Source organism: Phasianus colchicus, chromosome 1, assembly GCF_987193195.1.
Source record: "Phasianus colchicus chromosome 1, bPhaCol1.hap1.1, whole genome shotgun sequence".
Lineage (NCBI taxonomy): Eukaryota > Metazoa > Chordata > Aves > Galliformes > Phasianidae > Phasianus > Phasianus colchicus.
Window position 1 is genome coordinate 91,890,997 of NC_143436.1, and position 72,089 is coordinate 91,963,085.

The 72,089-nt window shown below is 38.6% G+C and overlaps 1 long non-coding RNA gene across 2 annotated transcripts; it reads left to right on the plus strand.

Moving 5' to 3' along the window:
- Positions 1-3,051: 3,051 nt before the first annotated feature.
- Positions 3,052-52,406, plus strand: LOC149919850 (uncharacterized). Of its 2 annotated transcripts, none has more exons than XR_016463719.1 (3): positions 3,052-3,098; positions 21,613-21,721; positions 52,137-52,406. It is a non-coding gene; the product is annotated as an uncharacterized LOC149919850 (long non-coding RNA). The 2 variants fall into 2 exon arrangements; XR_016463720.1 differs by lacking the exon at positions 3,052-3,098 and adding an exon at positions 3,995-4,081.
- The last annotated feature ends 19,683 nt before the right edge of the window (positions 52,407-72,089 follow it).

Genomic DNA, 72,089 nt, shown 5'->3' on the forward strand with positions numbered 1-72,089 from the left:
TAAATCTATCTTCAGAAGTGAGTTGTTTTGGGGTTTTTTTTTAAGCCCTTGAAAGTAGTCTCCTTTATAGTTGATATCCTATCTTTGCTTATTCCAGAGCAGAATTTATCTCAAAATGTTCTAAGAAAAATGTTTTAGTTGTTGACTAGACTTACTCATATTTTCTGCTCTTCAGACTAACAAAAAAATGGCCCAAATTACATCCCAGGAAAAATGCTGAGGAGGAAACATAGAATATGAACAGCATTTATGGAATATCCATGTTTATGTGATTTTTTATGAGTATCCTTTTTTTCTTTTCTCACTGTTTTTGAGTGAATGATCCTGACTGTTTTTGTTTCTGCCATGTTAGGACTGATCAAAAACTTCTTCCTTCTGTAATCAATGCCACTACTTTAAGAAATCTTTAGGAAATGCTATATAATTATCTTCTAGCATATTTGATGCTTCAAATGAAATAGTTCTAATAAAACAAGAAAGATGGGGAAATTAATTCCTAAACATTTTCCTAAAACTATTTTCAGGGAAGGAAGAGGAAACATGATTGGTGAGGCTATGAAAAAAGGCTGCTTTTCTCCAGAGGCCTCTTGGATGACAAAGGTGTTATAGGATTCTGGGAATGCAATTAGGACAGTTAGAAAAATCAAAATAAAGAATGGACTTTTAATTCTGAGTGTAATTAACTACTAGAGCTATCTGTCTAGGGATATGGCAGAGCTGTCACCATTCTTTGCCTTTGATTTCAGCCATCTTGTGAAGAAAGTAAGACTAGAGATTGTAAGGAACTCTTCTGATCTAGTAAACTGTAAAAATCCTAGCTCAATACCATTAAAACATGCTGTGAAGGTGATAGGAGACACTTGACAGACCAAGGTCAAAATAGAATTTTAAACAGTGAAATTTTAGTACAGATAAGCCTGTAAATAGAATGTACACTAGAATGCATGTGGTGAAAAGTAAGGCTGTGAAGTCTTTTAATTTAATTTATAGGCTACTGTTTCCATGTATTTGAATTTATCCAGTGGACATTTTAGCATAGAGATTGCATTGTTATTAGTTTCATTACTATAGGATACAACTGAGTGTACTGCATGTTTCCCTAAGCATTATTTAGGATGCACTGCTAGGGGATGATGTATGGGGCTTTTCTGCCAAAACTCAGAGGCTATAGGGATAACAGTGACACTGTCTGGTTCAGGGAAATGCTCTTCCAGCTCCTAGCCTGCAAGATGTAGGTATTTTGTTGTTGCTGCTTTCCAGCTGGAAATGAAGCAGCTTGAAAGATTAATTAGAACTGAAGAAGATAGGGGGTTCTCTGCAGGAAGCAAATGGCAGGCTTCCTTTTGGATATCAGGTGCTTTTGCAGTTCTTGATTGGAAGTAGATTTAACTTGTAATTGCTCAGCTTTTGAGGAGTTTGTTGGCTCAAGATTTCCTGCATTTGGAGTGTTGCAGTATGAAGATATTTCACCTCCATTATTAGCACAGTTAGACTGTATTTAGCAGTGATTGCCAGAGGTCCTCCTCTTTCAGAATATGCTCTGCAAGCATTGAATAGTTAGGTAGCCTATGGTTGTCACATAATTGCGCTGTTGTAGCACTGATGACAATTAGGACTCTGGAAATGAAGTATAATTAAAAGTATGATATGCTTTGTCATTGTAGTTTCACTCCTGTGAAACTTCTTTCATCCCAGGAAAAAATGTTTCTTGCTATGTTTGAGAAAACAGAAATTTGGATGTGTTTATTTGGGTATTTGTGTAAAAGGTGCACCATAACTGAAGAAATTGAATCTTTCGATAGCATTATTTTCTTTTTCATCACAGTACATGTGTGACTGAGTGCAGTGTGGAGAAAGAAGGAGCAATTGTGGCTCTAGACCTGAGTGCTGTAATTTCCCAACTTCCCATATGCCATTGTTCCTGTGGCACTGATTTTATGTGGTTGTAGAATCACAGAATGGTTTGTGTTGGTAGGGACCTGTAAGATCACCTAGTTCCAACTCTCCTGCTATAAGCAGGGACATCTCCCACTAGACCAGGCTGTTCAAAGCCACATCCAGCCTGGCCTTGAATGCTTCCAGGGAGTGGGCATTCACAACCTCACTGAGCTACCTGTTCCAGTGTTTCACCACCCTCACAGTAAACAATTTCTTCCTAGCATTTAGTCTAAATCTACCTCTTCCAGTTTATAGCCATTTTCCCTCATCCTGTTGCTACCTGCCCTTATAAAATATCCCTTCCCAGCTTTTCTGTAGGCCCCTTCAGGTACTGGAAGGTGGCTGTAAGGTGTCCTTGGAGTCTTCTCTTCTCCAGGCTGAAGAGACCCAGTTTACTGGGGTTTACAAATGGTTTCTTTACACTGAGCCAGGAGCAATGCAAAAGTCTCATTGGGGTTTCTTTACTCCAGGTATTTCTGTCTATTACCAACCATCTCATTTGCAGAATCTGGCCTTAAGACTGAAGCTGCACAGTGGCAATGCTCTGAGGAGCAGCAGTCTCAGGCATTGTGCAAGTTCACACAGCGTCTTGCACTGCCTGTCTTCCATATGGGAATAGCATCATTGCTGCTGTCCCATCCAGTGAGGCCGGGAAGGTGTGAGAGGCCTGGTGTGTGCAGGTGGCTTCATGGGAAGGTTTCACATCATGCTTCACCCTGCTCTGCTCAGACGCCATTGGTAACTGAGTAGCCCCACCAGGCAGCAGTGAATATTGATACCAGAATGTTCAGAGACCTGCGACATATGCCTTGGTAATTGCCTTCTGATTGATGAGATAGTGATTGTAACTGCTTTGAGATCATCTTGGTCAGAATATTGGGTGGGACCTCTTCTCCCTAGATAAAGGACAGCTGACTGGCTGGAAAGTGATGGGTAGTAGTGGAGCTGGGGGTGCTGGTGGTTAGTAGAGGCATCTGAAAGCCCTTCTACTGCCATCCCCTGTGATGGGGGATGCCATGCTGATATGCTGGGGTTCTGACAGGCCAATGCATCTGTACTAAATCATTGAGTGCTGTAACCTCATAATGAACCATTGTTTTGCCACTCTGCTTGGTTGCGATGTGCCTAGTGCTGACTGAGGCATGGTGATGAGTGGACAGGTATTATAGCAGCTAAGTTCTTGTGTGTGTGTCACTGGCAAATTGTGATTATTTAGAAGACTGTGTGGTTGGCTTGCGTGTAGTGACTCCCTGACTGGCTGGTTGACTGGAGCACATGAAGCTGATATACTTCCGAGGGCGGTTTCCCAATATTTCTTGAAGTCCATAAACTTGGGGTTGTGCCTACAGCCTTGGGGAGCCTCTTCCAGGGCCCTGCCATCCTCTGGTGAAGAACTGTTACCTAATCCCCAGCTGCCCCTCCCCTGGCACAGCTCCATGCAGTTCCCTCTGGCCCTGTCGCTGTCACACAGAGCAGAGCTCAGCGCTGCCTCTCTGCTTCCCTCGTGAGGGGCTGCAGCTGCCATGAGGCCTCCCCTCAGCTCCTCTGCTCTGTGCTGAACCAACCTCAGCCACTCGTCAAACTCCTTGTTCTCCAGACCCTGCCCCATCTTTGTAGCCCTCCTTTGAAAGCTCTCTAGTTGTAGGAAGGACATAAAACTATGTGGTGCCAAAAAATGCACGCAGTTCTGGAGGTGAGGTTGCATAGAGCAGAACAGGATAATCCCTAACCTGTCTGGTGGTGGTGGGTCAGAGATACCCCAGGATATGTTTGGCCATAATTTTGCCAGCTACAAAAGTGAGACTGAGAGGCCTATAATTACCAGAGTCTTCTTTCTTGTCTGGGGGGGCTGAGCAGTACAGAGCTTGCAGTTGGCAATGATAAAGTTGAAAGCCTCTGGGTTAGGAGCAAGTGACAAGCAAATAAAGTATCTGTCCTTGTGGAATTCTACAATAGGCTGCCCAGCCAGGACAGTGACACCAATGAATTGTTCGTTAAGGAATTAAGAGATACCTCTAGATCAGCTTTCCTTGTCCTAAGGGTGATTTTTACTTTCCAGATATTAACTAGGAATACCAGACAGATGATGCATAAAGATCCAGGAGATTCCTTCAAACATTTTGGAGATAACTTCCTGGTACAGGTACTTAGGGAGCTGATGAGGCAAGGTGCTGTCCTAGATTTGTAACTTATAAACAGTGAGGTTCTCATGGGAGAAAGAGCTGTTGGGGGCCATCTTGACTGTTGTCATGGCAAGATCTCTCAATTATTTTTCAATGGTCTTGGGTATCTGGAAAGGTCCCAGTCAACTGAAAGCTGATATAAGTCCCAGGTTTCGAGAAAGGCAGGCAGGAAGATCATTCTAGGCCTATCATTCTCACTTCCCAACAAAATTATGGAGAAGATTATGCTAGGAGTTATTGAAAAACATCTAAAAGAAAATGCAGTTATTATTCACAGCCAATGTGTGTACATGAGGAAAACATTCTGTTTAACAGACTTCTCTCCTTTTAAGACAAGGCCACCCATCTAGTCAAGGGAAGGCAGCTGATGTGACCATTTGGATTCCAGCAAGGCTTTCAGTATTGTTTCTTACAGTATCCTTCTATGCAAAATGTCCAGCACACAACTAGACAAGGACAGAATTTGATGAGTGAACAGTTTATGATAACCCGTTGACCCATCAGCAAATAAAGTTTCAGCAGACTGGTGGCCAGTCAGTAGTGAGGTTTCACAGGGCTTAATTTTAAGACCAGTTCTCTTTAATATTTCCATCAATTATTTGAATAGAGGAGTTGAAGGTATATTAAGTAAGTTTGTCAGCAACACTGACCTAGAATAAACATTTGGCTGTTTAACTTCCTTTGAGGATAGAGTGGTCGCACAGGGAGATCTTAACAAATTGGAAGGCTGGGCAATCACCAAGCATATTAAGTTTAACAAGAACAAGTGCTGGATTCTGCAAGTGGGACAGGACAACTCTGGTTGTATGTAAGGACTGGGGGACAGAGGCTAGAGAGCAGCCCTGTGGAAAGGGATCTTGTGGTTCTGACTGACAGCAAGTTGAATCTGAGTCAGCAGATTGCCCTAGTCAATCCTGTTCTAGTTTTTTTTGCAAATGCATATGCCATAAACTTGGGTCTCACCTTTTGCATGAATGACAGTGTCCAGTGCTTGGGGCCATGGCTCTTCTCTGGAAAAGAGTGGCATGAATGTACAAAATCACCTCAGCTCTCAGCTATATTCATGAAAAGGGACAGGGCATAGGGGAGCTCTGTTCATCGGTGCTAAATTCCTGAAGGTGAAAGTACAAGCATTTAAATAAAATGAAGGGGCCTTCATGACTAAAGGAACCGAAGAAAACACGCTAGTTGCCTGACTGTCCTAAATGTGATAAAAATCGTCCACTGCAGTGGATATTACTGTAAATCTTTGTCTATCTGACAGATTTACATCTACTAGCTTCCATAAAATTCACTGTTAATGGCACAACACCTATTAAGCTGAGATATTTCTAGGTATACTGTATCATTGTATTTTACTGTAGAGTTTACATTATTCCTAGCATTTCAGTGCTTATATTACGAGGTGATTCAGACTGCAAATATAGTAACTTTTTCTGGCTTCTCAAGGACAAGCTTTTATTTTTGAGAAGCCATTCAGAAATGACAGGCAAAATATTGGAAATAATAAGGCTGAAAAATATCATCCTCCAGAATGGCTGAGATTTATTGATACATGTGTTTGGCTACTTTGAGGAGGAATTAATAAGGTGCCAGCCAGATTCCTGTGTCCTGTTAGCTGTTTTTTTTCTGCTTTTTTTTTTGTGTGTGTGTGTGTGTGTGGTGGTGGTGGTGGTGGTGATGGTGTTTGTTTCTTTTCCCTCCCCCTTTTTGCCTGTCTAAATAACAACTGGAAGACTGAAGGTTGCAAGGGGACTACGTGATAGATACTGATATCAAACTATAATAACTGATAATGTTATCAGTTTGGAGAGATTTTTGTATCTCAAGAATACTTCTCTGCTTTATTGCAGAAACTTGAGGTGATGTAACTGAAAGCATGTGCTGCCCACTAGTATCCTGTGTTGCAAATTGCTGAGACTGGATGCTGTAAGACCCTGGGAGAATGCAAATTTTCTCCCCTTAACTTCAAAGTCATAGAATCAGAGAATCATTTGAGTTGATAGGGATCCTTAAAGGTCATCTAGTCCAACTCCCCTGCAATGAACAGGGACACCTACAGCTAGATCAGATTGCTCAGACCTCTGTCCAGCCTGATCTTAAATGTCTCCAGGGATGGGGAATCTACCACCTCTCTGGGTTCCAGTGCTTCAACTACCCTTATCATAAAAAACCCTCTTTCCTTATATCCAACTTAAATCTCCTCTCTTTTCCGCTTGTCCTGTCACAACAGATCCTTGCTAGAGAGTCTATCTCCTTTCTTATAGCCCCCTTTAGATACTGAAAAACCACAGGTCTCCCTGAAGCCTTCTCGTATCAGGACTGAACAGCCCCAACTCTCTCAGCCTGTCCTTGTAGGGGAGCTATGTGATCCCTTTGACCATTTTTATGCCCCTTTTCTGGACACACTCCAGCAGGTTCATGTCTGTCCTATACTGACATGAGTCCACATGTCACTATAGTACTGACTCAGCCCTGCAGGTAAGGTCTCACCAGTGCAGAATAGAGGGGTAGTATCACCTCTCTCAACCCGCTGACCACACTTGTTTTGATGCAGCCCAGGATACGGTTGGCTTTCTAGACTGTGAGGACATATTGCTGGCTTATGTCCTGTTTGCCATCCACCAGTACCCTCAAGTTTTCTTTGGCAGGGCTTTGTGACATTACCTTTTTTCCAGTCACCAGGGACATCAACTGACTGCCATGACGATTCAAATATCATTGAATGTGGCTTGGCATCTACAGTAACCAGTTCCTTTGGGAATCTGGGGTTTATCTCATTGGGATCCATAGACTTATGGTTGTTCAGGTTTCTCAGGTTGTAGATGACCAGCAGCATTCAAGGTACATGTGAAGAGCAGGCCTGGAAGTAGTTACATATGGAATTAGTGGTTAGATTGAACCAGCTTTCATCTAAATATAGCAGAACAACTACCAGAAATTAAGGGATAACCTCAAAAGAAGTGAGCTTGTTGTACTGGGGACTGCTTTCCTGTCACTCAAGTATCATCATTGCTACTGAAAATGAGAATTTTCAAAGTCCATATGTTATTGAGGGTTTTTGGGAAAAGCTTTTCTAGTTCTTTTTTAGACTCTTCTAATGCAGTGTTGCTTTCTAAGACTGCCAGTGTGACTAATCCTGCATTCTGTGCGCTGTATAGTCCTGTTTACTTTGCTAAAAAACTGAATTACGCAAGAATGGATCAAAGACCTAAGCTGAAATGATGAAATGAGACAACTCTCTCTAAGTAAGACACATCTGGTGTGAAAGGTAGTGCTGGCAAGACTTTTACTCTCCTTTGCAAAAATATGTGATGTCAAAATGAAGTAAGAATGGGGAATATTTTTACTTCAGCAAAATTTCCAGCTAGAAGGCTTTAGTGACCACGTCTTGACAAAGCTATGTTAAGTGGCCTTCAGATCTTGAGCAGTAGTTAACAGTGACTAACCCATGGACCAGCAGTGGTGTTTTCCGCATAGTCACTCCTATTGTGGCCTGTCACCTATTCTGTTGACCTATTCCTAAGCTAGTTGTTCCTTGATTGGCCCATATGGTAATTATGCCTGGCTATTGTTTTCTGTTAAATACAGTGTTATTCTAAGAATTAGCTTAAAGTTAAATGTAATCAATCTTTTTTCTTATTTATTTATTTATTTATTTATTTTTCTGGATTATCAGTTTGAAAAAGAAAGCTACTAATCGTGACTTTGATTCACAAAAACAAGATCACAGAACATTTATTATCGTCTTTCAATTTTTTTGTATTCTTTTCTGGCTCAAAAGCAGCTTTTTAAACAAACAGAATTTCATATTGTGTGATGGCCGTTTCCCAAGTGCATTGCTCCAAAACAAAAAGTAAACGTTACATTTTCTTTTCACAAAAGCTGACATAGATGGTCAACCTCTAACATAAAATTTCACCTCTTAATTCAAAAGGAAGGCTCACTGAGCAGAAATAGTGTGTGTACTGCAACAAGATAAGCTTAAAGGTCATCACAAGGATGAATGCAGTAATAACTGTAGTATCCTTACCTAGGCACAAACAGGCTTTTGCATGACTTAAGAAAAAAATCACATGCCAGAGTATGCAATAACAGTGGGGGTATCTTTTTTGGCCCCAGAGGAAACTCTGCTGGCAAAAGCAATGGAGATGAATTATTACCAAGATGCCACGTCAGAACAAAGATGTACCAAATTTGGGTCTGAATCACTCACCTGCCGAAGTTGCATAAATCTGCAGGCAGTTTGGAAATTTGAGCATATGGAAACAGGGAACATGTTCCATGGTGCCAGCTAATGAAAATATGCAGTGTGAAATGAGCTAACATGGATGTCCCATATACTACAGAGATTCATATTCTCTTTTTGGGAAACTGAACCATCCTAACAAATTGCAAGTCTAATTTGCTTGTAGTGATGATCTTGGGAAAGATTATTAGCTCCACTGTTTTGATAAGTCTAATCTAGGCATTGTGGAGGTGTATTTTAGGATTTCTTAATTTTCAGGATTGTTATTTGTTATTGAATTCCTCAATCTGTGAACTATTTCTAAGCCAATCATAAAAGGAGTCTAAGAAATCAGGCCTGTTAAAAGAAAGTTTTAATCTACTATTCTGGTTCCATACCTCCACTGGAAAACTTTTGGAAGTCTGAAAATCAAACAACCTTGCTTACTACTGGCCAGGCTCATAAGGTGGAATACGTTCTGATTCTGATTGGAGTATGCTTCTGATTCAGCTGGTTTATTGATGGCCTATAGTGAAAATAATGTCAAAAAAAGTCACTAACTCTAGTCCGTATGGAACACCTGTGGGCTCTGTCTGTGTGAGGGATGCTACTTAGGTCAGAAGAGCTGGTTGGGGAGGACTGTACAATTGTCTTGGAAGAGATTGGGCATTGAAAAATGAATAAGGAGAACTGGCTGGAGCTGTTTCTGATGGGCTGTCACTGTGTAACAAACTCCTAAATATAGAATGAATCTGATGGTCCATAATATAGTATAGAATATCATCAGCTGTCAAAAAAACCCCACAAAAACAGGTAAATGGTCAGATCTTTTACCTAATCTTGCTCATCTGAACGTCGGCTATTTTGAATCAATCAGATCAGTAAATGATCTTTGAAGCAGTTACAGAAAAAAAAGTGCTACCCAGTAAAATACAAAGGAAAACTGTACCCTGAGTATCACTGGGAAGATTGGAGATAGGCTGTATCTCTTTGACCCTATGGCCAGTTCTTTGACTGGTTGCCTGCTTTATTAGAGCAGCTTCAAAATGCTAAGCAGTAGCAGCTGCCAGTAGTCCTGAAGAGGCCATTTGTCAAAAGCCAGTGGGTTGAGTTAACTTGTGTAGTAACTGCAGCCTTGCCAGCTGGTTCCTAACCTGGACTGAAGCAGGGATCACAAGCAGGTCTTGCAGCTGCACCTGCTCCACCATAGGCAGAGCTCAGAGCTCAGAGCTTCCTTCTTAGGGAGGGTCACAGAAAAGCTGACATTGAGGACTGTAGTGCCGGTGTGAACTGACATTATGCATGAAACTTAGCCAGAAGAAACACTAATTAGTGTTTTTGTTTGGTTGTTTTTAAATAAATGGTTTTTTTTGTTTGTTTGTTTTTGTTTTGTTTTGTTTTGTTTTTTTTTGTTTTTTGTTTGTTTGGTTTTTTTTTTGCTATTGAAGTAAAATTTAAGATGCCTAGAAATATTCCTTCGTAAGTAATACTTTGCTTTTTTGATGGCAGAAATCCAAGTGCTCCACAGCATGGAGCTCCACTGCCATAGCATCTTTTTTACTTTGCAATTATTTTGATAATAATTGTGCTGTATTTAACAAGTATGGGTGCTGAAGAGTGGAGGGGGGACACTTGCAAATAGCTTAGCAATCACTGGCAAATGTGAATATAATCTGTATCTCTGGAATTCACTTACTTCATTCACTTACCTCTTCACTTTTGCCTTCCTTACTCCCTCTGCACTGTGTTTTGTACAAGTTACCAGTTCTTTACAGCAGTTATAGTGGGCATTATTTAGTTGGCTTGTGCATTTCTCCCTGTATCTGCTTTCCTTATGCTTGTGTTGGGAGAACAAGAGTCTTACTCTGTTCTGACCTTTCAATAAATTAACTTACCTCTCTCTGTGCTTGTCTTCCATGAGACACGTGTCTGGTTACCTTTTCAATTACCTTATTTGCTATTCACATTACTTTTCCTAAAAAGCACAACTCAAGTGCGTCTCAGCATCCTCCCTTGAATCCGTACTACTCTGTTAACAGAAATCCTTGTGAAGACAGGCTAGCTCTGAGCAAGGTGCAGCTCAGTAACAGTAGAGCCAAACTTACCTATTCGAATATAAAGTATTTTTATTCTGAGCTGCATCATCCTTAGGGAAATAGTAAAAGTGCCTTTTCTAGCAATTAACTGGAAAACAGGTGTCTGTAACTTCACTTATCTTCCTTAGTGGAAAGGAAGAGGAGAATCAAGAAGAGGAAAGATGAAATATGTATAAAGAAAAAGAAGAAGGAAAAGAATTTTCTACAGAATGTAAGGCATGCTGTTTCATGCTGTGTTGCTCTCATCAGAAAGAATATATTTTGAAAGAAGAAAATACTGCCTCTGTAAAGTAGAAAAGTGTTTTTTTTTTCCTTAAAAAAAAAAAGTAATAATAATACAACTTACTTAGAGTCTTATGTAGAGTATCACTGAGGTCAAGTTCTGTTTTCTAGTTTATTTTTTATTTGTCCCGCATGCCTAACTTCTTTTGAAACTTCAAGAAATTGCCTAAACAATTACAAGGGAAATACTTAGTACCAGTGAGGGGAGAATGGCATAGGCAGACTGTCTTGCTGGGTTGTACTGTCAAAACACTCAGCAAATCTAGGATTTAATGCTTGTGTTGAAACAGCCTTCCCTGTGACCTTGAGTAGGTCACTTCATTTCTCTGTGCCTCAGACCTCCACTTATCAAACCAGTAATAGTGTTTTCCCATTTGCAAGGCTGAAGTGAATATAAATGCAATTAAATAATGCAGGACGCTTGGATGCTATTGAAATGGTGCCACTGAAGAAAGTAAACTGAATTAAACTCAGGATTAATTCTTCTCACAGTTTATATATATTTAAATTGAGAGTTGCCTTGCTGATTAAGATTAATGCTGCTTGGCAGAAAATCAACATTCCCCAAACCTGTTTGCCCCCACATCTGGGTAGAAGTAAACTGCCTTGTTTACCCCTCCTCTGTTATCTACAGATACAGTGCTGTCTTGTCCCTTCTGGATCACGGCTATATTTGCAGTGTGCAGCGGAGGAAAACCAGCCTAAGAAGAACCAGCAGCAGGGCTCTGAAGCCAGAATGCGCAGTGTGGGCTATTTCCTGCACATGTCCCAGCAGAGTACTGTTGGGAATGCACACACAGCTAACCAGTCCCACTGCTCATTGAATTTATTTATGTATGTATTTATTTATTTATTTATTTTTCCTGGTCTTTCCCACTGAAGTGAGCTGTGGAAGCTACAACTTGGCACAGTTTGGTGGGACTTGACCACTGCTGTCTGATAGGACATTGTGTTATCAAAACCAGCAATCTGCTTTTGGAGAAAATAATTCTGTAGTTGGAGAAATGATTTATTTCTATTGTAGGAAGTTTATTTGCATAGTGTAGAAAACAACAAGATTTATTTGTTGAGTTAGAATCCCTTAGGTACAGTATAAATATAATTACAAGAACATATAAATACATCTATACTATGCTATTGGGCCTTTGGCACACAAATCTTATTTCCCTGACTGTGAAAGAGAATGTTTTGAAAGAGAAATAAATCATTAATTTCTACTGTTGACTTAAGAGTAGGAAAGGAAATACACAGGCTGTTGACCCAGAAGACAATAGATCCACTGTCCTTGGACATCCCAGGGCAATCCATTCCAAGTGCGATTTGCTAACTGTGCTAGTTTTCACACAATGATAGATATGACTTTTGACAGTGTAAGATCATAGGGTAAAATATACTTCTCAATCAATACTTTGCTAATTAATTCAACTTTTTAAACTATTGGCCCTTGGGTTTTCCAAGGTGAGGTTTAAAAATTGTAAAGCTCTGTTAAAAGGAGTATGTGTGTGTTTTGTTTTGTATTTTTGTCTGGCCAGTGAAGTGGGTGCATGAAGCTTGCTTAGACATTGTCACATAAATTCTGGGACAGCTCCTGGAAGGTGATATCTGGAAATGGTAACTATTGCATACGGAACATAATGGAGATGTTCCATCTGTTAACACAGAAATCAGGAATCTGAGTTGAAGGAATTATTTCCATGTATACACTGTAATCAAGCATGTATTGGTTTCTTTTTTCTTTGCTATATAGGTAAGGCTGTAATACAAAAGGGCTTTAGAATGTTTTGTTGCCCTTGGACAGCATTGATTAAGCTGACCACAGTCTATGGTTTTCTGTTAATTAGTTCTGATAAATCAAGAGTTATTGTGACATCAGTGGTGAGTGACAATTTATATTTTGGGATAATCTGGGGAAAGCTGGAACTACTGGTCAAAGCTGGGACTGGTCAAGCTCTCTTTTTTGCATGTCTGTATCTCTACAACATGAAATGTATTTTACCATTGGAAAATGTTATTTGTTTTAGTCAGGGACTTTCTTTCCAAAATTTATGTAGATTATCTGGTCTCAGATCTTGCTTGGCTTAGATCACCATGAGCAGGAATATACAGCCTGTGGATTGGTTAGTTTGTAAATGTCAGAGCTCAGTTGGTTTCCTGAACTAGCTGGTCTGACTTTGTGTGTAGTTTTGCAGCTGTGTCTCTGAAGTCCTGTGGCCTGCTTTGAGCCCAGCAAATTGGCTAAATTAGGTGATCTTTGAAGGCAGAACAACAACAACAACAACAACAAAGTCAACAGGAGAGAGCAAAACACCCTCAAAACCTCTAAAACCTGATATTGATTCAAAGATTTGCAATGAAAGAGAAGCTGCTTTAAACAGTAATTTGTTGTGATTGATTGATTGTGCTTGCAGCTTGAGATTTTAGCCTTATTTCTCATCTGCATTTATCTGGTTTGCACTTGAAGCCTTGAACATTGTTCATCCTTTTGTCTTTTAGACAAAAAAAGAAGATGACTGTAACACGGTAACACAAAAGTTCTTCCCATATTAATCTCTGTTTTTATCTTTGAAAAGCAAAATAAATTACATTACCCTGATCTCATGTTTTTAATATCCGTTTCTTTTCATGGTTCTCTCAACCCCCCACTGTTCATTATCCGTATTGAAGGCTCGGTGCCAGTTTAATTCCAACTCTTTCAGAATGCTTGTGTATATAAAATTATATAGGAAGCACTGAACAAGGACCATAAGGTATAGAATGCAATTGTGAGTCATTGTTTAGCATATATGAGTAACCACAGACAGCACGGTCAGCTTAGGTAGACTGAGAAGAATGGAGGGAGAAAGAGATTTTGGATATGAGAGACAGATAATTCAGGGATTTCTGTGGCTAGAAAGTCAGGAGAAACAGCCTCACATCTACAGACTGAATATAACTTGTAACTTTAGAATATTTGGATTGAAATAGGATTGCACCATCTCTCTCGTTTACCTTATATTAGGATATATGATATCCTAATATATTATGAATGGAGACAGTAAAAGAAGGGCCTGGAATTCTGATTCAGTTCTTCAACATGTAGAATTGCAGAGGTGTCAACAGATGCCAGACCCTTCTTCAAATATTTTTGCTGAACTTAAGCAAGCTAGATACAGTCTTTTAGAAAAGCACAACTTTCCTAGAAGAGTTTCTGCAAGATAATCTTTCCACCTATTCTGTACCCAGGGAATCACAATCTGGACATATTCCCTGCTTACTATTCTGTATCACATTTGTACGTATTCATTGTAGTATGTGATTAAGTTTAGTAAAATCTTGTTTGCTACTGTGGAAGGTTAATGGAAAACTGACACAGGCTGCTCAGAGAGGTTGTGAAGTCTCTTTTTATGTTTTTGTGACATGTCTAGATGTCTACTTTTATTCAGGACATGTCTAGATGTCTACTTGTGAGACCTACTGTAGAGTACCTGCTTTAGCAGAGGGGTTGAACTCGATGACCTTTTGAAATGCCTTCCAACCCCTGTGATTCTGTGAAAGCCTACTTTCTGCAGAGTGTATTCCCACCAATCTTGTGACTTCCAGCTGTCATGTAGAGTTGAACAAGCAGATACAGATGTAGCTCTTCAGATGCAGTATTGCTCTGAGTCTTCCAGGTCCCTTTGATCTTTGCTCACTAATCTTCCACTGAAGAGTGAAGAAAATGAAGAGGGAAACTGGAGTTGTGTCAGAAAGAGAATGAAAACTTCTTAATTATTCTGAATCCTCCCCTGTGGAAGCATCTTTCTCCACTAGTTGTAGAAGTATAGTGTGCGTGAGTCTCCCTGAGGTAATGGCAGCCTCTTGAGATGCCTTCTCTTAGTACCCAGATATTTAACCTGACATTTACAGTCCGTACCCTTTGGTTGTGTCCCAGTTTACAAAGTTATCTCAGTTGCTGTGAATCAGCATCTTTACCTTCTCTCTATCTACTCTTGATCTTTTTCCTTTACCAACTCTGTTATCAGTGATCTGGAAGAAAATAAGGTCGCTGCTGATAAAGTTAATTAGCATTGGAACAGTCCTTGTAGGGATCTCTGGAAACACAGCTGTTCAGTGTTGTTTCTACACTCACATAAACAGTTTAGTCCTATCAATCAGCTGACAGCATGTTTCAAAATGTAAATGTGCTTTTTTTCCTGTGTGGTGAGAACAATTTTTGTCAGAAGGAGTGTGCTGGAACCTGTTGCATTGCTTTCTTTTCACAACTTTAATCCCTTACTAATCAAAAAGTCGGAAAACAACGTAATTACAGAAACATCAGTCTGTTGTATCAAAGCATTTCTTATATAAATAAATGCAAGTACTTAGACAAACCATGTCTAATTAGTCTACACACAGGTTTTGTCTTACCAGATCAGGTTCCCTGGAGCTTGGACAGGTTTTCCCTAGAAGGAGTACTGAGTGTGGCGAGGGCAGGAATTTCCTGAGTACATCAAGGAGCTGATGTAGGTTGAGAAACTGAGTAACAGCAATCTTAACAGGTTATAAAAGGAACCAGAGGGGAGTAGGTGGAATTTGGTGCAATTCAGAAAATCAGTGAGTGACTGGAAACAGTTGTAAAAGCAAAAAAATGTCAGCATGGATGCAACCATATGAAGAGAGTGGATGTCTCTATTTCACTATTTTCTTTATTTAAAAGCTAAATGTTCTATTTGATATTGCAAGAAATCTAACTTTTGTTTAAAAATTCTTTGATTTCTCTGGAGAATTCATAGTAGGAATCACTTTCTGTATTTTCTGTGTGTACCATTTACTATTTTAAATACAGAGTTACAAAAGCAGAAACAAAAAGCTCAGTTGTAAAAACTGCAGCTTTTAGGGCTTTTTGTTGTTGTTTTTCAACATGTAATAGTTGGACACGGTTTCTAAATAATTGCAGCCTGATTTTCATACATAGCTAACAATAGGTTAATGACAAATTTTGACAACTGATACCACTTCAAGCAGAATTATGTCAATAACACTTCTGTGCTTAACTGGTGTAAGCCCATAAAGGCAGAGAAATTACTTAAGGACATATGGGTAATGTACTTGGAAGACTCTAGTAATAAATATGTGTTGTCTATGAGTGATAAGCTATGCAACTTATTTTGGAGTGAATACTGGTGTGCATAGTGACTTCATCCAAAATAGTCAAAGACTCCCCAGAGTTGGAACTGACAAAGCTGACTCCAGTATGATTCCAGAGTTTACCTCTTCACAAGAGTTAATTGATGTATGTTGTTTGTAGCATATTCTGATGTCTGTGCAGACTTCAGCTTTCAAATCCAGCTGGTTTGATGAAATGAGGCAAGAGTATTCAGGTGAAGAGAGATCTTCTCTACCTAGTTCTGCTGAGCTTTGTGGCAATTAGGATGTGTTTGATCATAATAATTCAGTTTTTGTATGCATATCTGGGTATTACAGCCTTGCAAGAGGATTGATACAAGAATAGATATATGTTTAATTTTCAGGAGTATGATTTCTCATTGCCCAGCTCATTTTACATTTAAGTAGATACAACAACAGAAAATTAGTTGTTGATATGAGCATTTCCTACTGCTGTAAAACTACAAATGTTTTCTTTAAGATCTTTCTTAGCAAAAGTCATCAAAGAATTCCTTTTTTCAATTTTTTTTTTCAGAAGCTCAGTGAATTAAATTAGGTGCTTAAATCTCACTGATTCAAATATTTTAATGGGATCTCAACATTTGGCAAATGTTCTTCTCAACAGAAACAAATGAAGAACAAAATTTTAAGAGCACATCAGAGCACATCTAATTTTTTTTTATTATTATTATTTTTTATTTTTACCTGCCATAGGCAAAGTATTTGCTGTGATAAATGAGCAAAAACTGTTAGATTAAGTCCACTTATACCAGCTGGAAATGTAATCTAGGATTTGCAGTGATGAGCAAATATGAGTATGTGCTAGAGTTTATTTTACCAGGCTGGCCTCATATTGCTGCATAAATACTGCAAGAGTGGTAGACATGCAATGTTGTTTAACGATACTTGATTTTTTTCAAAACAAGCCTCAAAAGTAAAGAGCACATTTTGAAAAATCTGAGTATTTTGGTGTGATGTACTTCTTCTGGCTGATTACTGATTTTGAAGATTAAGCTTCAAGAAGCAAATACTAATTCCTAATACTTTCTGCATAGTCACAGACAAGATGGCTTGCTTGTCATTTTCTTCACGTATTTCCAAGAAGATTTGCAAACAGATGGTGATGGTTTGTGAATATTTCACAATTTAAAAGCACACTCAGATTTACCAGAGTCAGTATTTGAGGAATACTATTTGATCAGCTCTAACAAAAGTAATCATTGATATTATTTGAACAGAAGCGTGTTTTAGGAAAAGATATCCTGTGTCATTAAAGGAGGTGTTTAGATTGTGTGCATGCTCAGAATTATATGTGTTGTGTAGTTTTCTAGTTAAGTAGCTCTGGCTGGAATTCTCATTTCTGTGTTGATTGTATCAAAATGCAGGCCAGCAAGTGTTCATTTTGGTTCTGGCTCATCTGCCTATAAATTCATTGAACTACTTCCAAAATAAAGAATAAGGATAAACAGTAGTTCAGTGATAGCCACATAATTGTAATATCAGCTGCAAATACTCAAAAGCAAGACTTTTGCTGGATGTCTTTTTAGGAGATCCATGTGGCTGTATTGTATTAGATTTTGGCCAGTTTCCTAGAAATTCATCAGCCATCGTTGGATACGTCTGCTGCATGTGTGAAAGAGAAATGCCTATGTCTTCAGTAGCATCTAATTTTTTACTTATACGTTGTAAAATTTTATGAACCAGAGCTGTAATACAACACTGCAGTGCACAGACCATTGGTACTGCTGTAATCATTCAGTTGAGAGACCTGTGTGGGCACGATTCAAAAGGTAATGGACTGCATCAGTTCAGCTTGACTGTTGGGATTTTATTGCTCTACCCACCTCTATGACAGCTGCTTATTAGTGTGCAGTGCTTTAGACAAGTCAGCATAGAAAATGAACTCTTCAGTATTTTCCAAATTATGCTGTGGTATTTTGGTAGATAGGGGAGGTCTTCACCTGTCCTTCCTTCTTCTTCTCTGCTCTGCGAAGTTCCAATTTTCAGCTTTGGGCAGGTTCTGTCTGCCAGACCAAACATGTTAGAAAGCCCATCATCATACGCTGATTAATGCTAATAGGATTTGTGACCATAAAACCCCACGCAGTGAGTTGAGAGTCTGTGTCATTAGAATTCTTTTTTCTTTCTTCTGTTGCTTTATATATTATCTTTCATCAGCAGGCAGCAGATTTCTTTCTGCATAGTTGAAGGAATCAACATCAGCGGGGGGTAAGAAGGTGTCTTCATCAAATTAAATTCATTTATTTTTGCATGCTTTTGTAACCATTTGTCTGCACCGTGAAATACTCTAATGGGGTGCATAAGTCTGTCAGCTCCAGGCTATCAGTTTAAATCAGGCCCAACCTGGCAAAGATCATCAGTCTTTATTCTTTGTTGATTGTACAGGACATGGAATGGAACGGACTTGGCAAGTCAGACCACTGTCTGTGGAAGTGCGGCCTATGTCATTGAAATAAATACATCAGTTTGGCTTCCTTTTCACACACGTTGTCTTAATGGAGATAAAAGTCTTAACATCTGATCCTAAGCCCAATGAAATCACTTGGAGAATAATTTCTTTCAGTAGATATTAAAGCAGGTGTAAGAACTGCATGCAATCTGAGTAATCCTGAGAGCTATATCCAGAGGGTGTATAAGTCATGATATTAGAGAATGTTTAATTATTCATGTTTTTATGTCAAAAACACTGAGGCAATTTGAGTGGAAGATTATACCATCCTCAAAGCTCTGCTGTACTGAGAATAAATACACAGCTTTTGTTCAGTGCTGTTTTACTCTTTGTTAATAACAAGACACGTACCCTTAAAACAAACAAAAAAATCTTACAAATATCTAAAAAGTTCAGTTTGCTCAAGGCATGTACATGCTCAATTAAAGATCATTTATTATTTATTGCTAGAAAATTAGGAAGTTCCAACAAATTATCAGATGTTTCAAAAGTTTCTATCTATGCTGAGTTAACCTTATGTTGTCTTTACATTCAGGAAGGATAAGTAGAAGCTAACAAATATCCTACAGCCTAGTTTTCATTTCAGAAGCTGTTCTTCCATGTCATCTGTGATGTGCTGCCATTATTACAGGAGGCAGATTAGGCAGCTGTCTTAATGAAATGGCAATAAGATGAATGTGGAAATATCAAGTGCACCAGGGGCATACTCTGCTAAGCAAAGTATTTGCAGTACCTATTAAGCAGAATGTAAGTCAATAGAGTACCTGAACAGAAGGTGCTATAGATTGTTGTTCTTAGAAAATTTGGTGTAATTGCCTTTATTATTAAAATGGATGGCTTCTTTTATATCTGAGTGCTCATTTCTCCTCTGCCTTTCTCATTCCCAGTAGTAAATGCAGCCTGATTTATAGTTGCATATAAAAACCGCAAATCACATGGCTGTCCAGGATACAGTTACTATGAAGAAGCATAAATGGTAGTAAAAAGGTGAAAATTGGCCCTGTGAGCTATATTGCTATATATGGGCAGTTACTTTTTCCCAGGTACACCAAATAGTTGGAGATAGCGTGGTAGAGGCTAAGGTGGCTTGCAAGATTTCCATTATTCCACATTTCACTATGATTTAGGAAGTAGGTACATTAAATAACTCTTCAAGACCAAATTTGCTGGTAACTCACAACCATTAATGGCTGTTGTGGTGATGTAAGGCAGCCATAAATCCAGGATCTGCAGCCCTCAGCAGAGATTGCGATGTCTGGCTCCTGGCCGGAAACTTACTTGGAGTCTTCAAATTAGAGATTGTAAAAGTCCATAAGCTTGTGGTTCTTTATGTCTGGTGAGAGCGTGGCTCTTTCTGACCATAATAGACCACACACGTGCACAGTGCCCTCAAGTTGGCTCCTTTATCATCTGTGACCTTGTTAGCAAGCGTGGGACTTAAAACAGCGGTGTATTTAAAATGCTTCCAGGAGTGGTGTCTGTCATGGATGTCCTGAAGCTGCAGTTTGCTGCAGCTATCAGCTATACAGGTGTCATCTGTATCAAATCAATCCTGAGAATGACAGCAGTCAGGCAGACAGCTGACTGCTTCATGTCGGCTGCGTTCAGAGATACTGTTCTGTGAGGGAAAGCAGAGGACTCCTTTTCCTCCCATTCTGTGCTTTAACTTAGTAGAAAAGGGATGTTGAAAAATGCAGCTGACTGTACTTTTGTGCCATTTTTCCTATGATGCATTCTTTTAACTTCAGTAAAATTCCTAAAAATGCATTCAGTGTTACTGCTGTTACTGAAGATTGTTGTACTACAGTGTGTCAGGCAACTCTGCTTTAGCCACCTTCTCTTCTGTATTGCTGAATTCTTTCCGCTCTTTACTTCCCCTTCTCATTAGCCTTCTTTAACTTCATCTGGATTGATCACCTGCTGACTCCTGTTTGAGCCAACTGGGGATTGTTCCCCAAACATAATGTTTATAGGCAAGCCATGACTGTACATAAGTTTAAATAATGGAGTTCCTGGTTTACTCCTGGAGCACTTACATCTTATTTCCTGCATGTACAAAACAAACCAAAAAAACAAACAAACAAAAAATCATTGCAAAAATGTGGTCATCTTCACATGGTCACTTCTATTGTAACACATTCAGCAAGGTACTTCAAATGTTTAAGAAATCTACAGGCAAATTCCTTCTCTTCAGAATTATTAAGAAGTCCTGCATTGGTGATTCATGTTGTTTAGCATCATACTTCTTACAGTGTGAAGCTAACCTCTCTTTCCAAACAGCCTCTTGGAGTGCAAGCACAAGAATTTCTAGGTGAGAATAAAAATTTAAGCAGGTGAAAAAGGCAGCAGGAAGAATGCCCAGTTCCTGTTCTGTTTGAGCCTACCAAAGCAGGAACCTCTCCCTTTATCCTCTTCTATCCACTACAGAATAAATTTACTACTTATGTTTTCAAAAAAAGAAAAAATTACCTTATAAAATTCAGCAAAGCTTTGTGACATCTGTGTCCCTTCAGGGCTTACACAGCTGAAAATCTAAGTATAGGTGCTTTCTTCACTGCAGAGAGATTTGTCAATAATACTTATATATTTGTCAATGATACTAATGTAATGCCATCATTATGCTGCTGTTTGTCTTCTGTTGTAAGAAAGACATAGAGAAAGTGGTGTTAAGGTATTTTCAAAGTATTACAGAGTCTTCAGCTATTATGCCTCCTTAAGATGTTCTTTCACTGTTTAACTTCTGCTTTTTACTTTTGTTTACATTCCCTTTTGTATCTTCCTAAACCTTTCAGCCTTTAGCAACATCATGAGTTAATGGAATGTTACAAAAGAGCCCAACTACCTTTTGTTTCTAGTGTAAACTAATTAAAAACCAAGACAGACAGACTCCTGATCTTTTTTCAAGTTAACTGCAGAGATGTATTTTGGAGACAAGTATATCCCTGGTGCATGTTGACTTGGATCTAGGAGAAGAGCTTCTGATTTCACTTGCACCATCTGAATATCAAGGGATCTCTTGATTCTTTAGTTACTCTTTTTTTTTTTTTTCCTTTTCTTACTAAGTATTGCATATTTGTCTTGCTCAAGGTGATATCAACTGTTTTAGGTTTTTATATCAGATAAGCCACTGCAAATATGTACTAATCCTATTCTGTGTTCAGGTTCAGATTTGTGCAACATGAAGTGTACTACCACAATCTAATGCACCATTTAGTTGTGCCTAAAACTGGCAGCAGATACTGCCCCACCCTCTATAAATAGAAAAGGCTCACAGAAGTTGTTGTGTTGCAGCTGGAAAGGAAAATGTCTGGGAAGAGAACTGTGAAAGTCCACTAGAGAAGCAACAGTCAATGATTTGCCTTTCAGAGCTGGAGCAAGACAGAGCAGTGCTGGATCCAAGGTGAGAGCAATGACATGTCTAACAGAAGGTCAAGTGCTTGTTCTGCTTGGGATGGCTAAGGAAATCTGTGTGCTGTATGAGATTTTGCTGCTTGCATTTAGCTTAAGGAAGCTGTTCCATGTTTGTCTGATACTAGTCCTGAGGGAACTATGAGAAGTTTGTGGAAGGGATATGTGACTGAGTCTGAAGAGTAACCATTGGAGCAGGAATACAGTCCCATCATGTGAAGAATTTTGAAGAACCCAAGAAATCAAATGATTGTAGAGATGCTTCAGACATGGTTTCTCATTCTGTTTCTTGAGTAGGTTGTGTGTGTTATGCTAGTGTTAAATTGTGCCAGCTAAAGCCCTATTCTTACCAGGTGACCTGAATGATGGCTTCTGTTTGCTTTTCTGTGATGGTGTGCTATTCTTTGGCTGGGATAGAATTAATTTTCTTTATAATAGCTTATATGGTGCTATACTGGATTTGATGAAAACACTGTTGATCATGCACCAATATTTAAATTACTGCCAGTAGTGCTTACACAGCATCAAAGCCTTTTCTCATGCTGCTCTGCCAACATGGAGCTGGCACGAGAAGCTGGGAGAGGTTACAGTTAGAAGAACTGACCTAAAGGATACATCATGCTATATGGCAACATGTTGGACAATAAACGTGGTGATGGTTGCTGTTACTTTGGGACTGGCTGGGCATCAGTCAGCAAGTGGTGAGCAGTTCCATTTTGCATCACTTATCTTTCATTTTATTTTCCCCAGCTTAAAAAACAAACAAAAAACCCAACAAACTGTCTTTATTTCAACCCATGAGTTGTTTTACTTTCGCCCTTCTGATTCTCTCCCCTCCTTGGCTGAAGTGGCTGTGTGTCTATGTGGAACTCATCTGGTTGTTGACTTTAACCTGTAATGTGTGGTCTCCACAGCTTTGTTTGCTCTTAAGTGTCTCTCCTAAGTGTTCTTTATTTTTTGTGTAAATTGAATTGAAACAATGGAAAATCCCAGCTATTTTAATTGTGTACTGGATTTTGGAGAGTTGAATGTACTTAGTGTTTGCTCTTCACCTTTTCATTTCTTATGAAGATCTCTAGGCATGACAATAAATTACTGCTTGAATAGTCAGCCCTCTCATTTTGGGAACTGAGATGGAGGGGAAAACTTAAAGAAGCACAAGATCTTGTTAGCACAGTGTACTGTCTCAGAAGCTTCTAGAGAACAAGGCCACCTGGCAGCTCTGAGGGACATTCTGGATTCAGCTGCTGAGAGTTCCAGAGGCTGATTCTGCCCATGTGTGGTCAGCAAGATCACATGTATGGTGCTTAATTACCAAGGGTCTTTGCAGACACCACCTGTATGTTAGGATTACTGATAAATCTCCCTCTAAAAACAGCCATCTGTAATTGAGCCCTCTGCAACTTCAGCAGATCTGTAGAAGCTGTGGAAAGATGGTCTGATAAGCATTTAGGTACTGAACACATTTTTAAATCTGTAAATGCAGTCTTCTTTATATATGTGCTTATGTTCTAGCTACTCTATATGTGGGTACATAGCTTCTTTTGGTAATCTATTTCTATAACAAAATCAGCAACTAGAACCTGCTGTTAATACTCTAGATAGTGTATGTAGATGACAAGCCAAATTTTTTTTTCTTAGGTGTTAAGTTGGTGATAGTTTTATTATATATATATAATAATATAAATTATATATATCTAAATAGAAAAATTAGCTATCTAAAATCTAATTTATTTGTATTCTCACTAAAAAAAAATTGTTTAATTGATTTTTATAACATCAAATAGTTAGATGTGAATTACTGTATTCTTATCGGTAATTCTGAGCATTTTAACGATGAAGTATAATTAAACCAACTTCCCTATTGGTTGTTTCTTCTGAGTTGCCTGGTACTGTATATCTACTGTAAATCTGCTTCCTAAGGAAATTTGTTACTGAACGATTAAAATTTTTAGTAAAGATAAAAACATAGATATTTATATATAGTGTTAATGTTGTCCCATTTAGTCAATGCATGTTCCAAATTAATTTTAGTATTGGAATTAATATCTAGCTTCCCCTTAGAATTCATATCTAGAGCTTCTCTCTTGCCCTGGAAATGAATGTTAACAAGGAAACCTAATCCAAGTGCTGCTAATTATGGATGTCAAGGGCAAAAAGTGCATAATATCAGTAATTCCTGTAAAAAACAAAACAAAACAAACAAAAAAAAGGCTCTGTAACCATCTTAGGTTAGGTGATGCTGAATAGGAACAATAATGGTTTCCTGGGGTGCATCAGGCAATCAGTGTCTGCAGGTACATGTCCGCCTCTTTTTGTCTTTAGAGTGTTCAGAGCACTATTTTAGGAGGCTAATAAATATAGGGGCATATCCAACCTTTTATTTTACCTTTTTTCCCTCCCATTCTTTCATTTGTAGTTGCAGTAAGTTGCTCCGTATGTGCTAAGTGTGTAGGTGTGTAAAATCAGACTGTGTATACCTTGAATCCCCTCCCTTACGCTTCTTAAATCTGGTCGGTAATTGACTTACTCTGTCAAGTTAAACATCAAAAACACTGAAGGTGGTAGGAAATAGATTCCAGTTTAGGGTGATCTTGACTGTGCAGTGATGGTCAAAAAACTTGACTAAGCTATAGTGGGAAAATCACTTAATAAATCATCACTGAAGGAAGAGGTTATGGTTTGTTGGAGCTGTACTTAATGGTGAATCACTGTTTGGAACCACAGAAAATCTTGTAAGAGAACTTCCATTTGCAATCTATCAAGCGGTTAACTTCTGGAAGATAGTAGCTAGGCTTGCTTAAAAGCATCTTGGGTTATTGTGGATGCAAATTAGCATCTCTTTTAGGAGTGAGCACAAGTACTGTACTGAGCAACATTCCCTTTCTTTACCATTTGTCCCGTGCAGAGTACAGCACTAATTGTACAGAAGGGGAACAGAGGATAAGATTTTCAAAATCTGGCTTTCTGACTTCCGTGAACATGATGTGGAAACGTCGGAATTAGGTTTCCAGCTGTGGAAAGTGCAGTCCTCCCTTCTCCCAAGGCAGTTTTCTCTTATTAGTATTGCTCTTTGCTACAGTTGGTGGAATAAAATCATTTTGATGTGAAGGAAAAAAAAAGATTCTCCATTTTATTAGAGAATTTGTATTACTATTGCAATTGCGTGTCTGTTAAGATCCGTGTATACTGCAGCTGGATATTGGAAGGCTATAGAAGAAGAAATTCATTTCAGTTCTTAAGCAACAGAAGAGTTTGTCACATAGCAAAAGTTTTTGCTGAATTACGGAAGTGGTTTTCCCCCATTGTGCTGGAAGAGATTTCCTGTAACATGCATGTTAGCTTGCTCTCAGGCTTATGCGTGAATATCTGCCATTTTAAATGGTACCTGGCTTGGAAGCACAAGTGTGAGAAGCTAGAGTGGAAAGGTGAAGGTGGAGTTGCAGAGAGTTCTGTACAACTCTTCATAGTTATTGTAAGAGCTTTACTGCATCTGGGTACACAGCTATTCCCCATAAAAGACACTCCTAACTGCTTATAAACTGCTTATAGCTGTGTTACAAAATACATGTCCTAATTCTACTATAAAACTGCCCTTCTTTTCTTCACTCCAGTCAAGCTTAAGTTAACAGATGATCTCTAAAATCTTTAGTTGACTTTTAGAAAATCTGTCTTGCTGTTTTTTATGTGCACGTATACTTATTTGTTGCTGTTTTTTTTTCCTCCTACACATCTAACATTGACAAGTTGGCCTTCTAGAACAACTGATAATCTTCCATTTTGCATTAATTCTTCCTGAAAAGAAACTCAGGAAGAACCATCTATATTCAGTCTTGCTCTATTCAAAAAGAGCTATAAAATAACATCCCATTTTGCAATTTCTGCACATTTGCCTGCTATTTATCTTTAAAAGGATTGGTTTAAAGTCTTATTTATTCAAAGTATTTTCCTCCCTCGCCCTATCCAATAGCCATTGCTATCATGCTAAGGAGGAAAGGATCTTGATGTGATGTTTCAGCCACTGCAGGGATTAATTTTTGAATCCTGCTTATTGCTTACTAAAGCATATGTTTTCCTAGTGTGTTTCCACGAAGGTACTACGTCCATGCTAGTATTTCATTTGTGCTTTACCGATGGCTAGCTATTGTGGCTGACTCATCCAGCATTGATATAAAGATTACTGAATGGATGTACAAGAAAAAAGCAACTCGTATTCAAGAGGATATCTGAGAAGTGATCAGAGGCTAAGGGTTCTTACACTTACCTCCCCTTTGTTCAACCTTTACTCTTCAAATCAAAATCTGAGCTTGCATATTTAGACAAAACTCTTACACTGAACCAACTCCCTAATTATTATGCAATTTAATATTTAGAAAAGATTTTAGTTCTAGTTCTACCCAGTTGCATCTGTATGGACTTCTCATTAAATGACTTCTGTTTATTTGCAGAAATACAGCATTACTTACGGCTTTAATATGAGGCTGATCCTTTTTTTTATCTGAAGTAGTAATACTGTCTCCCACGACACCCTCATAACAAAGCTGAGGAAGTGTGGGATAGATGAGTGGACAATGAGGTGGGTTGAGAATTGGCTGACTGACAGAGCACAGAGAGTCGTCGGTGGTGGTGCAGAGTCTGGTTGGAGACCTGTAACTAACGGTGTTCCTCAGGGGTTAGCACTGGGTCCGGTCTTGTTCAACATCTTCATCAGTGACCTTGATGAGGGTATAGTGGCCACCCTCAGCAAGTTTTCTGATGATATGAAGTTGGGAGGATTGGCTGACACGCCTGAAGGCTGTGCTGCCATTCAATGGGACCTGGACAGGCTGGAGAGCTGGGCAGTAAGAAACCAGATGTGGTTTAACAAAAGCAAGTGTAGAGTCTTGCATCTGGGGAGGAATAATTGCATGCATCGAAACAGGTTGGGGGATGACCTGCTGGACAGCAGCTCTGCGGAGAAGGACCTGGGTGTCCTGGTGGACGACAGGTTGGCCATGAGCCAGCAGTGTGCCCTTGTGGCCAAAAAGGCCAATGGCATTCTGGGGTGGCCTAATAATGGCATTAAAAAGAGCATGGCCAGCAAGTCAAGGGAGGTGATCCTCCCCCTCTACTCTGCCCTGGTAAGGCCTCATCTGGAGTACTGTATACTGGGCTTCCCAGTACAAAAAAGACAGGGATCTCTTGGAAAGAGTCCAGCAGAGGGCCACAAAAATGGTGAAGGGCCTGGAGCACCTCCCCTGTGAAGAAAGACTAAGTGAACTGGGTCTGTTTAGCCTTGAGAAAAGAAGTCTGAGAGGGGGCCTGATCCAGGTCTATAAATATCTAAGGTGTGGGGGGCAGAATGGTGAGGCCAGACTGTTTTCAGCGGTATGTGGAGACAGGACAAGGGGGAACGGCCAGAAACTGCAGCATAGGAAGTTCCGCACAAATGTGCGCAAGAACTTCTTTAGGTGAGGGTGACGGAGCACTGGAACAGGCTCCCCAGGGAGGTTGTGGAGTCTGCTTCTCTGGAGATATTCAAGACCTGCCTGGATACCTAATTGTGTGACCTGGTGTAGGGAGTCTGCTTTGGCAGGGGGGTTGGACTTGATGATCTCTGGAGGTCACAGAATCACAGAATCGTAGGGGTTGGGAAGGGACCCAATTAGGTGTCCAGGCAGGTCTTGAATATCTCCAGAGAAGGAGACTCCACAACCTCCCTGGGCAGCCTGTTCCAGGTCCTTTCCAACCCCTACGATTCTGTGATTCTGTGATGCCTGGGGGCTGAAACAGAGGCTTCTCTTGTTTCCTCTACCTTCTTCTTGTGTATAGCAGATGTATATATCTCTTGTTAGGCACTTATCTCTAGGATTTTTCTCACATGGTTTGTAGGGAAAAAAAAAAATCACCACCTACTTCCTATAGCATGTGCATCTGAGACAAGCAACTTGACAAATGCAGTGGCTTGTGCAAGAGGAGTCAGTACGCCCATACAGTTTTTTTCCCAAGTTTCCTGAGAAATTATAGGCCTTTCTTAGAAACATAAAAATGAAAGCCAACAAAAGCCTTTTTTCACATAGCAGAAGAAATGCAAAGAATAATATTCAGAGCCCCTGAGTGCACTATGCTGGGTCACTGAGTACAGCAATACTGTGCCATAGTCCAGTTGTGAACCAGCTTCAGATTTGTCCCTTAGCTGCTGTGTATGTTGCTGACAGCTCTCACTCTCCTCCTTCCTCTGCTTCTTCCTACCTTCCACCAGCCCTTTGCATCATCTTTGGTAGCTTTAGGGCAATAACCTGGTCTGATCCCATGGCTGACCCTGCTCTGAGCAGAAGGTTGGACTAGAAACCTCCAAACTGAATTATCCTATGAATCACTTTGTGTTAACTGAAAATGGATGCAGGTTTTGACTGTCAGCCTTTATTAGAAGAATGCAATCAGAAATTAGTTTTATTATTTACATTGCTTTTTCTGATATCACTTTGAGAGTTCATAACTGCAACTAACCATTGTGATGGTGGTGAAATAGAATAAATGTTTGTGGGGAATGTCTGCTTGACAGACCGAAGAAAGTCTTTCTCATTCTGTAGTCCCTGTAAATGTTCCACATCACTTATGGGCTTTCTTCCACTGGTTTGATTTTTTTTTTGCCTCATACACCTTGCTCTGTGCCTTTGACACTTGAAAAATGGTACTCACATATTTGAATTTAATGCAGTCTTGTACCAATCACTTTTCTGCCATGTGCAAGTTATGAAGGGTTAGGAAGGGCAGCAAGGATACATTATAACATTAGATGGTGCAACAGTATGACAGAATTTCACCTTTGCAGATCTTGGTCCTCAAAGTGTTTTTTCTTGCTCTCAAATTGCTAACAAGACTCAGTTAAAATGGTATTAATCAAGTGTGGAGGCTAAATATGTTAATCTCAAGTAATCCTTGTTCCATCTCTTATACTGGAGATGAGAGGAACGCTAGCCGAATGAGAGATGCTTTATATTTAGTTATACACAAAGCTTGTAGATAGCACTTCTTCCAAATGGGAAATCCTTAAAATGTTGAGTGTATGCTTCACTTTGGATACCAGCCTTTCTCTGCTTAACTAACCAAACCATAGCAGGACACTGCTACTGAACTCAATATTGAAAGGTTATTGTTTAATTTAATTTTAATGATTAATCAATGAAGAGCATTTACTACTTAAAGCTTCTAATGGATCTTGTGTCAATAAGGATTACTGAATTATAGTGCTTTAGGGGGAGAAATGCTATGTCCAAAAGTGTATCCAGTGTTCAAAATAAAATAAGAAATATTGTATTAGAAAAAACAGTGTGTTCCATGAAGCAATCACTTGTGTTAATTGTACCTAGGGATGTTGGCTTAAAGGCCGACCAGAGATGGATGGATCTTTGCATTTACGTACAACTTCTGATGTGGGTTACTGACATAGGGTATGTTTTTGGTTTTGATAAAAACTTGTCATCTAGTAGATGTGTTTAATGCAGTATATCAAGACATTTAACTTTTATGAGCACTTTTAACAGATGAATTGTAGTTGCCTTTCAACCCAAACATATCTAAAACAACAGGAAGAATTGTCTCCTCAGCAATGTTTTCTAAATAATTTAACAAAACTTACCGCATGTAACAGGAGGGAGCAGCATATCTTTATTCTGTTTGTTTAATGGCAACCCTGTTCAAGCCTGAGGTTTTAAAGTGCTACCGCATAAATAATGATAAATAACAGAACCAAAGAAGATACTAATATCAGCAAGAATACAGGCTCTCTTCTTTTGCAGTAGAAATATATGCTTGTTTTTTATTGTAGTCTTATGGCTGATTTTACTCTCTGGCTTATTTCAGAATAGTTCTTTCTGCTCATCAGTTACCAAGAAACTGTTTGCTATCTTGTTTTTACCACCCAGTTATAATTCTTCTGAAAAGGCATTTCGTTGTCACAGGGGATGAAAAGATTCTTGTTGAAAGTCTTCCTAAACCATCACTGACACCAGTAGGAGCACTGATTTCTGCTGCTTCTAATTATTGTTTCTGCAAGAACATCTTAAGAAATTTCTTTACGTGAAGACAGTATGCATAACAGGCACAGCAGCACACCTCTGCAAGTAGGAGCTATTAAAGAGAGCTGTACTATCACTGACTTCACACTAGGACAGCTTTACGTAAGTCTCACTGATGTTGTCTCATACTATGACAGATTATATCAGAATTACTCCCTTTAAAGTAACTTCATGGGTAACAGGCATGACTGGGCTCAACCAAATAATCTGCAAAATCACAAGCACACTGGATGCTAAATTCTTCTCTGTACCTACCATTCCCATTGATGGTAGAATCTTCCAGAGGCAAGCTGTTGTGCTATGATACGCATAGCCATGGTTGTGAAACCAACTGTAGCTGAAGAAGGAAGTATTTTTTCCTGTACTCCTTGAATTCAAAGTTTCAGGAAAGGGCTGGATCTACGTTCTGTCCCTTTCTTCTGTAAAGAAGGGTTTGAGATATAACCTTGCTGTAAGGAACAGAACCCAGATTTAAAAAAGAGACTCTAAACACCATGTTTTGTTTTGTTTTGTTTTTCTTCTTCCAATGCTGCCATTTTTGAAGGTTTTTCAGGTGTTCAAGATCAGGGACTAGTGATTGTCTTCCAGGCCAGGGAAATATTGTGACCCTCACTGAAAGGGCACAACATTTTCAACTTTCCCAACACCCACAGAACTTTGAACTGATATTAATTACTAGACAACATAGCACAGATTTAGAAAATAGTTTCATTGCTGATTTAAGATTTGTTGGCTGTCTGTCAGCAATTTTGCTGCTGTTTTCATGTTTGAGTATTAAAATTACCATGAGTAAATGAGCACAGTGTCTTATCTACCTGTTCTTGAATTTTGATCTTAGTGTTTTTAATAGCAAAAACCCAATGCTTCCAGATTTGATTTGTTCTCTACTTTCTCCTACTGCAAATAGCAAGCTGTTCTGATGAATGTCATGTTTTTGAACCATGAGTAAGCAGCTGAAGAATTTAGTTCTGTGCCCATTCCTCAGAACCGACACAAGTAAAATTTGTCATCTTCATTGGGTAAATTCAGCAACCTGAATTGGCATGAACTGGAAATGCAGGAAACTGCAATGAGATCTGGCTATCTGTAATACAATGTCTTTCATTTAGTATTAGCTGTTTCTTCAGGCTTCTAGAAAAGCAGTAAGCTTTCTGCCATAGGCAAGAACTAGATATACTGACAAGAAAAACTTAAGCACAGTAGATTATCTGCATTTGAAAGAAGTGATGTTTGATATTCAGTTTCCTTTTCCTGCTTTCTCTTCCCACTCAAAACTCAAGAAATGCTTCACATTATGAGACTCATAATATAAACAATGCCAGATTTTTTTTTCAGGAATTGCAGAAACACACTTATGCTATATTCAAAATAAGATTTAGGAGATTCAAAACAAGAAAGAGAAGCTTACACCTTTCCCTTTTCTATGTGAATTTTGTAGAACTAGTTTGTTAGATTTATCCAACATAGAAATCCCAGGTCAGTAAGGGAAGAAAAACTGTACAATGTCTATGCTGCTTAAATTTCTCCAAGTAGTCCTTTAAGCATCTGCATTCTTAGACATCATATATTAGACATACCTTTTTCATGTGCAATTTGTCTATTAGCCCCTTGCTCATCCAAACCTGAGAGAAGTGATACGTGACACTTTAGTAGCAAAGCAAGAGATTGCTACTTTGAGAGTATGTGTGCTGTGTTACTGATTCTGGCTGTGACCACATCTGCAAAATGTGTTTTAAACCATTTAACTGATAATAGCCGGTGTCTTTAGTCCTTAGGTTAGTCAATTATGCTTCACACAATAGTTGAATATCATTAAGTGATTTCAGATAATTAATCTTCTAAAAAAAGAGTTGAGAGAATTGCTTAAATTTTGCCAAAGTAAATATCTTGCTTAAAAATAAGTATGACAAGGAGAGGTGGAATGGTTCAAGGTCTCTGTATACTGCTGTAAATCAAATCTGTGGTAACTGTAAAGTAGCTGGAGTTGCAACTTCATCACTAAAAATTTCAGGCTAAGTTTTGCTGTCAAAATCTATTTCATTGTGGCTTTCTCTATTTCCACATGAGAATAAAGCTTATTTCAGTCTATACATGTGATTTTAGCTGTCTGATGCATCTTTCAACTGCACATTTTTATGGTGTCCCTAATCTCATGCACCCTCTTTGTTGTGTCTTCTGGAGAAAAGCCACAGTCATAGAGCAAACTCACAGAATCAGAAGTGAGAGAGACCACACTAAGCAAAACAAAGAAAACTCCAAAATGTGCTTTTTTTTTTTTTTTTTTTTGATGATGATGATGATCACTGGAGTGACATTAAGTGGGAAGCAACTGTACATCATGGGGGAGCTTGTGTCAGAAACAAAACCAAAATTACAGCACTTACTGATATGTGGAATGTAAAATTGACTTGCTAATACAGACAAGTACAGTGGGTAGATCGCCATGTCTGTCTGTGACATGCATCACACCCTCATATATGCGAAGGCTTGTGTCCCTCTGACCTCATTTAGGTAGACACCATGGGTTCAGGGAACAGCATTACTCTCTTTGCCCCAATGGCTGCCCACTCAGCTCCTGCATTTTCCATTGCAGCTCAGCCTTTGACAGCATTAGATGCCTAGGTGAGTTGCTCCCCATTATTTAGTTTCCTTTTCCAAATGTGCTACAACAGTATTATATTTCACAACAGGTAGGCAAGTTCATCTGTTGCTTCCTTGTTTTCCAGCATTGGCTGTGCTACTGAGAGACAAGCAGATGCAGTAAAAATCTCATTTATTTGGGTGGTGCTTTTGAATAGTCTTTGCTCTTTGACACTTATATCTGCAAAAATTTGAAAGCAAATTATGTTTCATTTTTTTTCCTTTTCACTTGCTGACATTCCAGGCACAATTTTTGGCACAGGATCCTACAGAAAGCTTTCAGAGCAGGCAGGCCATCTGTGGGAATGGGAATCAGCAGCTGAGACAAGAGTGGGCAGAGAGATTTTAATATGATGCTCATTTTCTTAGGACTACATCAACAGCTGTCTCTCCTTTATTTTTGAAGCTTGCCTGATGACTTTGAGAATCTAGCTTTTTTCTTTTCTTTTCTTTTTTTTTTTTTTTTTCTTCTGTGGGTGCTTTCTAAGATATGCAGAACAGCTACCCTTTGCACCCCTTCTAGGATGATTTTGTACCTCTTTAAATAGTGGCTTCCTTTCTTGGGCGCCCAAGGATAAAACCATGGTGCAAGGATGCCAAGTTTTTCTAAATAGAGCAAAATAAATCACTACAAAATTATTGATGGATGGTTTATTGGTGAAGAACATACTTGCGTTTGTCTTTTGGTTTGTCTGGAAACATCGCTAATATTTTCAAGAGCACAGAGAGTAAGCACTGATGTTAAAAATCAGATTGTATTTTGCAAGTGCGTCTTGTTTCCACTTCAGATTTTGAAAGCTGAGTTTTACAGGTTCAATTGTAAGGCCCAACAGTACCTCATTTTAGTGGACTGTTGGATTTAAATGATGTTTTTTATTCTCCATTTAGAGAGCAATGCACACATCTTGCTTGGTATTTTACTTTTCTTAAAAACTTACTCCCAGCAGTTAGTATTTTTTTATTCTTAGCTTTGTATGTTTGTCATCTTAGAGTACCTATTTGTCTCATAGTGCTGAATATCTGTGCTGAAAACAGTACTGAGGAAAGAGGTGACATGCTGGCACCATTCTAACGTGATCCCTGTATGCTGCATGGTGGAAGGGCATGCATGCAGCTTAGACTAGATGAGTGCCAGAGGCAGTGTCCTCCCTGCGTATCAGTTAGCACAGGGAATAGTCAGATACCAGACCTGTTTTAAACACTTGATGTGTATATGCATTTTTGCTTGCGGAAGGGTTTGTTTTACATAACAGCTGAAATTATTTTAATGTTCTTCAATATTTATCAAATCTTATTACCTGTTAGCTTTATGGTGTATTCTTGCCTTGTGTGAGTAAACTTTAAAATAGCCTGAGCTGATTTCTGACTCTTGGACCCTTGCTTTGTCTTGTGTTTTCAGACAGAGGTTAGGATCATTGCTCTATAAAGCTTTTCCTGGCAAGAGGAATTAACTACATCCCTGTAAAGCCTTAAAAAATCACTCAGCAGTGCATTTTCTATCCAGGTCATTCAGAGGAGAGGAGACTATTTAAAATGTACTGCCATCCACCTGGGGATTTCACCAAGATGTTAAGCATGCTTTACAGAGCTTGCCTTTGAACCACAAGTGTTTGGTATGTGGCCTGTGTTATGGCAGGTCAGAAGCATGGGGATTTCTGAGCCTTCTGCTGCTGAGAATTAACGGCCTAATGCTTGCTTCTTAAGCGGATGGGGTTTGCAGTCTTGTCCAGGCAGGGTACAGGGGAAGACTGTGGCCTCTGATTGAGCACAACGTGCCAAGGGTGGAAAAAAGGGATCTTGTGAGTGTTATGAAGTATCTTGCTTGTTGATGAGACCCAGGAGCTTTTTCACTTTTGGAGAGCATCGGGCTCCACCCTGCAAGAGTGTTCATTGAAAGAGAGCTAGCTCTTTCCCGTGCTATTTATTTGCTCCACCAGTATTTGTTAGCCACAGAAGACTCGCCTGGTTGTGTTATCATAAGCATCTGATAAGAGGAGCCAAAAATGACTAGAGTAGTAGTGTTGCCTTCCTGTAGCAACCTGCAGACCAATCCTGCTACACCTCCCTCCGGGGGAACGGGTACATTCCTCGTACCTTCCCCGCAGATGTTGGGAATGTCATTCTCCAGAAGTATCTAAATACCGTTTATTATTGAAATGTAGAATTCCACTGGAAGAGTCATATGTTGAGATGCAACTAGAGGTCATAGTTGGAGGTAACTTATTGTCTAAAGCTCTAGGAGAGCCATTGAGCCAACCAACTTGATTTTTGGTTGTTTGGTAGGTCTTGTCTGTGCTATTAAAGGTTGTTTGTTAGTTAGTAGTAAAACTCCTGTTATGGTTTTGTGATTTTGATTGTTGCTATTCCACATCATAACATGGTGTAGTGCACTGGGAGTTTTGTAATCTTGTTGCTGCTGTTTTAACCCTCTGTCTGAGCCACTGAAAAGTTTGTAGCCTTTGTTTGTGTTAGTCTTTCTCTGTATGGCTTGCATAATGAATTTCTCTCTAGATAACTACTGGCTGTTGCTGCTTCCCTAGCCCATGGTGAACTGTAGTCCTTGGCAAAGCAAAACAACCTGCCAGTATCTTCTCTGGTTTTATGTGCTGCTGTTCGTGTCCTAGAAGTACTGTTTTTCAGGAGAACTGTGAAAGAAACTCAAGGAAAATATATTCTAGTGATTGTGTCTGTGGTGTCAAACTAGGATTGAAGTCTGAGCTTCTTCAGCATGGAAGAGGGATGGCCTCAGGAAGACCTAACAGTTATAGAAGGGTTCTTAGAAATGTGTAGGTGTTAACATTTGTAAGCATCTAGCTTTGTGGTTTCTATTGTGTTGTTGTTATTGACCCTGAAAATATATTTCTCCACTTCCCACTTGATTACATGTCACTAATAAATCAGTGAGCTCCTTTGATCCTGATTTCAGTCAGTCATATGAGTGAAACAATTTTGTTTTTTCTTTTTTTCTTGCAACATTCACTTAGTTTTTTCATTACTGCATTTTTACAGTGATGAGTCCAAATTGATGAGAGCTTTTTTGGCAACTCTGTTCACATAATTTTTCTCAGTGAGAATCCCCAAACAGTACGATAATGTTTAAATTTGAGGAGATAAACTGAACTAATGATCTTTTAAAGAAGGTAATGTTTTCACTGCATAGAAATGGTAGGTATCTGCAAGAAAATCCTCTTTCCTTGCCATTGTAGGAGAGGTCTTTCCATTGTTTTTTCTCTGTCCAGTTACTTGTTGTGGCTCTTAAGCAGTGCAAACACTGCAATACAAGGACACAAAGGGATTATATTTTTTGCCTCCTCTTCTCAGGATTCTCCCAGTCTAGATTGATGCTGAAAGATCCAAGTGAGTGGGTCTTTGACTTTCTCTCATTTCTGCCTGTGTCACTTGTGCTCAAGGAAGTTTAACATATCTCTTTACCTGACCCAATTTGCAAGTAAAGAGAAGACCTTCTTCTGTAGTGACCAGCTACATCTTTTTGGGGAAGTATGACATGGAGTAAATTAAAAGTATAAATCATATACCATCTGTCATGGCACTATTTCACTTTTTTTTCTGTCTGAAATATATTTCTCTCAGATCACTTTTTTTCCTGGAGTGAGAAAGGAAAAAAAATATGACCTATTTTTAGAGGAATTATGGAATGAACAAACTTGTTTATGTAAATGTCCTCCTCCATAAACCAACAAATTTTGAAAAGTGAATTTGCTTTTATTTCCCAAAGCTGAGGTTTTCACGAGCCATTTCAAACTCTTTCACTGTAATTTTTATGTTGATTAGCTCAGTGTGGGTTTTATACCTTTCAAAGTAATCAGACTTTTGCTACAGTCTGAAACAACAGATCTGCTGATGAAATGTAAACTAATATGGTGACCCTTTTACTTTAATGGCTGTAAGCTTGTCTCAGGCTTTTCTTTCTCTCACAAAGTCTTTGCAGTGTTGCAGAAGCAACTTTTGCTTTTCCATAGGCTGTGATTTCAAATGAATAAGTTATTCTGTATTTGTTTTCAGTGTGTCAGAATTAACCTTACATTTGAATGGTGTGTTTTGTTATCTTCAGCAGTTGCAACATTTGCAAAATACTGTGATTCCAAAGAAATTAATAATGTAACTTCCTATTAATTAAAATAACTTTTGTAACTTTACTTGTCTGTGTTAAGGAGCTTCTATAAATGTCATGTTTAAAGTTTTATAGATCTCTATTTTACAATTTTTTATCAGTAGGTGAAATAAAAAGAGTTTTAGAAACGGCTTCTATCTAAAGAGTTTGAACATCACTGCTCTTTTCTGCAAAAAATGGTGAGCCTCAGATTTGTAATTGGCATGACGTCTAATTTTTTCACCCGTAGGGCTTTAACTTTTCAAGCTGTCTATAACTCAGGGCTAAAACTATTTTCATATTGAAGCTGAGATTCCAACATAACTGTGTGAGTCAGCACCTGAGGTGGAAGAGAAATGCCAAATTTTGCACGTCTTTCTATGAGGGTCTGAGCTGGTAGCATTCTATTCAGTGTAGATCATTTGTGCCAGCCGATTTAGCCTGAGGGTTGAACATATTATTTCAAAAAGGACATAGGGCTCACAGTCAATACCTTAGGGCCAGCTAGGTGCCCTATTATGCTCCCTGGGCTTGATCCTCCTCCCATTCAAGTTGCTGAGAAAATTCCCTATGACTTGAATAGTGTGAGATCAAAACCTTTATGTGCAGTTCATATTCTCATTTTTGTGCATTTGGTGCATCTATACTTTGAAAGTTTAAAAACATTTTTTGGTATGCTTTTTTAAAAAATTATTATTACTTTTTTAATTCCAGCAATTGTGGGTAAGCAGGAATTCTTAGGATCAAATATGTCAAAAGAGATGAATTTCCCTTCTGCGCATGGAATCATGGAATCCAAGAGCTCTGTTCTGAATGCATAAAGGACTATGATTTGTAATAGGATGGGTAAAGCTACTTGCAAAGTTGGCTTCGGCACAGGCTTTGGTATCAGAGTATTTCACACCAGCTCTTGTAAAATGTCCTTGGAAAAATTGTAGCATATAGGCCATCCTGCTGTTGATAGTACACAAATCTGTGAACTAATGATGGCAAGATAATACATTATGGGAATTATTTTGTTCTGCAATAGTACATTATATTTAGTCTAATAGAAAGAAGAAAATATTTTACTAACAGTGAAATGGTTTGTTCAGTACCTCTGTCTGTTCATGTGACAAGTTGTGGTCTAAGTGCTTGCACACATGTTGATGGTGCAGAGTTTACCAAAGCTCCAGCACTTGTGGGCAGTACTTAAGGTAGATTGCTTTGGAAGCTTACTTACCAGCCTTAGTAAGACTCATACATATACCAGATTCTGCTGAGGTCTCCTTTGTTCTTTCCATTTGAAACTCTTGTGAGTTACATAAGGAATGAAGCTCAGCTTTTGATAGATGGTAGAGGAGAAGATCCAATTCTAAAACTGCTTTTGTGATAAATGTTGGCATCCTCCACTTGTCTAGGTGAAAACTGTGGCAGTTTTATTCATGTCCTTCAACTACCATTTGTTGCAACTACCATTAAAGAAGATGTTGTGCCCTCAATTTCATCCACATTCTTCTGCTCCTTGGCAATGTTAATAGATCTATCTTGGGTCATCTATTAAATGTCTTTATGTAACATTAGTTTCTTTCTTCAGAGAGAACAGAACTAAATTTCTTAATGCTTGGGTTAATTAAATTATTGGTCAACATTTTACATGGCATCGAAGGAGCAATCCTTACATTATAGCACTCAAATGTGTTTGCTGCTGGATCTTATAATATTGAAGCATTTCTTCATACATAAAAAGCCTTCTGGGATGCAGTGAACTTTGCAGTTGTAAAGCAAGTAGGTTTTGGGTCTGCATAGTACATCTTAGAAATTGTTTTCTATCCAAAGTTGTTTGGAGAGTTGAAACACTGAAAGGCATTTGTATTGAGGTAGCTTACATAACCGTGTGCTTGCAGTGCGCTCAGCAGTGTGTGCATGCAGCCCAGAAGGCCAACTATATCCTGGGCTGCATTAGAAGAGGAGTGGCCAGCAAGGATGTGGAGGTGATTGTTCCCCTCTACTTAGCTCTTGTGAGGCTCCATCTGGAGTATTGTGTCCAATACAGGAAGGACATGGAGCTTTTAGAGCAGGTCCAGAGGAAGGCCACTAAGATGATCAGAGGGCTGGAGCACCTCTCCTACAAGGAAAGGTTGTGGAAAATGGGCTTGTTTAGCTTGGAGAAGAGAAGGTTCCAGGGAGACCTCACTGTGGCCTTCCAATACTTGAAGGAAACGTATCAACAAGAGGGTGAAAAGCTGTTTACAAGGTTGGAGAGTGATAGGACAAGGAAGAATGGTTTTAAACTGAAATGGGGAGGTTTATTAGATATTAGGAGGAAGTTTTTCAAACAGAAGGTGGTGACGCATTGTAACAGGTTGCTCAAGGAGGTTATGGATGCCCCATCCCTGGAGGCATTCAAGGCCAGGCTGGATGTGGCTCTGGGCAGCCTGGTCTGGTGGTTGATGACCCTAGGGGCGGTTGAAACAAGATGATCATTATGGTCCTTTTCAACCCAAGCCATTCTATGATTCCATGATTCTATAAACTAGATCAAATTCCTTCATTGCCATATTTAGAACTTATACTAGTGGGAAGAAAAAATGTTCTTTGTCCACTTATTATTGAGAAACATCTCATCTATGAAAAGAGACTAGATCCACTGTCTTTCTGTGCTAGTTTATAGAATTTCACCAGATAACTCCATGGTGTTTCATTGTCCATGAATAAGTGTGTTGGAAAACACTTCAGAAGATGTATATGGAATGTACCTCTCTTTTTCTGATAGATGGTGACTGGGAAAAATAAGAAGACAAACTCTGAAAGTCATCTGTTTTGGCTGGAGATGGTTGTCTGGACTATCAGCTAGGGATGCACATTCAAGCTGGTATGCATAGCCATATCAGGCTGCCCTCTGCGCTTCCTCTTGTATTTTGTCTACGGAGGAGCACTGCCCAAGTGTATAGGGGCTGTTTTGATTCCTGAACTAAGCAGCTGCTTGCTTTAGGCTGCAGAGCTATTGTTATGGGGGTGCTATAGTCACAGTTAACAGGGTAGGAGTTTTTTTGCTGGCAATTTGGCAATTGCCCATATCCCTGCATCCTGATATCTGTGCACAATTACTCTTTCCTCCTCCATACAGTCTGCTTAGAAGTATTTTTATTATTTGTCTCAACCTTCTACTTTTTTTGCATATTATTGCAGACTGCCAACATGTTGTGTGCTGCCAAATGAGCTAGCTGCAAAGAGAAGCATATGGAAAGCCTTGTAAAAACAGAGGGAATATTCTCAAGACCGCAGTTTTAACAACTGTACTAACAGTATGTACTGCTATGAAGCTTTGTGAAATAGCTGTTTCCACTAGGGAGAGATCAGCCTTGGCTTAGAGTTAGGAATAAATGAAAATCTTTGAGCAGTGTGACCAGGTCACACTGTGCAGAAGACCCTGTTTTTCTTCCTTGTTTAGCTGAACTCAGCAAAATTCCTGCCTACTGCTCATAAGCCAGGAAGAAGCAGCTTGCTTTACACGTGGAAGGAATTTGAAGAATTTCATATCAGTGCTTTTAAAATTGAAGCCCTATCTAATTGCAACCCTATCTACTTAGCAATGCATTTCAGAAAATATCCTTGGAAAATTCAGGTGATCAATCTTGAGATAAAACCTGAGTGATCACTGTAAGTACAGGAGTCAGAAAATTTAAAGACTGGTCCAAAGTACTGATAGCTATATTTACTTTTATTGTGCGGGAAAATTGTGGTTTGGTGAGGTAATAAGTACTTGACTCATGGCAATGGCTGTTTTATAAAGTCATGCATTCTGTAGAGCATAATAGGTTGTTTAAATCAAAAATCAATCTCTTTTTAGTCAAACCTAGTGAGTTCTTCTTCCTGTTTTCTCTTCTTCAACTGCAGTGGTCATCTAAAGGTATCCGGAAAATACTGAGGTTGTGTTAGTTAAGTTTTGTTGATTTTTTTTTTGTTGCTGTTAATTATTTTTATTTTTTAATTTCCAAATTGAAACTAGGACAACTGATATCTTTTCTTTAGTGTCTTCTAAAATGTTTTTTTTTTTTTTTTTTAACTACATCAATATGAAGTATTGCCTATTGATTGCCTATTGAAATATTTCATTACAGGTTGATAATATCAAAATTTTATTTCTGATTTATTTCCAACTATGTTGGTTGCTTGGCAGTTACTATTTTCCAGTACTCCAATACTCCTGCAGGTATTCTGTCTGCAATTTTGGTGTATTGGAAACTGGCTAAGGCTGTTAGATGGTCATTTTTCAAATTATATATCACAGAATCACAGAATCACAGATATAGATATATATGTATATAAAATTCCATATATGTATATAAAATTCCAGCATGAGGGCAGTCAGACACTGGAGAGGTTACCTAAATGGGTTTGAAACATCAGTTCTTGGATATGCTCAGGAATTGACTAGAGAAAGCTCTCAGCAGCAAATTATAGTTAAGCACGCCTTGAGCTGGGGCACTGGGCTGGTGGACTCCAGAGGACCCTTCCAACCTGAGTTAATCTGTGACAAATTAGTGTCATGGTAACACTTTGTAAACTGCAGCAGAGTGTAGAAGTAGTCCTTTAAAGGAGAAGAGACACCACTGAATGTAACTAATTGCAACAAGCTTTTCTTTTTTGAATAGATTTTTTTTTTTTTTTTTTCTTGTACCCACACCTTACAGTGACTCAGTAATAAGATGCTGCTCCATCTGTGCTGCTTTGTTTGATTTTTTCCTCTTGTTTTAGAGTCGAGCAGATATGGGCAGGGATAATTTTGATTTTCTCAAAATGAGGTTCTTGGCAGCTCAGAAAAGAAGAGACAGTTCTAGTTGGCAGGATGCTGTTGAAAGCACAGGAAGTTCAGACATTAGAGATAGCAGATAAAAATGAGTGAAATCCAATTAAACAATAGAAAAACAGAGCAGGCATGTGGATGGCAGTGAAAGTTCTGCGGAGGTCAGTGCTTTGACCTCTTTCATTTCTGGCCAGCATCAATGACCTAAATGTGGGAAATAAACTAATTGAATTTGCTGATGCCACAAAATCAGAAATTGAGGTCACTGCTCAACAGCTGGTAAAATTCAGACAGGATTTAGATCTACTATTTAAGTGGTCTCAGAGAGAGCAAATGAAATTGTATGTGTACAAGTGGAAAGAAATACGCATTTGGCTTCAAAATAAATTCATGAATACGAATTAATGTGATAGAACTAGAGTGAGAGAAAATTGAAAGCGACTTTGGAGTAATAGCTTACACACAGTGCTGTCAGGCCATGTGACAAGGTGGTGTGGTGCACCTTTGAATGTCAAAGAGAAGATCCCTTAAACTTAGTATTTGAAAAAGAGCCTCAGGAAAGCAAGGAAGCCTCAGCAGTGCAGTGATGAATACTATGCCATGAATAACCACTTCTTCCTTGCCTTCTAGAAAGACTTTCAGTACCTAAAGAGAGCCTACAAACAGGAGGGGAATCAACTCTTTGAAAGGGTAGATAACAGCAGGACACAGCAGGACAAGGGGAAATGGTTTTAAATTGAGGGAGGGAAGATTTAGGTTGAATGTCAGGGGGAAGTTCTTTACTGTGAGAGTGGTGAGGTGCTGGAACAGGCTGCCCAGAGAGGTTGTGGATGCCCCATCCCTGGAGGTGTTCAAGGCCAGATTGGATGGGGCCTTGAGCAGCCTGGTCTTGTATTAAATGTGGAGGTTGGTGGCCCTGCACGTGGCAGGGGGGTTGGAGATTCGTGATCCTTGAGGTCTCTTCCAACCCTGGCCATTCTGTGATTCTGTGACTCTAGGTTACTGTTAGTCAATGGGATGTCTGTAAGAGCACAAAGAGTAAGAAAAAAGCATGCATGTGTACTACTGGGGAGAAAGGAAAATCTCATAGGGGATACTGGGGATAGACCCCTTGAGCCACTCTTGGAGGTAATTCCTAAAAAATTTTCTCTCCTTAAAAAAGATCATAAAATTTGGAAACTGATTGCTTTAATTTGGAACCTTCATCTTTCTGGGTGGGCATAGATTTCCAGAAACTCACTGGAAACCGTCTTCTCTGCATCTCTTAAAAATATTCCGTTTCTTGAACACCCAAATGCTACAGCATGCCTGCATGCATGCACCTAGTACCTCTTTTTTTCTGTATTTTGTTGCACAATGTGAAAGCCATGTAGAGCTCTTTAAGATGAGCTAAACAAGCAACCCTGACATGATTCTCTCAGGATCTCTGTTCTGTCTGCACTCTGACAGCAATGTGCTTCTGTCAGAACTTGGTACAGCATTGGCGCTTCCTAATGGGTAGCTGTTCTTGAAGCCCCTGTCAATGGTCAATAGCATACTAAAATCTTAGTGCTCCTGATGTGCCTCTGAAGTGTTCCTGTATGGGATTTTTTGTTTGGCTGGCTGGTTTACAGTTGAATGAAGTTTCACATTTAATTTAGGTTTTCTTCCCTTCTGGAAATTCAGACCAGAATATCCTTGTCCTCATAAATAGGAATTATCTTACGATTTCTAGTCTAATTTTGTTTTTTAATTCCGTTGTTGGAAATGCCTCAATTCAATCCATTAAGTTGAATAACTCTCTTTCCTTTGTTTGCTTTCCTGGTGACAAACTACTGAGTTTGCTGTTGTGTTGGAGATAAGGATGCAGGTAATATTCAAATGTCCAGTCAGCTTTAGAAAGCAGGAAACTGATATCCATCACATTCTTTAGTATCTTCTGCTGTAGTAAAAGGCATTAACACACTTTGCAAGCTACCAGGTGCTTCACCAAATATTTAATGCTGTTGTGGACATTAGCTGCAAATTTTCAGTACCTTTTTTTTTCTTTTCCCCTGTGCCAAGCTTCAGTAGCATATATTCTGTTTAGAGCTTTTAACACTGCAAAACCTGCATTACATTCCTCATGCTCCCAAATTGCTTTCATCTGAACAATTTGGGTTCAGATTGCATATGCAATATTCATCTCATAGCACAACAAAGAACAAAGTGTTTGTGTTGCCAATGAACAGCTCAAGCATGTCTGTTTGGAAATAAATTCTGCAAATCAAGGATACATAGAATAAGTAATAGACTATTGAATTTATTATACTTTGTTAGCCCTCTGAGATATGATGTACCTGTCAGCAATTATCTGTGGAAGGCCCAAACGATTGAGAATGTTGCTGTGAAGTCTCACAGTTGAACTTGGTTCCAGCTGGTAGCTTGGGATCTTCTCTTTAATCTGCACTAGACTCATGCCTTAGATCACAGGATCATAGAATGGCCTGGGTTGAAAAGGACCACAGTCCCAACTACTAGATCAGGCTGCATAGAGCCACATCCAGCCTGGCCTTGAATGCGTCCAGGGATGGGGCATCCACGACCTCCTTGGGCAACCTATTCCAGTGTGTCACCACCCTCTGTTGGAAAAACTTCCTCCTAATATCTAATAAACCTCCCCATTTCAGTTTAAAACCATTCCCCCTTGTCCTATAACTCTCCAACCTCGCAAACAGTCTTTCTCCCTTTTGTTTATACACTTAGCAGAATATCTTTTTCAGCTTTTAATTGCTCGTTCTATTTTAAACTCTATTATGAAAATAATTTCATCCTTATGTCCTTAGGTTTCATCAGTGTTTATATGATAGTTTTACCATCTTAATGGAATTTTAAATGTCAGTCATTCTATCTGACCACATCTCCAGTAGAGTTTCTCAGTCTTTACAGTGCAATCCAATCTCACAAAAGTCAGGGAAAATCAGGTGTGTTTTTCTTCTTCTTTTGGTATAAGAGGATAAAACACAGTTGCATAGAGTAAGTAATTAAATTCAAAACATCTCAGAGCAAAAGTTAGTTGATCTCTGTTCAGTTGCTGTCAAAATTTTTTCTGTATATGATGTTCACATGCTGTTTCTGCTCCATGTCTAGGTATTTGCTATTAGACAAAACTAGAAGCTAGCTAGCTAGCTTTCTGACTTCATAGTGAACATCATAAAATATATCTAATTTTGTATGTGTAGCTTAATAAAAACAATTCACCAGTTTTCTGATACATGAGTGATTAACTTCTCAGTTGTGTTTTTATTAATATTTGTCTATGAGAATGGAATAATGGTAGGGAAGCTCAGCCTCTCCCCTTTTGATCCACTCCTATTCCTGCTTCACTTTTTTTCTTCCCAGTAGACTGGGAAAATCCTCCCTTGCAGAAATAGAGAAGAGTAGAAGCAGGTAGTGTGAAGTTAAATGCCATGTATCTAACCAGAAAAATCTTGCTTCTTTAAAAAATAAAATATAAAATAAAAAGGTTTTGTGCATATCTATGCATATATCTACCTGTACACACACACACACACAGCTAGGAGATGTAAAACAGGCTGCAAAACCTTGTGTCCTAGCTGCTTTTGATGGATTAAGGGCTTTGAACTTTTTTCTGTAATCAGTGTGTGGCATAAAAATATGGTTACACGACCATCAAGCTGATGTTGCTTTGATTAGAAATAGACTCTTCATGCAATTATTTTACATGTGCCTTTCACCTACTGCATGCTCCATTATCCTAGCAAGGGTATTTTATTGACACAATCAATGAGATCAGACAACCAGCTTCTACCTGTACAACCTCCATCGTGACCTGGGGCATTGTGCTGCAATGTAAGGAATAAGTAGAGTTTCTGTTTATATTCTTCTTGGTAGTTTGTGCTTGGCAGTGGATGGCTAGAACAAAAAAGTATGAACAAGCAATCACATTTCCATATAGAAGAGTACTTCTATATTTTTCTAGGAATGTAAGAGTCAGTCTTTTTCATTAAAAGCACTCATTTTGTCCAGTTTACCATCTCTGATTGCTGACACTGCTGTATTGGCTGTATCCATTAAGTGCATGGGGAAACTCGGTGAGTTTTCTAACATAATAGGAGGAAACAGTGCAGCTATTTTCATCCTTCATCCCTTCTTCTGAGATGGATCCACTGAGCATGAGTTACAGTGATTGTTTCTATCTTTCAGATAATTATGCTCTAAAGCACCACTCATATACAACTTGCTGTAGTTTTTTGTCTGTGGATTATTATTATTTTTTCTTCGTGAAGTGTGTCATGCTTGGAGATATGGTGTATATGCAATGTGAGATCAAATTAATGCTTAAATAGCATGGTAAGATTTATGTTCCTCTTACATTATGAAGTGCTCTTTAATTCCCCCTGGAATAGCTGCAAATGCAGTTTGAACACAAATACATTTGTTTTTGCTGTAGAGCAAGTAAGCATAATTTTATTTCAAATGTGCTTGAGCTGCTGTTAAAGAATGCAGCATTCAAAGAATAAAATAGATGAGAGAGGTGATAGTTCATAGGAATAGTGTGTGTGTATATATTCTTTCAGATTCAGTGCAGAGAGTAAAGGTATTTCTCACTGGCCCTAAGGAAACTGCATGCATTCCCCTTAGAATACACTGATGGTGCAAGATGAAAGATATAAGCTGCCTTATATTTCCCTCTGGGAGATGACTCAGAATCTCTCTGTTAATGAGTAGGGTTTCTCAGGTCCAATGCCCCCTGCCTGAACATAGAGGCAGGGTCACCTCGGAGCTAGCAAAAATTGTGCATCTGAATTTTAAGTGCTACAAAATAGGTCTTAGGGTATAGATTTTTCTTTCAACTTACTGAAGTCTGAATTCTGAGATTATAAACTGTTTTGGGGGGGCATAAAAACTTATTTTATACTGACCTTTGTTTTTAACAGTTCAGTCGTTTCAGTCTACCCAAATCATTTGGAGAATTTTGCAGCATATACATCTTACTAAATTTCTTCAGTCTGCAGGGTTTTTTTTGTTTGTTTTTGTTTTTTTCTTGAAGATGAGGATGTTGACCCAGTTGCAATTTTTTTTTTTTGGTTGGTTGTCATTTCTCTCCACCTTTTTCCCTGCACACAACCTGAGTGGATCTAATGTTGTGGCTCAGGTTTAGACTCGCTTCATTTCCCTTTATTTTCCTTTATCATATACAGACCATGGAAAACTTAGAGCTGCTGATTCTTTTAGTGTTACTTTTCATAATATGACATGATTTTGCATTTGTAATAAAGCTATAGATCAATGTAAACTTTGTGGATTACAAAGTATATATTCCTTAAAGCTACTGTAATAAATTTGGGAATCACAGCTTAAAAAACAAAACAAAACAAAAAAACCCCTGCAATTTCCTCTTGTTGAAGTCCATGAAAGAAGTCACAGAAAAGTCTGTACTTGAGTACTCTCCTTTTTTTCCCCCTCCTATTAACATCCTCTACCCCATTATAAATCAGTATCAACCTGCTCCTATCTTAACATCTAAATGATGCACTCTGAGTAGCTCAAGATTAACACTTGTATTTTTATCTGCAAATATAATGTCATAGCAAGAAACCATCTTACTGCTTGTGTTTGCTATTTAAATAATGTGATTACAGATGTGTGCACAGGAGCTTGTAACATTAGGTTTCTGGTAGTCTTGGATCACTTCAGCAGCAGATAACAGCAGCAATCAAACAGAAAGAGATAGCATGTGTGTGTCATGCTTTTGGATTTTAATTTTTGGGCTATGGTTTGGAACATTTCTTAATAAGATTCTGAACAATTTCTTGATTATAAATGCTTTTGCAAGAAGTTTGAGGGATATGAAAACATCTGACTCCGATTGTAGCATAAATATACACTAGCACTCCATAGTGCGCTTTTGCAAATGTTTCTCTCTTGGTGAAGTTTTCTTAAATCTGATTGTTTCAATTTCATTGTTTGGTATTAAAGATTCTGAAGTTCAGTAAGAAGAAAGATGAACCAAATTCTAGAATCTGATATGCTTAGCATTTAACATCTCTAAACACAAACAGTATCTCCTGTGACAGGAGAGAGCTTTTGATTCTCTCTGAAACTCTGAAAGTCAATGGATGTTGCAAGGGCCAGGTATCTCTGGAGATCAAGTGCAATACCAAGGTAGAACCTAGTTTGACAATGTATGACATTTACTTTCCTGGCAGCAATATGAAGAAGACAGTTTCCCTTTTTGTTCAATTGTATTCTTTGCTTTTTGAAAACCACTATCTAGAATGGGAAAAAAAAACAAAAAACAAAAAACCTTGTGATTTGTGTCAGGGTGATTTAGGGAGACAAATTTTAGAATTCTTCAAGTTTATTCCATTTTGGGAAATGCTACAAAATATGATTCTGGTAACAGCTGTATTATTTCTCCCATTTGATTTTTTCCTTCTTCTCTTTTAATTGCCAGATGTATTTGAATGAGAACAGGAGATGTACAGGAGGATTTCAAGCAATTCTTCCCACTGGGTTGTTTCCTAATCTTTTTGGTCCTAATTTGGTAGTCAGGAGTGATTCCTATTCAATCTGAGTTTTAGCTGATTAGTTCCTCGTTCTTCATTAGTTCTTATGCGTGTTCATCCCACTTCCTACCCTTAGCCAGTCTGCTGTTTTATTTCTCTTCCTTTAGGAATTGCTTCAGCACAGGTAAGGGCAATGTACAAAAGAAAACCAAAAGTAGTTATTCACAATTAATACGGAAACTGCATTTCTAGCAGTAGTTAATATTGATATCAATATTAACCATCTTCTCTTTCTCTTCTCCCTTTTAACTCATTACTTTGCCCTTAATTGTCTATTCCACTTTTACATGAAAATCATATTGTCATAGAATTATCTAGGTTGTAAGAGACCTTTGAGATCAAGTCCAAAATGCTTCTGTATAGGCAAATCTATGTGCATTTCTCCCTATATACATGTATTTGTATTGCTTTCCATGTACACATGTACACATTCATAGAGCAATGTGCTTTGCAGAAGAGCAATGAAAAGAAAAGAAAAAAAGGAGAAAACTTCTTGCATGAATTACATTCCTGCTTTTTAGTGAGTGGGAATCAAGCATCTGTCTTAGCCTTCCCTATTTCTTCTGCCCTTATGTAAATAAACAAGAACAAATCAAAGGAGGAGAGGGGAGTATGGTAAGACAGGACAAAGGTGAGAAGGATGATTTCAACCATGGAAGACAGTAAATCATGTAATGCATAAGGTGTATTGTCTAACATCTAAAAATTAAGCATATAAATTCTTGTCTTTCTGAGACAGGCTTTTGACTGATATGAACAAGATTTGCTGTGTTTGCAGTTTATTTCTGTATATTTACTAGCAACTGCTTATGATGCCTAATTCTATCCCTGTTTTATGCAATAATTTATATAAACAATTATTTTTTACTAGATTCTGCATTCTTTAACTGACTTGTGTTTGCAAATATATCCTGTTTGAATGCTATTTAAACTATTCTGGATGCAGTGAAGAATTTATCAAAAAGCTATATTGATTTCAAGAATGATGATCCCTATATAACCCACTCCCTCTGAAAGGCAAAGATGCCTTGAGGAAAGCTGTGATTTTCTCTCCTTTTTTTTTTTTTTTTTTCCCCCCCCACTTATACATCAGATATGAGGGACAGAAAACTCAATTTCAGCAGAAATTGTGTTTCTGAGGTCCAAGCAGTTCTTGCCAAAACTGTGGAATAAAGCAATAGCTGCTAGTTTTGTGTAATGATTGTGCTGTGTCTTATCATTTATTTCATGTGAGCTGCACTGTTGCTGCTTTTCAGGACTTTTCTATGAATTTCAAAGAAACTTACAAAAAATTTGAAAAGCTACAGATGGCCCCTCCTGTTTTAAGTCCTGTGTAACATAGCTTTTATTTCAAATGCAGCTGAGCATAAATTTTATTCTGAATTTGGTCTGAGAAAGAATTTAGTTTTCACATCTCTGGCAAAGAAAATGATGAGGCATTCATTCAAGAAGCAGAACATAAAATAGAGGTACTTCATCTCTAGCCATTCTTTTTTCAAGTGTATTGTCAAAGTTAAAATGGTGGCTTCTCCTACAGCAAACCATATATTCTTTGCAGTCATAAATATCAGTGATTTGGAACCGTCTCAGTTCTGTAGCACCATAGAAGCAATAAAATGAGATGAGAAGAATTCTCCATTTAAACTGGTACAGTACTGGTCAAATAAACATGAGTTGTAATGCTACTGGGTTATCTTATCAGTGATGTTTCTACTTGATGCATTTCCAAGTACTGAAATATTTTTGCTGTATTCAGATAGATGTGAAATATTTTCAGGTAAATTCCAATGTCAAATGTTCTTCTGTGATCTGTAAATAAGAATGTGTGAAAAACAATGTGTACTTGTTGCTTGTATGTAAATTTTCCTTTTCAGCCTGCTTTTTGTGACACTGTTAGCAAGGTCTGACAGCAGCTCAGCAGAGAAGACTGAGGCTGAGCGTGGAGCAGCCACACTTAATTACCTGCATGACTACGTGTTGGCCTCTGCAGTGAAATAATCATAAGGCATAGAATCATAGAATGACCTGGGTTGAAAAAGACCACAGTGATCATCTAATTTCAACCCCCCTGCTATATGCAGGGTCACCAACCAGCAGCCCAGGCTGCCCAGAGCCACATCCAGCCTGGCCTTGAATGCCCCCAGTGATGGGGCATCCACAATCTCCTTGGGCAACCTGTTCCAGTGTATAACCACCCTCTGTGTGAAAATATCTAATATCTAATCTAAACCTCCCCTGTCTCAGTTTAAAACCATTCCCCCTTGTCCTATCACTATTCAGCCTCGTAAACAGTCATTCTCCCTACTGTTAATGTGCTCCCTTTCAAGTAGTGGAAGGTCTCCCTGGAACCTTCTCTTCTCCCAGTTCTAAACAATCCCAGTTCCCTCAACCTTTCCTCATAGGAGAGGTGCTCCAGGCATCTGATCATCTTAGTGGCCCTTCTCTGAACCCACTCTAAGAGCTCCCACTCCTTCCTGTATTGGGGGCCCCAGGCCTGGATGCAGTACTCCATATGAGGCCTCAGAAGAGATGAGTAGAGGGGAAAAATCACCTCAAATCAAATATTCAGAGGAAGGGGTCACACCACTTGCTCAGGAGCTGGAGCAGTGAACAAAAGACATTCATTTGTTTTTGTCATAATACTAGAAGGTCAAGACACAATGATGTACAAGGGATAGAGTACTTTACAGTGGTACTGAGTATGTTTTTATACAGGAAAGTAGTGTTCTCATTTCACTGAAGAGGAATTGGTGCAGAAAAGAAAGTCTAGAAATGAAGAGATGTGGCCAAGGTCATCCAGGGAGCTGCTGATTCAGCTGCTAATAGTCTCCATGTCTTCAGAGTTGCAGCACGGTGTATTTACAGCAAACAACAACAAAACATACCTGAGAAAAGATACTTGATGCAACTAATGATACTAAAACGTGGAGTCTATTTCATACCAATTATTTGAATAACTGGGAGATGCATAGTTAAGGAGTGGGGGAGAGGTTTTTAAAGAATGGTGCTTTTTGTTCAAGGGAATGTTTCATGCTGGGATTTTTGGCTATTCTGGTGAAAAGGAGTCAGACAAACTAGAGATTACCAATTGTACGTAGACTTAGAGCTAACAATTTTCTGAGTATCTGTCAAGAATATAAAGGAAAAAAAAGAACCCTATGCATTATCATCTACCATCAGTAAAGTTTTGTGAGGTAACTAAAATTAGGGATGGATAGTATTTGTAACTCTAGGTTTGCTTTGTTCTGCTCTTCAAGCAATGTGAACTTGACAGATAAAGCCCAGGTAGGGCAAAGTGATGTCTGCTTCAATCTTTATGTAGTATTATGGGTAGAACTATCCAAATAAAATTGTAGAATTGAATCGATTTCACTTACTTTTAGTTCAGTATTCTAATCCTTTCTGCTACGTGAAGACATTTTTTTTAAGTTAAGATTAATCCAGACTCAACCTGTGAAGGTAGGAGGGATTAAGTGTATGAATTTTACAGAACTTTTCTACAGTAAGGGTGTTGGAGCACTGGAACAGGCTGCCCAGAGATGGTGGAGCGTCTTTCTATGGAGATATTCAAGACCTGTCTGGATGCCTATGATTCCACCCAATGAAATAATCTAATACTGCTTTTGCAATTCCATAGTTGCTGCCATGGCTGTGAAATCATCCTTTTTATACAGAATACCCGTAGCAAGGAGGATTTTTATTTTAAGAAGTTGGAGTTATTTAAACTATTTACCTTGATTTAGATCATCCAAAGCCACAGAGATGGAAGAAAAAAACCACAAAGTTTGGAGATAGATAGTAAATTTTTCTTCCTTCTTTTTAAAAATAAATAATTTAAATAGTACTGTGGTGTTGGTCTAAAGTCTTACTGGCTGTTGACCACGCTTTAAAAATGTTTATTTTTCAACCTATATCCATTTTAATCCACTCTCAGTTGACTTCTGAAAAATTAGCATAATTAAAAAGCTAGGAAGGAACATATTCAAGTATAGGCTGATGACCTTACATCACCTACTGTGCTTTATTCCTTACTGGAATAATAAGAAGTTACTGTTTAATTAGGATGCTGGCTAAACAGTGAATCATATGTTAAGCAAATTGATTTCATCAATGGTTTAAACCTTATGGACTTCAAGGTTTTGCAAACCTTGCAGGCTGTTTTTAGATCTAAGAATTCATTAAAGTAGACTTCGTACTTTTGTACTGAGCTTTTTGTTTTGTCTTTTTTTTTTTCCTTCTGCAACCTTTCCTTGCAGTTAAAGAATTTGTGTGAAGATGGATTAATATGCAGAAAGTGAAGGTGATGTGCATTACAAAAGATCTGCTCTACAAAAGAGATACTGTGGCTTACGTCTCTTGCTGCTGCTCCAAATAGACAATGGGTGAAATTCTGCAACTCTGCTTGCAGGCTGCCAACTCAGCAAGCTGGTGCCACCTCTTTCCCCAGCATAGCATGCCTACCTGCTGTGATAATGTTGTGCTCTGGTGAATCTGTCAAGTCCTCTGAGTATAAGGATTTGCTAAGAAAATCACTTTTATCTAGGCAATACTGTTTGGCTCTAGATGAAGTTGAGATGTCTAGTAACAAACTGTATGCTGTTCAATGTTTTAGGATTTCTCTTCCACTAATGTATCAGTAGATGTCCTAAAACTTCTCATATGTGATGTGACTTATCTCACAACCAAATTATTTTATTATTATTTATTATTTTTTTCTCTGGTACTCATTGTTTACTAAAAAGTGCCATGCTCCCATGATGTATCAAAGCTATTCATAAGCTTCACAAAGTTCAACAAGGCCAACTGCAAGGTCCTGAGTATGGGTTGGGGCAATCACAAGCATAAATAGCAGCTGAATGGAGAATGAATTGAGAGTAGAACTGAAGTATTTGATTGGTTGATGAGAAATTCAACATCAGAAAGCAGTGCGTGCTTATAGTCTGAAAGGCCAACTGTATCCTGGGCTGCATCAACACAGAAGTAGCCAGCAAGGCAAGGAAACAGCTGGCTTTTTCCTTTCTGCAGATAATGCAAAAACATAAAACAATTGAACTCATGAGATTTGGGAAGCTTTGGAGTTAGAAAGCCTTTCTCCAGGAAGCATGACTTTTTTGTGTAATCTGTTAAGACTAATTACCACTATACTAAGGACAGGAGCTATCATGATTCAATATTTAGTTGCCTAAAAGCAGTACTCCTATGTATCTGCCACAAGTGACCCACGCTGTTTTGTACTTTTATCTGCTGTTAAGAGCATTAAGGCAACTGCACAGACACAAGTTTCCTGTTTTGAGAAGAGAATCTTGAAAACCAGGGACATGCTGGGCTTGCTGCATATGCACTGATCTGCTTTTGTACCATCTAATGTGCCAGATGTGCTCCTTGACATGGATGCCAGGCCCACAGATGGCAGAGTGTATGTTTCAGATCAGTGCTGCTGAAAGTGTGGTGGTGACACCAGTACAGATGATGTCTTGCCGCAAAACCGTCTTGATGTGGTGCTCAAGGACATGATTTAGAGGAGGGTTGTTAGAGTATGGTTAGGTTGTGGTTGGACTTGATGATCTTTAAGGTCTTTTCCAACTTGAGTAATACTGTGATTCTGTGATTCTATAAAAATAAACCATGTGAGTTTGGATTGCTTGTAGGTGGTCTGATATTTTCAGGGTTTGTTTTTGTTTGTTGTTGTTTGTTGTTATTTTTTTCCCTTATGTTCTTCTTTTGTCAAAACTGTGGGTAAAAATGATGTTTTATATGAAAGTGTATACTTCTGCTTGCATTTCTTTTGAAATGTGTTTTTGTCTGTATCTTACCTTGGATAGTTTGCAAAACTGAGGTATTTAACAGGGCATATCTTAGCATCTAAATCTGTACTTCTCTTTCTAAATGTGTTGCCCAAGGGGCAGTTCTTATACTCAGGGTTTTCTTGCCATGTCTTATTCACTGTGACACGAACAGGAGAAAGTAGGAAGCAGAAGGGAACCCATGATGGGCAGCGTTTTTTTGCCAACTGCATCAGAAGAGACTTGTGGCCTAATCTCAAGTCGTGGCGTATATACTCTGCTGTGAAATAATTTAGTTGGAGTTTGATCACCTGTTTTCCTATTTCAATAAGAAGTTTTTTTTTTTCCTCTTGTAGTAGCTAATGATAGCGTATCATCCTGAAGAACTATCTTCCATTTCATCATCATAGAAATAGTCAAAGAAAAGCCTAAAGCAAATTATTTGTCTCTGTTCACTAATTGTAGAAAAGCATTGGGAAGCCTTTCAACAGTGAAAAACTTCAGAAAATGTTTTATTTTCTTTTAAAATAAAAACTCTAAAAACTATATTCCTATGCATCAAGAATGTTGATGCACAGCAGGTAGATTCTTTAGTATTTCATTTTCTTCAGGAGTTCACATTGAAATAACTGCCTATTATCATTGTACACCAAATCAAAAGTGAAATGAAATTGAGTGAGACTGGAAGATATCTGTTATCAGAGCTAAGCAGGCTAAAGATGTCTCAGGCCAAGAAGAGTCCAGACAATTTCTGAGACCTGGCATGGTCAGATTAGTAAAAAAGCCTATGACTTTTAAGCGGTGGCAAAATAATATTCACTGTGTTACATCTTTTGTATTTTCTTGTTTAAAGAAAACAAAGGAAAAAAATGCTCTATGGACTTTCTATTTAAGATTGAGAATCAGAGAATCACAGTAAGAAGTTTCTTAATTTGAAATTATTCTAAAATATACGAAATTGTTTTAAATAGTTGTGGTAATACTTTTTTTTTTTTTTTTTTTTCCTTCTTCTTTATCCTGTTTTTGGGGCAATAATAAATAACCAGATTAATACCAAACTGCAATTACAAACCTCATCTTTCAGTGCACCCACTTCCAGCTGAATGTGTAATCTTCTTATCGGTCTGACTGGATAGCTGCAGAATGTTAAATGAGAATCAGTCTTCTAGGGTGCACTTACCATCAACTTCTAATTTGAAAGGTTCTTAAATCTGCAAAAGTGAGCATTTGCAAATTGATTTGGATGAACCAGCTTCAAGTTAATAGTTAGGAAATATTTATTTAATATTTTGGGCGTTTTACCATCACATGCAATTTCATTTCCTGTTCCAGCTTGCCAGTGTCACCAGTGTTGGAATCAAATGTTGTTTCTGCATTAGAATTGGATAATATATATTTTTTTAATTTCATGATCTCCGCTGTCATAATTCTATTTGGGTGTCTTTCTACTTAACTTGGGGAAGATATCTGCTGGTTTACATCTCTTATCATCTAGACGAACCTTCCCAGGAATGCACGCTCTGTATATAGGTGTATATATGTATATTTTGTCATGCATACTGCAAGAATATCCTGCACGAGATCAAACATGGCATGCCCGAGGAAGCACCTGAAGAGACATCAGAAGGCCTGACATCTTGGAGGGGGATGGGTAAAGGGAAAAACAGGGTATAAAGACTGTCATCTTGTGTCCATAGGTGCGTTCCTGCTTGTGGGACGCCCACCATTGCAATCGTGAATAAAATCTGCTTTTATCAGAGATACCGTCCTGACAAAAATTATTTGGATGTTTCCAACAACCAGTTCAATTGCTGTTGAAGCATTCAGAAAACTGTTTTGATCTGGAAGATGGTGAGAGGGGTAGGGTTTTTTGTTTTTGCTTTTTTTGGCTACGGGTTTTTCAGTTTGTATTCTGTTGGCTGCTCTTAATAATTAAATAATTATTTAACTGTTTTATATCATATTGAAAAATTGTTCCTTGTGTGTGTGTTTATTTTTGTTTGTTTGTTTACTTTTTAAGAGATAAACTTATCAGTATTTGAATGTTTCAGATATTTAGGTAACTCACAACTGAAAGGCTAATGGATCCTTTGAACATTTTTTTCATTTGCCATTTTATTGCTATCCATTATCCAGCAAGACTGAAAAGCCTGCAGACACACTGTTCTATAAAACAGTACTCTAATACCTAAAGAAAAAGCAAAATAGGTAGACTCTGCCCAAACACAGCTAACAAAAGCCACTTTGCTTCATTTTATGACCAAGCATGATTTTGTCTTACTTTTTACAAATGAAGGTCTGCATTAAACTTCCTTCTTGTCAGTAGACTAAAGATGAACAAATTTTAGATGGACCTTTTGGTTAATAAAGCATGTGTTGAAGTAGCTTTGCTTGATAAGTGGCATAGACCATGCCGACATATGCACTGTTGCTTGCAGAAATATCTGCATCATGCATTTGAGTATTTGAATTTTGGAGATATATGTGATGGAATTAATTTTTCTGGAACAAAACAAAGATTTGACATTCTATGTGAAGCTTTTTTTTTTTCTTTTTTTTTTTTTTTCCCTTCAAAAATGTCCTACGTGGCAAGGGATTAGTGTGCTTAGATGTGGAAACAAAAAGCAAGTCAAACCTACATTTTATTGAAAAGAAGACTGTGGAGAAAATTTTATAGAAGGATCATAAACCAGAATATGCTATTTTGGTCTTGTGAAGATATTGCTTCCTTTATCTTTCACCATCTTGTCTTGTTTCCTTTCAATTAACTTATTTTTCTTTTTAGAGCTGCAAATAACTCATTTCTATTATCCACATGCAAGTGGCCCTTTGGAAGATGGTTGAATTGCTTCTGGCTTGTAAAAATACAAGCTGTTTTTTGTCACTTGTACCATAAGCACTGTATGCTTCCTTCAGCCTCACTTTCATTCTAGCCTTATTACTATTTACAAACACTCATCTGCACAGCTGTCACTTAAAGGAAATGAAGCAACTGAGGGCTCATTTGTTAGAGGCACGTAAAGAAAAATTGACTGCAGTTTCTGTGTGTGTCTAATATATTGTATATATTTTACCACTTTCTGTCCTCCTGCATTACTCAGGTGATTCATTGAGGTCAATGGGGAAGAAAATAATTCGAAAAAATCATTTCAAATTAGTTGCATTTTTGATCCTATGGTTGATTTTGGCCAGAAAAATAATTTTAAATGCCCAGCAAAATAATTTTTTCCTCTCAGAACGTACATTAAATGGAAAAGACAAACATATAATGCATGCTTCTAAAGAGTGCTTTTGTGCTCCAGCCCTTTGATCATTTTTCGTGGCCTTCTCTGGACCACTCTAACAGTTTCACATCCTTCTCATACTGGGGTTCCCAGGTTTGGACACAGTACTCCAGATGGGGCTTCATGTGCACAGAATAGAGGAAAATCCCCTCCCTCTCCCTGCTGGCCACCCCTCTTTTAGTGCAGCCCAGGATACCGTTGGCCTTTTGGGCTGCAAGTGCACACTGCTGAATCATGTTCAGCGTTTTCTTCAACAGCCTTGCTGAGAAGGACTTAAGAGTTCCTGCTTTCTACGCATTCTTATCCTAGTCTGTTCTCTTGTCTAGGACTGCCTAGGCTGAAGTATAACAAATTGCTCTCAGCCTTGTTAAACCTCTTTAGATTCTCATGGCCCACTTTTAGAGTGTCTCCAAGTCCCTCTGGATGGTGTCCCTTCCTTCTATTGTGTCAGCTGCACCACTCAGCTTGGTGTCATCAGCAAACTTGCTGAGAGTACACTCAATCCCACTGTCTATGTCTTTGATAAAGATGCTGAAGAACACTGGTCCCAAGACGTGGACCCCTGGGGGACACCATTTGTAACTGGCCCCCAGCTGGACAGAGCCACTGGCAACAACCCTCTGGGTTACGACTATCCAACCAATTCTTTATCCACCTAAATAGATAAATAGATAAATAGATAAATAGATAGTCTTCAGATTCATACGTCTTCTATTTAGAGATAAAGATGTGGTGTGGGACCATGTCAAAGGCCCTGCACGAGTTGAAGGCCAGCACAACTTGGTCAGGCACAATCTACTCTTAGTGAAGCTGTGCTGTCTGTCTAGGATCACTGTATCTTGCATGTGCCTTAACATATCTTCCAAAAGGATCTGTGCCATGATCTTTCCAGGCACAGATATGAGGCTTACTGACCTACTGTTCCCCAGGTCTTCCTTTTTCCCTTTCTTGAACGTGGGAGTGATGTATCTCTTTTTTCAGTCACTGGGGACTTTGCCTGACAGCCACAGTTTTTCAGATATGATGGAAACTGGCTTGGCAACCACATCAGCTGTTGCTACTTTTCACATCCCTTGTCAAGTTCAGTTCCACCTACACCTTGGTTTTCCCTGTATTCCTCCCAGGCCGCCCACCCCTGCATCCATTGCTTATACTTTTCACTTTTTTTCTCTCAGCCTGATTAGCAGGTACTTGCTTAGCTGTGCTGATTTTATGCCTTGTCTGCCTGATTCCATATTCTGGGAGATGGAGAGCTCTTGCACTCTCAGAAAGGCATCCTTAAAGTGCTGCCAGCTCTGTTCTGTTCCTTTGTCCCTAAGGACAGTTTCACAGGGTATCTCATCCAACAGTTACTTAAAGAGCCTGAAGTTCTCCTGAAGGTCAGGGTCCTTTCTCTACCCTTTTCAGGCCTATATTCCTTGAGATCACAAACTAAACCAGGACATGGTCGTTGCCGCCCAGGCTGCCTCTGATTTTAAGCTCTTACAATCTCATCCATGTTTTTGAGCACCAGGTCCAGCAATGCATCATCTCTGGTGGGTCTGTCCAATACCTGAACCAGAATGTTGTTGTCAGTGCACAGTAGGAGTTTCCTGGATTGCTTGCAACTCACCATGTTGTTTTCCCAGCAAATATCTGGGTGTTGAAATCCCCCATCAGGATCAGAGCCTGTGAGCGTGACGCCTCTTGCAGATGAAGCAATAAGACCTCATCAGTGGGCTCCCATTGATCAGGTGGCCTGCAGTAGATCCTAACCATCAGATGCCCTTTATTGGTCCAGTCTTTAGTTTTAACCCACAAACTCCCAACCTGCTCATAATTATTTCTCAGGAGCAGCTCTTTGCAGACTATCTACTTCTTAACATAGACAGCAGCTCCCTCACCTCTCTTACCTCACCTATCCCTTCTAAAAATCTCATAGGCTTCAACCCCGGTATTCTATGTTATGAAAATCATCCCACCATGTTTTCATGATAGCAATAAGATGGTAGTTTTCCAATTGCACCGCAGTGTGCACTGGTACAGAGGCACTTCAACTGGGCGTTACCTTTTTAGAGGAGCCCTCCCAGAAACCTCTGGGAAAAATCTGAGATTTTTCCCCTGCTGCTTCCTAAAGCCCATAGTGTTTCCTTACTCTTCTCTGTGTCCTCAAAGTCCCTGAGCCTGCATGCTCAATCACCCATGAGTTACATGAGGAGCTACTCTGTTCTGTGAATTCTGAAAGGAACAACTTCACTACCTAATTGAAAACGTTAAATCAGTTTGACTATAGGGTACAAATTCTGAGTCTTGTATATTAGGGTGTGTGCTGTTTCTCAAGCAGTAAATAGAAACAAAGATTATATACTTCTGTATATTGAGTAGGCTGGTTACTTTTATGTATGTACCCAGCTGATCGTAGATGTTAATGTTAGCTCAAATTAGAATTAAAAAAAAAAAAAAATTGTCTCTTCAGAGAATATTTCAGTCTGTGGCATTCAGTCAGAGGTCACCCAAAGGCAAGTGCCCTGTGTTTTTAACAGGGTTGATGATAATATGATTGCTAATGCTTTTTCTTGTTAGGTGAGATAAAATCAGATCTTATGCTTTTGAATGAGCTGATAATAAGTTTGAAATTCAACCCTGAGAAAGTTTACAGTGCGGCTTTGCAGGGTTAATTGTGAAAAGTTCAGAGGTATAGTATTTTTCTCTTTTTCTGGACCTGATTTGCTCTTTCTTGGAAAGAATGACAGTGCAATGCCAGTTGTAGCTGTTATTTTCATTTGTGATACAGCTCAATCATTTAGTGACAGATACATCTCATTTCTAGTGATCATGGATATGCCAGTGGTAAATTTTGGTCACCCAAGAAATGCTTGACTATTCAAGTACTGGTTTTTACTCTCCTCTCCTCTCCTCTCCTCTCCTCTCCTCTCCTCTCCTCTCCTCTCCTCTCCTCTCCTCTCCTCTCCTCTCCTCTCCTCTCCTCTCCTCTCCTCTCCTCTCCTCTCCTCTCCTCTCCTCTCCTCTCCTCTCCTCTCCTCTCCTCTCCTCTCCTCTCCTCTCCTCTCCTCTCCTCTCCTCTCCTCTCCTCTCCTTTTTTTCTTTTCTCCTTTAGTTATTTTAGCCTGTCTACAAATAACAACAGTTGTGTCGCCTAATATTGCTAATTGTCAGTGTACTTCCACGTTTGTTGAGAAATGACCTCATAAATTAAAGGACTAAAAATGTTTAATTTGGACAACAATAATATTTTTTGAGTTTTGAGAATTAACATCTTTTTAAGAAATTATTACTCATATGAAAATGAGACTTTTAAGTCTCTGTGGGAAGTTGGAGAGTGGGTGAGGGATGGAGCAGGAGGGCTGGACTACCTCAGGAACCTCCAAACTTATTCTGTGTTTTGTTTCCCCAAAGTCCATGGCTCTTTCTAATAGAATAATTTAGATTAAAAACTCTCCATTGAAAATTCAGAAGTTTTCCCAAAAACTGATCTGCCTACTTAAAAACTCTTGATATCAAGAACAGATTGTTTCAAACTTTTTTTTTTTCTCAACGAATTTTGACAACAAAGTTTTTACTTTTTTCAGGTTAGTGCTTTATGCAGTGAAACATTCTTGTTCATTCTCTCTTTCTCCTCTTGCCTGTCCCTCCTCCCTGCCTGCTACCCTCTGATATGGTGACAGGACTGTCAATAAGTTGCATCAAATCATGACAAGGTGATAGCCAAATACAGAATAATCTTTATCAGACAGAATTATTTCAGGTGTATAGTTTAATCGTGCATTTGAGGCTCTTTTAAACTCTGATTGTTGACAGCATTTTATGATTGATTGTTGCTGTTTTGGGGTTTGTCGACGAACCGTGATGGGTTGAATGTGTCGCATAAAAAGTTTTGTCTGCTCCTTCATCAGGTGACTGCTCCGGTACTTCTGGTGTGAATACTGACTCAAGAGACTTGGAAATGAACTTGCACAGATTTGAGCCAGAAAAGATTTATCACAGGGACCAGAGGGTTGATTTATCCTATCAGCACCTCTTAGAGAAACAGACACTCTCATGGGTTTGTGATTCATGTTGCAACTTCCGCTACTCTTGGTCAGAAAAGCATAGTCAGTATAATGCTGTCATGAAGTGTTCAGGAACTCGTGTTGGGATTTATTGTGATAAACTAGTGAAAACAGACAGATGCTTATTAACAGCAAAGGCTGTCCCAGGTTTGCTGCTAAGTACAAATGTGAAGCCTATTTCTATTTATACAATATATTGGCTTCCATTTAGTTTTTAGATGTAATTAAATACATTGACTCTGATTTGTACTGCTTTATAGACTTTATGTTCTAGCTGCCTGAGATGTAGGTTGATTTCTTAATGCACTGTCTGTACAGATGTGATCAATCAGAGTATCTTGTAGCCATCCTGAAATGAGAACAAATGACAGAAAAACCAGAGCTATCAGGTTTGTCAGTTACAGCCTTACATCTACTCTTGTTGTTATAAAAGATTATTGACACAGCATCTATGTTCTCTTCTTCTTCAAAAATATGGGCAAAATAAGCCATAGAGTAAATATATATATATTTTTTTCTGAAACAGAACCTGCAGAAGGTAAAAAGTGCCAGGCTCAGAATAAAAAGTCAACCCCTAACAGCATTTATGCAGTCTGAATGGGCTGTAGAAATTAACAAGACTTTAAGGAGAACAGATACATCCATTATTCAGACATCCTCCGAAGTCTATGAAAATTTCTAACCAGAAATTTGTAGAAGTAGAGGAGTATTTTGAGGAAATATAGGTAGGTATTGTGCCCTTCCCTTATATCTCTTAAGCATCAGCTTTAGGCTATTGGGATAAAAAGGTCTTTTTACACACTAGTACTCTTCTTGTAATCCATCAAGCCTGCTCATTTTTCATGTTATATCAAAAATAGTCCTGTAACCAGAATCATCACTCTGGGGAAAAAAATGTAGGCGTTCACTCTTCAAGCGTGCCTCTATTGTATTATTTCTGCTCTCTTTATTCCATAATAGCTGAGTTTTAATTTATTCATTGTGCCTGACACAATGGCACAATAGTCACTTCACAAAATGGCTATTTTCGGTTGTCTCCAAATACCCACAAATCAAAGGCACACTTTATTATTATATATCAGTTTTTCTCAGCATAACAGTAAATATGGGGTAGCCAGTGATACCCAGTAATACAATGGAAGCGGTCTGAAAAGAATTTTGATTTTTTTATTTTTTATAGGGTAAGCAACAACTTTTTTTTTTTTTCTTTGTGTGTGTGTGAGAGAGAGAGAGAGAGAGAGGGAGAGAGAGAGAGAGAGATTGCACACAGAAATTGAGAAAATAAGTGCATAAATTCCTATTCAGTTTCCCTATTTGATGTTGACCCTTGCAGGAAAAACAGAATGAATTATGCATAGATAAAAGTTTTCATATCTGTCTGCGAGCAGTTGTTATGACCTGTGCATGATATGATTACCTAGGATTTTTGCTTTTAAAGGCTTTCTGATAGACATTATCCAATAATCTAAATATAGAATTAAATAAAAACAATTGTGCACTTTTCTAAACAGAAACTTACCATTAACAAAGTCAGCATGTAATTTTTAAGTAGCAGTTCAATTATAGTAAAATCAGACTTTGAAAGCAGTGTATTTTCAGCTCAACCACAATATTTGTAGGTTGTTTTATTGGAAATATTTTGTACTTTCCTGTGCCACCGCTGCCCTCTTTCTCTCCCTTTCTGTAACAGGAAGGCCACTCCATGTGGGCCTACCTCATGTCTAGCTCTAAGCACTCATCTCCTGTGGGTGAGGTGGTTGCTTTTAGCTTTGGTAAACTTAAAAATAGTCCTTTCCACTTAAAGCTGTGGAAATTATTGTCAGTTACAGGAATCCCTCTCCTCAGAAAGCCCACAGCCAGACTTAGGGGAGAGAAAATGCAGTGTGGTTCTGCTTGCTTGTGCCAACTTGTCTACATGGTGCTCTTGGGCAAAAATGCTCTTCTCCAAGCGACTGTAGAACAAAAAGTCACTGTGTGGAGGCAAGGGCTGAAAGTAGGGAATGAGATCTGTCTGGGCTGGTCTGGCTGCAGTTGCTTGCCATAGGGCTGTCATGCTTTAGCAGGCTGGTGTTGACTCCCACCATCAGCTGAGCATGAGCTCATCACTTGCTTGGTCCAAAACATCTCTGTTATCCCACGCAGAGAAGTCTACTCTGGCAGGTGTCTGCATCAGCCTGCTTGTCTCAAGAGTGATCACTGCCTGGTACAGTTTGTTTGTTGTATACTTACCTACTATTTCGCTGTTTAGTTGCTTTGCCCTCCTTGAAGTCTTCAGTAATTTCTTTGGTATGACCTACACTTGCTACCTAGGCACTTTAATAAAGTTTTTTAAGTATCTCTAAAAATATAAACACAAATCCCCACCGCACTGGTTTAGTGCAATTATTTGGTATATTGGTGCCTGCATAGACAATAAGAGGAAATGTATATATTAAAGTAGGAGTTTGAAGACCATTTAAGTTTTAGAATTTACTGCTAGTATGAAGAGGTGAAGAGTTTGCCAGAACTTATTTTTAAAACTGGCTTGGTAATCCTGCATGGTATTTCTCCTGTCTGGGAGGTGCATAGTATAACCTTGCTGCAGAAAACAGCATAATCTGCTTTAACGTGACAGAAGGCATGCATGCAAATGCTATTAGAAGTTTTCTGGTACAGCAACTAGCAAAACAACCACCATCAGAAAGGAAAATGTTGCAGTGAACAATGTACATGTGATAGAAATAATTTTTTCAAGAACTTTAAAAACAAAATGAAAACAAACAAACAACAACATAAAATGAGTAACAAACATCTGAGTGATCCAGTATGGGTATATGAAGATCTGATGCCCCTGCCTGGTTTAAGCAGATGACAGAAAACTTGTTTCATAAATGACACGTTCCCTGTATAGGAGAAAAGTTAGTACACAGAGCCTCCTGATCAACAGATGTTGAAGTCTTACTATGTCCAGCATCATCCACACACGCTACAAAGATCTCGCCACCTAACAAATTAAATTTGGAGAAAGCTAGGAAGAAAGCAGTGGCTGAAGCAGCTTCTGACCTGTGTGACTTCTGGGGTTCTGGTATCCTGTTATCTGTTTGCCTTACTTCTTGGAAATTAGAACACAGTGGGCATTTCTCTAGCAAGATTATCCACAAAGCAAGATTATCCACAAGCAGCTTTCTAGTTCTGTTACAAGAAAGTTTTACTGAATTTAAAATAGCCTCAAAATTGACAGCAAACTGCTGCCTACATTTTCAGATTCTCTCCCTGGTTTTTCGAGTCTGAGGAAGATTATGATATTGTTTACTCCCTTTTTCAATGTGAAAATTAAGTAAGAAGCTTTGTAAAGGGGAAAATAGAGAACTGGCATTTTAAAACTAAAAAAGAAATAGGCCTTTAGCTTCATATATTTATAGTTTCAAAAGTGTTCTGGATTTTAAAAAATATTTTTTCAACCTTCTTTGAAAAGTGGGGATTTTTTCTCGGAGTTTATCATAGACATCTCTATCAAAGTTCCTCAAACAAAATAAAGGTAAACTAAAAACCAAGTCTTATGTCATAAATCTGATTTTTAGTGTCAGGAGCTCTTTGTGTTTTGTTTTTACTCTTAAAGCTGCATATTCAGTAGCAAAACTTAAGTTGGGATTGCTGAAAAAATTGGTTTGCTTTTCTTCAGGTGTCAGGAAGTGAAAGGAGATAGTGAGATTACAGCACCAAACTTCATACATTTGTGGATTTCTTCAGTTCAAGTTGATAGCAAAACAGAAGGGCAATAAAATTTCATGTATTGTCCAAGTTTCTCTTCTCTGAGGAATTAAATATTCTCAAACTTTCCCCATCTATTTATATGATGCTATTTTAATTGCATGTCAGTGGCTTGGAAAAGGGCAGGTGACAAATTGTGCCCACAGGAGCATTTGGCACATAATTTTTTGGACTTTCAATTTGATGCAGCTCACTCTAGGCAATAAACATGACATTCCTGGGAAAGGAGTATATTACAGTCAACTTGATGTCACGATTATTAATCCCCAATCAATCCCAGGACTTTCTGTGACAACCTAAATTAAAAAAAAAAAAAAAAGGCATTTGGCCTTCCCACTCTTCTTCTATCCAGCACCAAATCTCAAAACAGTACAGTGCACTTGCAGTTGTTAAACAATCCAAGCAAAGATATCAAAGACATTACAGGTATAATTACAGTTTATTGATCTCTTAAGGAGAAAGTGATGTGCTGTAAAAGACAATATTTGTCTCAGAAAGGTTTTTTCAACAAGGGAGAGTGAGATACAATGACTGAACTGGCAGGAGTGATCTTGCTGAAAAAGAGGGAATGTAGCTGAATAGTTAGAGCAAAGGATGTGGAATCCAAGTGTTGTTGTTGTTTTTTTTTTTAATCTGTCCCTGATCCTTTAACAGATTCATTCTATTTTATAAATACATCGTGCAAGTAACTTCTAAACTGCAGCCTTGAATATTGCTACTGTTATCTTTGCATAGAGATATCTCATATGTCATTTCAGTGTGTTTTGTAGTGATGATGTAAAGAATCACAGAATTGTTGAGGTTGGAAGGGACCTCTGGAGATCACAGAGTCCAGTCTTCTGCTAAAGCAGTTTCCTACAGCACATTGCACAGGAAAATGCCCAGACAGGTCTTGGATGCCTCCATAGGAGACTTCGCAACTCTCTCTGGGCAGCCTGTTGCAGTGCTCTTTCACCCTCACAGTATAGAAATTTTCTCTCATGATCAGACGAAACTTCCTGTGTTCCAGTTTGTGCCCATTGCTCCTTGTTCTGTTGCTGCATGCCACTGAAAAGAGCCCAGACCCATCAACTTGATTCTCACCCTTTGGATATTTATAAGTGCTGATAAGACCTCCTCTCAGCCTTCTCCAGCCTGAACAGTCCCATGTCCCTCAGCTTTTTCTTGTACAGAAGATGTGTCCTCTGGTAGATTCTCTAGAAGTTCCGCGTCTGTCTTGAACTGGGGAGCCCAGAACTGGACACAGTATTCCAGATGTGGCCTCACCAGGGCAGCATAGAGGTGGAGGATCACTTCTCTCAACCTGCCAACCACACTCTTTTTAATGCACTCCATGATTACATTGGTCTTCTTGGCCACAAGGGCACACTGCCAGCCTGTTGTCCACCAGGACACCCAGGTCCTTCTCCACAGAGCTCCTCTCTGGCAGATCATCTCCTAACACTGATGTGTGTGGTTATTCATCCCGAGGTGTAGGTTTCTACATTTATTTTTGTTGAACCTTATCAGGTTCCTCTCTGCACAACTCTCCAATCTGACCAGGTCTCACTAAATGGTAGGACAACCTTCTGGTCTGTCAGACGTTCCTCCCAGCTTTGCATCAGCAGCAAATTTGATGATAATGAACTCTCTCACTTCATCTAGATCATCAATAAATATGTTGAACAAGATTAGACTCAGCACCTACTTCTGGGGGTCACTGTTATTTCCAGGCCTCCAGCTAGATTCTGACACTGATCACAACTCTCTGATCTCTGCCAGTTGGCCAGATCTCAATCCATCTCACTGTCTATTCATCTAACCCATGCTTCCTGCATACTAATCATTCTCACACAGAACTCCAGGAGCATGTGATGAACCCTTGCTCTTGGGCTTGTAAGTGAAATCTTGTACTGCCTTTATTAAAAGTGTTTGCATATTTAGCCAACAAGCTTGTTCAGGTCTGTCTGATGAAACTGTAAGCACCTATAAGTAACTATAAGAACTGAGTCTTATGCACAGGATTAACTCAGTGACTTTACTTAGTGTTAAATACATCTTCTAGTGATTGTGTTCCTCTACAGAGGAGGCCAGACAGCAATACATACTTTCTGCACAAGCAGATAAAGGAAGTTTAGTCTAGTGCTTTTCTACTATTGTCTCCCTGTGAAATTGCTTAGGCTGATACAAGGATTACTCCAAAAGTAATGCCACCTATTTTATTCTGTTGGCCCATGACATCAGAGGCAGGTGTTGGTGCTATGGCAGTAGAGGCTGAAACTTCCCAACAATATACTATTACACTTTGTTGCCATGCAACAGATGGCAGCAGAGGGACAGTCTGACACAATAACATCTGACATGGAAGTGCATATGAAACAAAAAGGTGTGTTATTGAGTTCCTCCATGCAGAAAAAAATGGCACCAATTGACATTCATTGACACTTGATGAATATCTATGCAGACAGTGGATATGAGCACAGGGAGGTGGTGGGTGATGTGTTTCAGCAGTGAGGACAGAGATGTGAATGACAAGCCTTGTTCCTAATGGCTATGTAGATTTGAAAATGGTGGTGAAAATGTACAGCTAAAAGTGGGACTATGTTGAAGGACAGTGTTTTGTAACAGAATTTGCTCTGTCAGATAGTGTTATTGTGCTCTTTGTTGCTGTTTCCATGGAAATAAATAGGAGGCATTACTTCCAGAGCAACCTAAGTAAATATTAATTGAACAGGTTGCGACTTAGTAATTTTTTTTCATAATTATCTGTAAATCTGGACATTATGTGATTGTATTTTTTTGAGTTCTTTGTACACCAAAAACATTTTTGTGGAAATTCTGTAGTGACAAATATGTATATGTGTATATATGTGTGTATGCAAGTGAACATTCTGTTCTGCTGCTGCTAATTTCCCCTGTGAAGTTACTAGATTAAAAAAAAACAAAACAAACAAAAAAAAAACATTAAAAAAAAAAAACATAAAAAACGACCATTAAGATTATGGATGAGTTTTCTAAAGGAACATTTTTCTTTTGAGTTTCTCTGCACATTTCAACATTTTAAACACTGCTCCTGGAGATAAAATATCATAAACACTGCTGATTCAAGACATTTGTCATTTCATATACACATCTCAACTTCTGACCGCTGATCTATATCTGACTACTTCTGATAGCTGGTCTTCCTTTGTAAACCTCTCCTGAGAGGGGAGAGCAAGACAGGAAACTTCGTTTTCTGTGATGCTTGAAGTCTTGATCAGTCAGTGACCTCAGGTTTCTTAGGAGGAAGCCTCAGGTCATGAATTTTTTGGTCTGTGCTCAAGCTCTGGATCTGTTGATAAGGTTCTAAGCCTGTTTGTTGCAGAAGTGACACTGCACAGCTCAGTAGAACCCCCCCAAGCATTTTAGTGTTTTCCCTGATAAGAAAGAACAACTGGTATTTATAATGATTTCTCTATTAGTGACCCCCAGCAGTTCAGGTTTGAAGTGCAATTAAATAAATCAAATGCTCTACCTCCTGCATCCTCGGATAACTGGAAGAGGAGCCAAATGAATCTTGGTTTGTCTTCATGAAGGGTCATCTCACGAAAGGTAATTGACCTTTCCAATACAGTTATTAAATCTGTGGTCAAACCTAGACATACAGAGTTTATTATTGTACAGAAATGTGCTGATGTGGAAGTCTTTCAGTTAGGGTACAAGGATACTCTACTGATCCATGACTGTACACTTAATTATCTTTTATCCAAAACATTAGTTTTGGTTAAGTGCTAAAAGAGTCATGCTGAGCAAATTTCAAGGCAAAATACATCAGACAATCCCTGCCTTGAAGGGTGGGATATGAAGAAAGTGCAAGAGAGAGGAATATGTTTAAGCAAGGGGGGGCTCCATTTTGTAGTCTTTATTATTAATGTTGCTGATGCTCAGGTACGAGCTGCAGAAGAACAAGGGTTTAGGAAGATTTGCACAAGGAATTAGACTGTGAAGAAGCAGGTAGCCTGAGGAACAGAGAAACGTACAGCTGCATTTACAGACAAATAGAGGCAATAAGCAAGAGGTGTTAGGCAGTACAGGTGAAGGCTTAAGGCGGTGTTGTTCTTGCAGTTCCTTTCCTACTGAAATGGGGGATATAAAACTTGATATGTCTGATGGAACTAGATCACGTGTATTTGCTTTCTGAGGCAGCCCCAGTTTTGTACACTGATTGCATTGTAGCTTTTTTTCTCATTGATGATACAAATTTGTATTTTCTCTAACTTCCAGTGGTGGGAGTTTCTGAGGACAGAGTTGTTTAGTGCAGGAAGGCAAAATGGAATTGAGATATTAAGTTGTTGTTTTCCTCTGTAATGGAAAAAGGGCTCAAGCCACAGGTCAGAAATATCAATGGTGCAGTGGCTTCACTGTTCCCCTGGCAAAGCTGAGGATTGAAAGTCAAACTTGAATTTTAGGTTTGGAGTCAAAATATTGCAGAAGCACGTACCCTGAACTTGTGCACAGCTTCATCCATCTTTTGTAAGGGAGGGAAGGTGGTAGTAAGCCAGAAACTTTGCTATCTGCTGAAGTCTCTTTCTTCTTTGCTTTGGTGCTGTTAAGTAAATGCTGTACTGTTTGGTGTTGCTGTTGTAGTGCCGTGACTCTTTCATGTTCTCAAGTGAGGGTTGCAACTTAAATGATTCCCAGCACGTGGGCTGGTCCTTTGTTTATTGCTTTTGGAAATGAAAAATATGGCCTGACTTTTCTCTAGCTGCTGCCAGATATTAAGCTGTCATCCGTCTAGTGTTTATTCAGCACACGTTTTTGGTGAAGCACAGAATGTCACAACTAACTGATGATCGATCCAGAATACCACAAATGCCTTGACTGAATAACACCCTTGCCTCTAAATATGGAGGGTCTTAATCTGACCTTCCTTACATTGATTTTACAGCTCTATTGCCTTCTATGAAGGTACTTCTCATTTATATTGAGAGATCAGAATTGAACCGGACACTTCTGCTTAGAAGATAATGCTATTGGTTTGGCAACTTTTTTTAAAGTAAAACTAGCAAAATAGAACTTTTGTGTTCCTTATTCCTCTTTAGGTTAAATTCAGTCTTCAGAGATAAATCTACTTTATGGCTATATCAAAGGGGTGATTGTAATGGAGTGCTAATGCTACTCTTACAGGTCACTGTTTGAGCCTTTTTGCTCATGCCATGTAGTAGATTTAGGAAATAAGTTTACACATTTTCTTGCTCTGATACACTACACCTGGAATTCAGTTGACACAGTCTTAACTGCTTCTGGTTATACCTAGTACCCGACCAAAACCTGGCCATGGGAGACCTGGAGGGAATAAAGCTTAGGTGGCTTCTGCTCCAAGGAGTTCATGTCCGGAAGTGAGTTTTTGCATGTGTATTGATCAGTGGAAATTTAGTGCAGAAACGAATTAAATACTTTGTTCTGTGCATGTAGAACCTAGAAAAATTTTGGATATTATTTGATCACTTGAATTTGGAAGCAGAAGGTGAGAAAATTTCATGAGGAAAAAGTACAATAGCTCTTCATGAGGGAGGAAATCGTGGGAGTCAGATCTTCTTTGTTCATGTGTATTTCTGAGAAAGAAACTGCAGAGATAAACTGGGCCAATTCTTACGGTTTGCTATGCAGACAGCTATCTGGATCTTGCCAGCCTTCTGTGCACCCTATGTTGGGAATTTTATGCAATTGTCGATTTGCTTTTATGATACAAATGCTGCCAGAGAATAGCTGATATATTACTCTTGCCCTGTACTGCTCTTAAAACAATTTCCTCCTCTCTGTGTGAACCTTTTCTTGTAATGTTTTATTCTGTAAAGGGTTTTACTTACAGTTACAAATTGGCTGTGTAATCTCCCTTCTCACACATGCACATTGTTTTTATTCCTGCTGTTTTTTTTTTAATGAAAAATCCCTTATTTGCGTGTCAGCTTGTAAATTGATAGCAGCAGTGTCTTTGTCTAAGAACAATATCCAGAATATATTAATTTTCACTAAATATTCTAACTAATCCTGCAGAGCGGGCAATTTTTTTCTGGCATTAGAAAACATCTGATATCCAGCATGATAAAAATCGTTGTCATCTAAATACTATTCCAATTTAATCATAATATTGAGGGAGATGGAATTTTTTTTGGTAGTTGATTTTGCTCAACAAATCCTTCAAATCATATGAATGATAAAATGTGACTTCTGAAATCCGTAGCCTTCACATTGTATGTAAATATTGCTGTCAGATTGAGCAGATTATTTAATTTCTTCTGCAAGAAACTACTCTAAGTTTCTGTTAAGACAAGCAAACTACAAAAATGCTTCAGCTCTGTTGGAATAGAAAAAAAAAAAAAAAAAAAAAACAACTTTCACAATCAAAACCAGTAAAAGCAGATACATCTAAAAACCCGGGGAACTTTCAGTTTTGTGACTGGCATGACTGTGGTTAACAATGAATGGTCCTTAATTTATGGTTGCCAAAGATACTTGATAGCTTAACATGAAATATCATATTCTAAGCTTTGCAGTACTTTTTGTGATACTTTCTCTAGAGTATTTCAAAGCAGCGCCCTAACCTCTGCAGAATCAGAAGGATGGGCTGCTCTGTTGGGCTGCTTGTTCACTTCTTCAGTATGTGTTTAACTCTACAACACCTTTAGGGAGTACCCTACAAGTTAGCATTGATGAAGCATTACTAGAAGTTTCACCCACAAGTTTAATGTAAAGTATGAAATACTTAATCTTGTTAAGATGGAGAAATCTCTTTTCTATTCAGTGGCAAAAAGCTTCATTAGCACAGAATGAAGGCTGTAACTTTCTTCTTCCAGACCTTCTAGAATTGCTGTAAAATTCAATTATCTGCCAAGTCCTTAGCTCCAGTCTCAAACTGAATTTAGTTTTCAGTTAAATTGATTATGTGAAATATACATATCTGCATTGTGTGAATGAGGGATAAAGTGGAGCTGTCTGGGGTATAATCAAAGGCTTACAACTACCCTGAGAGTACGTTTTATTTTGGCATTCTGTTGGATGGTAAAGCTTGGCTGTGTTTAGGCATAGTTTGTCATAAGCAAGGTCGGAAATAAATGTATTTGGCATGGATAACTGGAAATGTTACTAGATACTATAACCTTAGTTGTAAAATTAACAATCTTTTTTATAGGCAAGGTTTTATGACAGGGTAAGAGTAGGTAATGATTAATGGGTGAGATTACAGATAATGATATGGATGTAATCATATATTCACTAGTCATTTGAATGATTGTAAGCATGAGGGAAAAAATATTTTGCCCTTCACAATCAACCTAACATCTTCCACAGTGTTTTCAACTTCAGACTTTCCAATTTATTTTCTC